Source organism: Oryza sativa, chromosome 11 (assembly GCF_034140825.1).
Source record: "Oryza sativa Japonica Group chromosome 11, ASM3414082v1".
NCBI classification, from domain to species: Eukaryota; Viridiplantae; Streptophyta; class Magnoliopsida; order Poales; family Poaceae; genus Oryza; species Oryza sativa.
The window spans coordinates 11,973,023-12,045,111 of NC_089045.1; the positions used below are offsets into that span (position 1 = coordinate 11,973,023).

At 42.9% G+C, this 72,089-nt stretch overlaps 1 protein-coding gene, 1 long non-coding RNA gene and 1 pseudogene across 6 annotated transcripts; 1 reads left to right on the plus strand and 2 right to left on the minus strand.

The window, feature by feature from the left end:
- Positions 1 to 25,227: 25,227 nt before the first annotated feature.
- On the minus strand, positions 25,228 to 29,047 carry LOC9271777 (uncharacterized). Of its 5 annotated transcripts, none has more exons than XR_010737679.1 (6): positions 28,740 to 29,047; positions 28,598 to 28,652; positions 28,287 to 28,358; positions 26,546 to 26,760; positions 26,072 to 26,149; positions 25,228 to 25,572 (listed from the first exon to the last, which is right to left on the minus strand). It is a non-coding gene; the product is annotated as an uncharacterized lncRNA (long non-coding RNA). The 5 variants fall into 5 exon arrangements; XR_010737676.1 differs by having other exon boundaries at positions 26,546 to 27,662; XR_010737678.1 differs by lacking the exon at positions 26,072 to 26,149 and adding an exon at positions 28,017 to 28,087.
- Positions 29,048 to 44,929: 15,882 nt separating this feature from the next.
- On the minus strand, positions 44,930 to 47,750 carry LOC4350342 (flavonoid O-methyltransferase-like protein Os11g0303600). Its single transcript, XM_015760127.3, has 2 exons — positions 46,900 to 47,750; positions 44,930 to 45,599 (listed from the first exon to the last, which is right to left on the minus strand). Exons 1-2 carry the CDS (start codon positions 47,707 to 47,709, stop codon positions 45,303 to 45,305), a joined length of 1,107 nt encoding a protein of 368 aa, XP_015615613.1. The 5' UTR covers positions 47,710 to 47,750; the 3' UTR covers positions 44,930 to 45,302.
- A 13,146-nt stretch (positions 47,751 to 60,896) lies between these two features.
- LOC107279270 (uncharacterized) lies at positions 60,897 to 61,365 on the plus strand (annotated as a pseudogene).
- Positions 61,366 to 72,089: the final 10,724 nt, after the last annotated feature.

Genomic DNA, 72,089 nt, shown 5'->3' on the forward strand with positions numbered 1-72,089 from the left:
GGGATATTCTGTAGATATGGACTGCCTCACCGCATCATAACATACAATGGTTCCCAGTTCATCAGTGCCGACTTCTAGGACTACTGCATCGGATTGGGAGTCAAGATCTGCTTTGCCTCAGTTTCTCACCCTCAGAGCAATGGACAGGTCGAGAGGGCAAACGGCATAGTACTACAAGGGTTCAAGACCCGTGTCTATGACAGACTCATGTCACACGACAAGAAATGGGTCGAAGAACTCCCCTCTGTCCTTTGGGCCATACGTACCACACCGACAACGTCCAACAAGGAGACACCCTTATTCCTCGTGTATGGCTCAGAAGCTATGCTCCCCACGAAGTTGCGACATCAGGGCACACGAGTACAGAAATACTCCGATGAGGACCAGGAGGAGCAGCGAAGCGACGATGTGCACCTACTTGTGGAACATCGAGAAAGAGTTGCCGTCAAAGCAGCCAGCTACCAGCAGGCCCTTCGCCGATACCACGAGAAGCGCATCAGAGCACACACACTTTCGATCGGTGATTACGTCCTCCGACGGGTTCAAAACCAAGCAGGGCGCAACAAGCTCTCACCCAAGTAGGAAGGTGTTAACAACCAAATTTGGTAATATCACCATCGGAAAAGAGGATTAGATCGAAGCGGAGTCAAAGGCGAAGACCGATTCGGGAACAGAGTAAGAATCGGCTGGAGTCTAGATCAGCTACGATTGGATCGGCTAAATTCGAGTCGGACTTGATTTGGTGAAGCAGCCGATTCCGACAAGACGACTTGGTGTACAACATCGGGTTGAGTTGATATGCTTCAAGATGATTGCCACGCATGGATAGAGTCCTGAGAAGGCAATTGTATCTATTAATTAGGATATTTTATATAATTTCCTTAGAGATATGTTTGGGCAAAAGTCTGCCGTAAAGACTTATGGTATCTTAGGGTATGTTAGAGATAAGAGTCGTGTTCGATATGGACATAGTTTGTAATTCTCGGGTATAAATAGACCCCGAACCCCATGTAATTAAAAAAAACACACACGTTCAATACAATCTCGGCGCATCGCCACCCTTTTTGCTTTTGTTTTATTTCGACGAGTTCTTGCTTTCGGGTTGAGCTGCATCGGTTTCGATCTTCAACAAGAGGTAAAACTTGTTATGACGGCTTGCGTTCTCGGGATTAGTGCTTCCATCTTTATGATACTCTAATGTTGTTTATGTAATTCGTCAAGTTATCATATATCTTACATAATCTCTAGCAATATCGCCATCTAACCTACAATCGGCTAACATCTGTCGGTAGAGGGCAGCCGATTAGGTTAGATATCAATGTTGACTTAGATTATATAGGATATCTACCACTCTATGAATCTTCCAGCGGCTTGATTGTCTAGATATTGTTCTTCTTTTCATACTTAATGTTGCATCAGTTGAGTTTGATCTATTAAGTCTGCTTAGAACATCAATCTCTAGCCCGCCTTATGGTTGCCGATTAGGGTAGCATCGAGGTTTCAGCCGATCTTATCTGATTTAACTACATTTGCTTTATGTGTGTTATTGACACGTTAAATCTGCCCTTTATGTCAAGATCTTATTGCATCTTAGTATATTAAGCTTCTGTTTGGTATATTCTGCTTGTTTTAATATCTTAACATAGAGTTGTATCGGAGTATTAGCCGATACATGCTAGATCTATCAGATCGGCTACGCTATGAACATATATAGTCTTGTTGTTAATATATATTTCGATCTAAGTGATTTATACTGTCTCGGCATAGCGACCGATCTATCCCAATCACTTGATTCAAGTATATATCGACACCAGGATTATATATTGTTAATATCTACAACCGATTGAGTAGATTTAGTTCTTTATTATCTTTTGACAACCGCCGATCGATTTAAGCATGACATCGGCTCAAAGATAAATGATACGACATCGGCATCTAGCCGATCGGCTATGATTTATGGATTTAACTACGATTTCTTTGTCTGTATTTCTTGTTGATTTCAGGATCAAATCAACTGGCACGCTAGCATATCCAAAGGCAAGTTTTGGACCTGCACTGGAGTTAAACAGATCTCCTAGGCCTCGTGTTTTTCATCAACACGCTTTTGGCACGCCTGGTGGGACCGATTAGAAGTCAGAAGTCCTCTCATGGACGGCAAACCGCCAACATCACCATCCTCAGCTAGTCCGGGTTCTGTTAAATGGAAGGTCCAGCAATTAGACCAATCTGACGTTAATGAGGGCAACGTCATGACCATTACTCCAGACAAATTGACACCTAATCAGAAGAAGGAGTTTGAAGCAATGATGCAGCAAGCACGGAACCAGTTTTTGAACTCATTTATGCAGACCCGCAAGGGGACAGTGGTGCAAAAGTATCAGGTGAGAGTAGTGGCTGATGTCCCCGGGACCGGTTCTTCCAAGGATGGGGAGTGAAACAAGCTCCAGATGGCTCGGCTCAACCAAGCAACAAAGGTGCTGCAGATGATTCTCAAGGAAATCAAGGTGACCACTCTCAGGGAGCTCAAGGAGTTCAAGGTGATGGTGCCCAGGGAGTTCAAGGTGACGGCCCTAATCAAGACGGCGATGCAACACAGTTGCAGTTCAACAACTTTAGCGAACATGGTAAAGTCAATGGTTGATGGTTCAATGGCCGAGTATCAAGCTACAGGACTAGTCTACTTACCAGGACGGGTGTTCCCGAATTATCGGCCATTAATCATCGATAATCAACCAGTTGTCCAGCCGGCCATTAATCCACCATCGGTTCAGCCGACGGCACCATTACCAGCTCCTGCACCCGCTGTACCACCTTCGGCCCCAGGCCAATTGGTTAATCCCCGATTGTTGGTGAGAGAACAACCACAACACAGTGGACAGAATGTGAATCGGCTAACCCAAGACCAGGTTGCATCTATGTTCTTACCTCCTCAACATGCCATTGATCCAACCCAGCAACAGCCGATTCAGCAAACACCGCCAAGGCAGCAGGTTGTGCAGCCGATTCAACAAACACCCCCAGTCCAACAGGTTGTGCAACCAATTCAGCAGACGCCACAGAGACGGCAGGTTTTGCAGCCGTAACATCCTGGAAATTCCCAATAATAAAAATCACTAAAATTTTGAACTTTTTAAAACTTTTGCATCATGCTGGTTGTTATGATTGCTATTGCTTGCCAAACCGTAAATGATCACAAAGAAAGTAAAGAAAAGAACTACATTTAGGCAATAGATATATTTAATCCTACAAATAATTATGCACAAGAAAGCAAGCCAAATCAAGTATAAGTCAAATATTAATTTCTACTATAAATCACAGATCAAATATTAAATATTTGAACCATGCTGATGGCTTGATGCCATGATTAGCTAAAAGAGATAGTAAAATCAAATCTAATTCATTTGAATCCAATCTCACATGAAATATAAGAACACATGAAATGATGATCACCACTATAATGATCGCGCTTATAAATAAGTAATTCACCAGAATATATAGATTGATACTTAGAACATTTTACCGAGTCCCTCATGACATGAAAATCACTCATATAAAATAATGGTCATATAAATAAATTAAGAATATGTGAGTGTTTAATTAAACAATTAGGTTAATGTTGTACTGAGTCTCAATTTATATTTATAGAATGAATAGACCCACGTAAAATGCATTGTTATACAAATAAGTTCATTCAATGTGCTATTGCAATAATAATGGCCACATTAGGATATTTTAATTAATTTTAGAACCCTCGAAGCCTCCAAAATTATCTAGGTTAATTTTATAATTAGACCTCATTTAAATAATGCAATAGAAAAATATATATAAACATAAAATATGGGTAATATTAAAAATTGAGTAAACTTTCATCTAAATTAACACATCTATTGGGTAAACATCAATTGTGTGAAATCTAGAATTTTATGGGACAAGTTTTAATAGGAAATATGCCCTAAAATTGGATAAATAGGAAAAAGTCACTGTTCATTATGGCCTAGGTGCTCGATGTGGTTCCATAGCCCTGCCCCTCCACTGCTGCACCACCCTAGCCGGCTTCGAGCCCTGCCCGCACTGGCGCCAACGCTATCCCGTCGCCGCTGCCGCGCCACCGTCGCCGTCATGTCGCCGCGCCGCCCGCCATTGCGTCGCCGCTGCCGCCTGTCACGCGTCTCCACGCGCCGTCGCCGTCGCTGTCGCCGTCGCCGACGCGTCCCGTCTCGCGCCCCGTGCCACTGCGCGCCGTCGCCGACGCGTCCCGTCGTCGCTCCGAGCCGCGCACCGCCGCTGCCGCGCCATCGCCGTCGCCATCCCGCTGCCAAGCCGCGCGTCCCGCCATCGCCTCGAGCCCCACCCCTCCGCGCGTCATGTCGTCGTCGCCGTCACGTCGTCATCATCATCGCGCCGCTGCCTGCCGCGCACCTGACCCGTCGGCCCTGTGCCCCTGCCCCACCGCGCGCCTGTCACACCGCCGTCGCGTCGCCATCGCCGTGCGCCGTGAGCCGTTGCTGTCAGCCTCGCGCCCCGAGCCGCCGCGCGCCCGTCGCTGCCGCCGCGCGCCGCTCGCCAGTCGCCATCCCTCCCGTCGTGTCGCCGCTCCGAGCCCCGCGCGTCGCGTCTTGTCGCCGTTGCATCGCGTCGCCGCGCATCGTTGTTGCGTCACCGCTCGTCTCGAGCCCCTCCCCTCGGCGCGCGCTGTCGCCGTCACTCCCGCGTCGCGCCCCGTGCCGCGCCGCCTCGCGCCCCTGCCGCGCCGCGCGCGTCACTGTCGCCCGTCCCGTCGCCATCGTGCCCCACGCCGCCGCGCCGCGTCGCCGTCGTCATTAAGCACCGCCCACCCTTCCCCTCCGCCTATATAAACCCTCCCCGGCCGTCCATTGCTTCCCACACCACCCTCACCACCTCCCCTCCCTTTCCCCTCTCTTTCCCGTCCCTGGCGTTGCCACCACTTCGGAAGCCGCCGAGCAGACGCGCCTCGCCCCGTCGCCGCGCTGCGCCTCGTCGCCGCGCCGTGCTCTGCCATCGACCCCGCCGCCGGTCCGGTGAGCCTCCCCCTTCCCCACCGCTTGTCGTCGCGTCGCGCCGCCCGCCGGTTCCAGCCGAGCCGTGAGAGAGAGAGGAAGCAGAGAGGTAGCGGGGAGAGAGAGAAAAAGAGAAAGGATAGGAGAGATTAGAGTGGGCCCCACGTAATTGGTGAATAGTAATCCCCTTCTTAATCTTTATTAGTTGTGTCTATTATATGTGGGTCCGGGTGGTTAAAAATCTAATTATAGAAGTTTTATGGTCTCGAGTCTATGACATGCGGGCCCTACCGGGTTTAATGGCCGGTTTGACCCTAGTCAAAGGAGTCGGGACTACCTGTCATTTGCCCATATGGATTCCTTCAGAAAGAAAAATAAAATAAAAGAAAAGAAAATAGGAACACCCCACCTGTCAGTCACTATAGCTTGTGGATAATATTGTATTAAAAATAAATGAATTAGGAACAGTACCATTTCGCAATTATTAGAATTAATTCAAATTTGAATCTTTAAACTAGCGTAACTTATTTGTTTTAGCTCCGATTCGAGTGAAACTTGAACCTAAATTCATCTAAATTCATAAGATTTCCAATGGTATATAATTCACTATTTACGAAAATATATTTAAATTATGAAATAGTTAATACCAAGATGATGTATAATAGTTAACTTAAAAATGTGCTCATAAATAGGATTGATATTGTACAATAGAGTAGATGTCAAATAATTGTCTTTAACACGCTTTCTCACTATAAAACCTATGTAAACTAATTAGGAGCATTGTTTCAAATTAATTAAAGCATAGGAAATACTAGTGCCATTTATTAATATATGTGAATATATAACTATACTCATGACGTTCAAATTGTATAAATAATGTTTAGCCTCATACTTTGTGACTAAATTTGAACACACGTAGATGAGTCTTCAACTTGTTTATGAGGGATAATAACATGTTTATGAGAGATAATAACAGAGCTAGTGTGACTAAAATCACCCGCACGAAGTTAGTTAACGGCATTTCCTATACAGTAGTATATGTTTAGGTTGGAAATTGACCCTTAAGTTGTATAGACGGTAACCCACTCATAAAGCCACTTAAAATCACATGTACTGAGTAGCTTGTAGTAAATAGCAACTATTCAAATAAATGATTCAATATTAAGATAGATATTGTGCATACACATATACTGTACATCACATTATAGCTATATGGTATAGTATCAATTTGCTTGTTGCATGTATTAAATTAAAGGGAATATATGATAAACATGTATATTAGATAAATACTAGTTATAAATCTTGATCTCATATAATTATAGTTCAACTGTAAATCAGTATTATTTATTGTAAAATTATGTGATGAGATAATCCGTAACCATAATATGATTAACCTAAACTATTCTAACATACAAAGCATGGGTAATTGTTAACCTTTTATAATTTATTTTGACAAGTAAAATATGTACATAATTAAAATAAAGCCTCCATCAATAAAATAATAATACAAATGATTCACAATAATTATTTGACCGATCCTAAATCCATCTAACAACAGAACCTCTAGTATATAACCGTCCTATTTAGATAGATGCATACATAGCCATAATCCTTCCATAGCCATTTGATAGACTAAACCACCGATTAGCCAAATATATATGTATCCCATAAATGCTATGTTGGTTAACTCCTAAATAGACCACGATGACAATAGAAAGATTAAGAAGCCTTAGCCCTAGCATGATTGAAATCCATTAGCAAACACGAATAGTATGAGCAACCCTAGGATCAACCCCAACAATTATCTTTTGCTTGTGCATATTTGCTTGTTGTTTGAATATTGGTTTTTCTCGCGTATTATAGACCTGGTGTATCGGTTAGTCGTGAGGCAACGTCTGCAACTTCCAGGAGGTGAAGGTTGATCAAGATTATATCGAGAATAAGGACTATCCTAAGTAGGCAAGTCATCACTATTCCTTGAACATGTTGATCCCAATTGCGAAATTGTTTTGTTTACAAATAAAATTGCATGCAATGATAAACATCCTACTTGTGATTATGCCATGCCTTGATTATTGTTTACCCTTAAAATCCTTGTAACCATGATTACGTATGAGTCCCTAGTCAATTATGACAATTGCTTAGGAATGCTATTCTAGAATCATGCATACTCATATTTATCAAATGCTATATGCTTGGGCAATTACCTTTGGGAAGGTAATTGAGATGCGGCATGTGGAGACATGAGCGCCACATTGCCATGATATTGATGACATGATTTGTGAAAGGAAAATAAAGTTAAACAACTGTTTTCGACTGGGCGGTTGGAGGATTTGGGTGGTGTCCGGAAAAGGCTAGTGCCGTCCCTGGTCAGTTAAGGACCGAGCCATGAAGTTAAGCATGAAACGACCCCCGTACAACCGCACTTCTCGTATGGGTATAGACCTAGCGGAGTAGATAGCTGAGCGGAGGCAGTATCCCTGCATAGTGGTTTTCTTTTAGGTGTGTGATGCGGCAAGCAGTCTGCTGGCGGATGCCCGGTTCGGATGGCCAGGTGGATGGCGGATGCCCGTTCCGGATGGTCAGAGGTTGGCTTGGCAATACTACATAAGGATACCCATAAGAGAACAATCATGATGGACTGGGTTCAACGACAAGAAGCAACGTAGGAGTGTGTGTGTTTTTCCCTTCTCGAGAGCGCCAGAACTCCTCTCACTGCTAGAAACATATGACGCCTAGAGTGCATGAGGGCTAAAGTTCATGGAGCGGGTACTGCCAATGCGAGGTTATCGAAAAGCTTTGCCGTGACGCGTCTCATGTGTTGGGATGAGGCTCATGTGTTGGGCAGTCGCGGAGTGCGGGTAAAGTGTACATCCACTGCAGTGTGAGTAAACCGAATCTATTCGAATAGCAGAGCTCGCGGTTATTGAGCACTGGGACACGTATTACACTTGGCTAGACTCAAAATTCTTAACTTGTGTGGGATGGGATATTGCATGATGATTTTATGCTGTTGGAGCCACTTCCTGAGAGGCGGGAAGGTGGACGTCCTCAGAAAACCATGACGACTCAATGGCGGGAAGCTATCCTTGGGATTACAATGGATGGTGGACAGAACCGTCGTTGTTTAATGTGAACACTGGTATTAAAACTTGATCAGTCTATGTTAGGTCTTAGGCTTGTGAAAAGAATTGCAAAACTAGCTTTATGCAAAAGAACCTGAAGCCATTCCTTGAAATACCCTCTATCATATGCATCGTTGCTGTGGTGGCTTGCTGAGTACGGTTGGTACTCACCCTTGCTATTTATATATCTTTTAGGAGAGTGTTGAAGAGAAGCCCTTGTCGGTACACTTGCGTATCCAACAAGATGATCGGAGTGCGGTCTTGTTCTAGGTCTCGTTCCCTAGTCGACTGCCTGTGGCATGTTAACCGGGCCCTTATATTATTTTGTCTTCCGCTGTTGTTCTCTGATAGTTGTTGGCCTACCGGCCCTAATGTAAGTATTTAACTCTTTTAGCCTGAATTCATTCGTGATATGTTGTGATCCAACTATGTATGTGTGTACTAACTACTGATCCAGGGATTGGTACGGATAAACACAGAAGATTTCCGATTTTCAAAATCGGGGGTCTACAGCAGCCGATTGAACAGACGCCATTAAGGCAACAAGTTGTTCAGCCGATTCAGCAGCAAGGCTCAGTGAATGCATCGGCTGGGTTTGCCTGTGCAGCCTGTGCAGCATACCGCAAATCAAGTTGTCCCGGAGCACTTCATTCATCACGTACGACCAGATGGCACACTGACTCCTCAAGTTATTCCTGAGCATTTGGTGCGCAATATTCAGCCGGATTTTCAAAATTACCAGGGGGGCAATTTGAATTATCAGTATCAGCCGCCATCACCGCAAGTTCAATACCGGCAGGCAGGATCGGCTCAACCCCAGTTCGTTCCTCAATACAATCAGTTTGAGCCCATGTCATAGCAGCCTAAGGGAACACCTCAGCAATGACCATGGGCTGATTTGATTGCGGACGTCATGAAGGAGCAATTTGGGCTTAGGCCGAAAGATGCTGGAAATTTATACCGACAGCCATATCCTGAATGGTTTGAGAGAGTTCCTCTCCCTAACCGGTTTAAAGTCCCAGATTTTTCGAAGTTCTCAGGGCAAGATAGTACATCAACTTATGAGCATATTAGCCAATTTTTAGCTCAGTGCGGTGAAGCATCGGCTGTGGATGCCTTGAGGGTTAGGTTGTTCCGATTGTCTTTGTCTGGATCGGCTTTTACTTGGTTTTCTTCTTTACCGTATGGATCGATTAACAGTTGGGGCGATCTGGAGAAGCAGTTTCACAGCTATTTCTATAGTGGGGTACATAAGATGAAGTTGTCCGATTTGACAGCAATCAAGCAAAGACATGATGAGCCCGTGCATGAGTATTATTCAGAGGTTCAGAGAGATGAGGAATATGTGCTACAGTTTAAGTTTGACTGATGCTCAGTTAGCTGATTTGGCTTTGTAGGGTATGATTGCTCCAATCATGGAGAAATTCTCATCTGAAGACTTTGAAAGCTTGTCGCATCTTACACAGAAGGTAACTTTGCACGAGCAGTGGTTTGCTGAAGCTAGGAGGAATTCTAGGAAGGTTAATCATGTCTGTCCTTATTTGTGTGGATCGGATGATGAGGATGATGATTCTGAAATAGCTGTAGCCGAATGGGTAAGGAGCAAAAAGGTTGTACCATGCCAATGGGTGAAGAATTCTGGAAAAGAGGAGAGGTATGAATTTGACATTACCAAGGCTGACAAGATTTTTGATTTATTACTACGAGAGAAGCAGATTCAACTTCTTGCCGGTCACACAATTCCATCGGTTGAGGAATTGGGCAAGAAAAGGTATTGCAAGTGGCACAATTCTGGGTCTCATACTACCAATGATTGCAAGGTCTTCAGGCAGCAGATACAAGCGGCTATCGAAGGAGGCAAAATCAAATTTGATGATTCTAAGAGGCCGATGAAGGTTGATGGCAATCCTTTTCCAGTCAATATGGTGCATACAACTGGCCGAATAGCCGATGGAGTTCGTACAAGAGGTTTTCAAGTAAATTCGGCTAAGATCATCAATAAGTACCAAAGAAAGTATGATAAACAGCAGGAGAAGCATTATGAGGAAGATGATGACGGCTTTGATCCTCATTGGGGTGGTGAGTTCTTGAGATTTTGTTGGAATGAGGGTATGAGGCTGCCATCTATTGAAGACTGTCCTGGATGCGGCAATATGGCAGAAAGTTCAAGCCATCGTATAATAGAGGCAATCGGCCAGGGCAGACAAGGGTTCCTGTTCATCAAAGATTGGGTCCAATAAATCAAGATTACGGTCAAGAAGACAATGAAAACAGGAAAACTCAATGGTGTCCTTCTAGTATCTTTACTAAGAATCAGAAAGAAGGTTTCAAAGATTGAGAAACCGGAACGTTTTCAGGAGGTTGAACAGGAAATCAATTATCGGCTAAAGAGAACAAAGCCGAAGCAGGAGTGGCGCGTTAAGAAACAAGCTCCTGTAGCCGATGAGGCTGCGGTCGATGCAGCAAAGAGATTGGCCAAAGGGAAGAGTGTTGTGATTGCATCGGTTAACATGGTTTTCACATTGCTTGCTGAGTTTGGAGTCAAGCAAGCCGATGTCGATGAGGTTGAGGAGGAATCGGCTAAGTTGTTTTTGTCGCCAGAACAAGCAGTCTTCGAGAAACCAGAAGGGACAGAGAATCGGCATCTTAAACCACTATACATAAATGGTTACGTCAACGGGAAGCCGATGTCCAAGATGATGGTCGATGGTGGGGCTGCAGTGAATTTGATGCCTTATGCTACATTTAGGAAATTGGGCAGAAATACTGAAGATCTCATCAAGACAAATATGGTGCTCAAGGACTTCAGTGGCAATCCATCAGATATTAAAGGAGTTCTGAATGTGGAGCTGACGCTCGGCAACAAAACCATCCCTACATCGTTCTTTGTCATCGATGGGAAGGGTTCTTACAGCTTCTTACTTGGAAGGGATTGGATTCATGCCAATTGTTGTATTCCTTCAACCATGCATCAATGCTTAATTCAGTGGCAAGCTGACAAGATTGAAATTGTGCCAGCCGACAGGTCAGTAAATGATTGTTTGTCCGGGAAATTTTGGGATGGAGATTTTCTAAAAGTGTTCGATTTTGATATACAGCCAGTTGAAGATGGAGAACCCAAGCTATTATTTTGGGGGCGTCGTGTCTACACCAAGGACACAATAGATGATCTCGATGACAAGCAACGACAGGGTTTTATGTCGGCTGATGATTTGGAAGAAATTGATATAGGTCCAGGTGATCGACCAAAGCCGACGTTTATTAGCAAGAATTTATCTGCAGAATTTAGAACCAAGTTGATAGAGTTATTGAAAGAATTCAGAGATTGCTTCGCTTGGGAGTATTATGAGATGCCTGGACTTAGCCGATCGATTGTTGAACATCGGCTGCCTATCAAACCAGGGGTTAGGCCACACCAACAGCCTCCAAGGAGACGCAAAGCCGATATGCTTGAACCTGTCAAGGCTGAGATTAAACGATTGTATGATGCCGGTTTTATTCGTCCTTGCTAATATGCTAAGTGGGTTTCTAGTATAGTCCCTATGATCAAAAAGAACGGTTAGGTCAGGGTGTGCATTGATTTCTGAAAATTGAATAAAGCTACCCCGAAAGATGAATATCCAATGCCAGTAGCCGATCAGCTGGTTGATGCTGCCTCGAGACACAAGATTTTGATTTTTATGGATGGTAATGTAGGATACAATCAAATCTTTATGGCCGAAGAAGACATCCATAAGACGGCTTTCAGGTGTCCTGGTGCAATCGGCTTGTTTGAGTGGGTTGTAATGACTTTCGGCTTAAAGAGTGCTGGAGCTATGTACCAAAGAGCTATGAATTATATATATCATGATTCGATCGGCTGGTTGGTTGAAGTCTATATTGATGATGTGGTTGTTAAGTCCAAAGAAATAGGAGACCACATAGCCAATTTAAGGAAGGTTTTTGAGAGAACCAGAAAATATGGCCTGAAGATGAACCCGACAAAGTGTCCTTCTGGTGTATCGGCTGGCTAGTTTTTGAGATTTCTTGTTCATGAGAGGGGGATTGAGGTAACTCAAAGGAGTGTTAATGCGATCAAGAAGATTCAACCTCCGGAGAACAAGACAAAATTGCAAGAAATGATCGGCAAGATAAATTTTGTTAGAAGGTTTATTTCTAATTTGTTAGGCAGGTTAGAGTCTTTTACACCATTGTTAAGATTGAAAGCCGATCAACAGTTTACTTGGGGGACAGAGCAGCAAAAAGCTTTGGATAGTATTAAGGAATATCTTAGCTCTCCTCCAGTTTTGATTCCTCCACTGAAAGGAATACCTTTTAGATTATATCTATCAGCCGGTGAGAAGTCAATCGGTTCAGTCTTGATTCAGGAGATTGAGGGGAAAGAAAGAGTTGTATTCTATTTAAGTCGTCGGCTCTTGGATGCAGAGACTAGATATTCCCCTGTGGAGAAGTTGTGCTTATGCTTGTATTTTCATGTACAAGGTTGAGACATTATCTATTGTCCAATGAGTGCACTGTCATATGCAAGGCCGATGTGGTCAAGTACATGTTATCGGCTCCAATTTTGAAAGGAAGGGTTGGAAAGTGGATATTTTCCTTAACTGAGTCTGATCTTCGGTATGAGTCACCGAAGGCGATCAAAGGGCAAGCTGTAGCTGATTTTATTGTAGAACATCATGATGATTCAATCGGATCAGTTGAGATAGTACTGTGGACTTTTTTCTTTGATGGATCAGTGTGTACTCATGGTTATGGCATCGGATTGGTTATAATTTCCCCTCGAGGGGCATGTTTTGAGTTTGCTTATACTATTAAACCTTATGCGACTAATAATCAAGCTGAGTATGAGGCAGATCTCAAAGGATTACAGTTACTCAAGTAAGTTGAAGCCGAGGCTATTGAAATTATGGGGGATTCTTTGCTAGTAATCAGTCAATTGGCAGGGGAGTATGAGTGCAAGAATGATACATTAATGATTTATAATGAGAAGTGCCAAGAACTACTGAAGGAGTTTCGGCTGGTTACTTTGAGGCATGTATCTCGGGAACAAAATACTGAAGCTAATGATTTGGCCCAAGGGGCATCAGGGTATAAGCCGATGATAAAAAACGTTGAGGTTGAGGTTGCCACGATAACAGCCGATGATTGGAGATATGATGTGCATCAGTATTTGCAAGACCCTTCTCAATCGGCTTCTCGGAAATTGAGGTATAAAGCGTTGAAGTATACTTTGTTCGATGATGAACTCTACTATCGGATGGTTGATGGGGTATTGCTTAAGTGTTTGAGTGCCGATCAGGCTAAGGTTGCAATCGGCGAGGTTCATGAAGGGATTTGTGGTACCCATCAATCGGCTCATAAGATGAAGTGGTTGCTTCGGCGTGCAGGGTATTTTTGGCCGACAATGCTGGAAGATTGCTTCCGATATTACAAAGGATGTCAATATTGTCAGAAATTTGGGGCAATTCAGCGAGCACCGGTGTCGGCTATGAATCCTATCATTAAACCATGGCCATTTAGGGGTTGGGGAATCGATATGATCGGTATAATTAACCCACCATCGAGTAAGGGACATAAGTTTATGTTGGTAGCAACCGATTATTTCACCAAGTGGGTAGAGGCGATTCCTTTGAAGAAAGCTGATTCTGGGGATGCTATACAGTTTGTTCAAGAGCATATAATCTATCGATTTGGTATCCCTCAAACCATGACGACCGATCAAGGTTCAATTTTCGTGTCCGATGAGTTTGTTCAGTTTGCCGATAGCATGGGAATCAAATTGTTGAATTCTTCACCGTATTTATGCACAAGCTAATGGACAGGCCGAGGCATATAACAAGAGCTTGATTAAATTAATTAAGAGAAAGATTTCTGATTATCCTCGGCAATGGCATACTCGGTTAGCTGAAGCATTGTGGTCTTATCAGATGGCTTGTCATGGATCGATTCAAGTCCCTCCTTATAAGCTTGTTTATGGTCATGAGGTCGTTTTGCCATAGGAAGTTAAAATCGGAACAAGGAGAACGGAGTGGCAAAATACTTTAACAGCCGATGAGTATTATAACCTTATGGCCGATGAAAGGGAAGATCTGGTTCAATCACGGTTACAAGATGCGTTTTCATCCCCTTAAGATGGCCGATATGGTTATATCGCCCTTAGTTGTTATTGATTGTAATCGGTTGTGATTTGCCGATGTACAATGGCCGATATGGTTATATCGCCCTTAGTTGTGTTTCATATTGTAATCAGTTGTAGTTTGCCAATGTGCAATGGCCGATATTAATATATCGCCCTTAGTCGTTTTTATAATTTTATCAATGTTTTGGAGATTGTAAAATTAGGGGGGTAAATACATGGAAAATTGCAAATTTTTGAGCAAGTTCTGAAGTTATATTAATCGGCACAAAGGATTATCAAGACAAGTTGAATATAGTACTAGGGTATCTTAGCCGATTACAAAAATTTCTTAAGGTATACAGAATGTCACTGAGACAAATATCGCTGGATAGCCGATATAGCCCTCTGCCTAATATGTTCTACTTCTATGGCTTGGGCATCTTGAGCGTCAGTTCCAGGGATGACTTTCAAGGACTTGGTCATATCAGCGACATTCTTGATAGCCGATTTCAGCCTTGCCTTCTGTTCTTCGACGGCTTGCGGGAGATCGACTAGCTTCTTGTGCTTCATATCCAGCTCGGCGTTGCATTCTTGAAGTTGTGCCATGAGATCAATCTTACGAGTTTCAAGCTGATCGATATTTGACTTGATCGGGCCCTCAGACAGCTGATCAAGCTTGGACTTCTCTACGTGCACAACCTGCCGATTGTGCTGGATCGTAGCTTCAATATCTTTGCGCTCCCGGCAATCGGCTAATCTCTGCCTGGCCTTCTCCAGCTTGAATTGGTGTTGCTCAAGGTAGACGGCTGGAGTAAGGGCATCGGCTAGTTCATCTGGGAGTAGAGCTTGGATATCTGTGAACCTTGCCCGGATCGAGCCACAGTTGGTCACCAAGTTGTCCAGTGATGCTTCTAGCCGATGAGAGATATCCTCAAGCGTTCTCTTCACATCATCGGACAGAGGAGCTATAGCTTTACTAGTGGTGTCTTCTTCTGTTTCATCGAGATAATCCTTGATGTCGAAGGAAAACAGATCGGCTAAGTCCTGCAAGAGATAATGTTATGGATGATTAAGGATTAAAACATGATTAGCCGATCTCAGAGTTGTGTCAATAAAAAACTTACTGGAATAGCAGGAGCAGCTGGTTGTTCTTCCTCTTCAACATTGTGACTGTCTGTAGCCGATGGAGTACGGTTGCTTGATTCTAGTTGTACAGGAGGCGAAGGAGGAGGAGGAGGCTGTAAAAAGATAAGTGTTAGACATAATCGGCTGAGATTAGTTAATGAGAGGACTGAGAATATCTTACTGGTGGAGCCGGTTTGAGAATTGGTGCTGCTAATATTTTCCTCACAGCAGTTTTCTTCTTCTGTAATTAGAAATCTATGTGTAATCGGCCGAAAGGTGAAGTTATTACAAAGGAAATCGAAGAGAGATGCTTACTCTTAAGAAATGAGTGGGGGCAGAAGGAGTTGGAGGTGTCTGCTTGGGCGAAGCCGATGGTGTTCGTTCTGTATCACTTACTTCGGCTGCAGCCTGATCAATATCATCTTCAATATCTTCATCATCCAGAGCTTGTTCGATGGATGGATCCAAGGAAGGCAGGTCATCAGTCGGCTTGGTTTTCTTGGATTTGGCCTTTTTCTTTGGAGTTAGAGCTGATATGTCCACAGCTGATAACCTAGTTCTTCTTTTCTTACCTTCATCGGCTGGTTCCCTGATTAGGCCTTGGAGGAGGGTTGAAGTCCTGGGGGCATGATAGCCGATGACAGGGGGAGATGGTCCACCTCCATTGGGAATTAGACCTAGAGCATATTCAATGTCTCTGCCACTATTGCTTTGACGTGGAGGGGAAGAGTCGGTTGTCTGCAAAACAAGAACAAAAGATTACTCAAGTAATGAATCGACTAATAATTACTCAGGTTAATAATGATAAGGTTTGCCTGGGGTATGACAACAGGGAATAGATCTGTCATATACATCGAGGCCGATTGATGAAATAGGTGCAGCTTCTATTCGCCCCACCATCTGTCGAAGTTTCTGCTCTTGAATCCTGCCAATTCGACATTTTCAATACTGCCTAGAGGGGGTCCTTGGAGGTTAAGCAGCCGATCCATCATCAGAGTTGATGAGATTTCTCCTCGGCACTGAATCTTGTCGGCAAAGAATAAGTCGATTGGGAGTTGGCCAAATCCAAGTTGTCTAGCCGAGCTCATCAGGTGGTAAAATTCATAAGAGACTTGGATGTTTCTGCCCTGATGAATGCCAACAGGAAGGATGCATGGGCTGATTGTAGCTGTAAGAACTTTTCATGATTGATGTCTTCAAATCTGAAGTCTGATGGGAGTTCAAGATCTGCTGAGTCCTCGTAAGGAAACCAAACCCGGGCATCTTTCTGAAAGCCTTCATAAAAGCTGCAAAACTAATCCTTAAGCAGCTCAGCCGACAGCTTTGCTCTAGCATCAGTTGGCATAGATGCATATTCTCCATATGACATGCATCTACGATGAGTGCGTTCTTCTCCATCATCTTCCACAATCGGCTCCAACCTTGGAAATTCAGCTTCTGTCACAGATGGCCGATTGACAACTTTCATAACTACCAGGTTTAACCAAGTCTGCAGCAACCACCATGGTCCACCTGCCCCAACCACTGAGCCGACGGCTATCTTGGCCGATGCATTGTTCAACATTTGGTATAGATAGCGGGCGGAGATCTAACCGGGGGTGAAATCGCCTGGGGATCGCCTTGTGCATCGGAGGAATCGCCGGAGAGAGAGAGGGCAAAGTTAACTTCGGCGGTGAAAACGGAAGAAAACGGTGTGAGTTTCTCGGGTGCAACGGTTAGTATTTAAAGCACTGGAATAACGGTCGGGAAATGGCAAAATGCGAAACTTGCTCGGAGTCGATACACGGCAAATCTGAAACATTACCAAATATTCCGGACTAGGGGGGCATGTGTTAACAACCAAATTTGGTAATATCACCATCGGAAAAGAGGATTAGATTGAAGCGGAGTCAAAGGCGAAGATCGATTCGGGAACAGAGTAAAAATCGGCTGGAGTCCAGATCGGCTACGATTGGGATCGGCTAAGTCCTAGTCAGACTAGGATAAATGATACAGCCGATTCCGACAATACGACTTGTGTACGACATCGGGTTGAGTTGATATGCTTCAAGATGATTGCCACGCATGGATAGAGTCCTGAGAAGGCAATTGTATCTATTAATTAGGATATTTTATATAATTTCCTTAGAGATATGTTTGGGCAAAAATCTGCCGTAAAGACTTATGTTATCTTAGAGTTTGTTAGAGATAAGAGTCGTGTCCGATATGGACATAGTTTGTAATTCTCGGGTATAAATAGACCCCGAACCCCATGTAATTACAAAAAACACACACGTTCAATACAATCTCGGCGCATCGCCACCCTTTTTGTTTTTGTTTTATTTCGACGAGTTCTTGCTTTTGGGTTGAGCTGCATCGGTTTCGATCTTCAACAAGAGGTAAAACTTGTTATGACGGCTTGCGTTCTTAGGATTAGTGCTTCCATCTTTATGACACTCTAATCTTGTTTATGTAATTCGTTGAGTTATCATATATCTTACATAATCTCTGGCATTATTGTTATTTAATCTACAATCGGCTAACATATGTCGGTAGAGAGCAGCCGATTAGGTTAGATATCAATATTGACCTAGATTATATAGGATATCCACCACTATATGAAACTTCCAGCGGCTTGATTGTCTAGATATTGTTCTTCTTTTTATACTTAATGCTGCATCAGTTGAGTTTGATCTACTAAGTCGTGTTTAGAATATCAATCTCTAGCCTGCCCTCTGGTTGCCGATTAGAGTAGCGTCGGGGTTTCAGCCGATCTTATCTGATTTAACTACATTTGCTTTATGTGTTTCATTGACATGTTAAATCTACCGTTTATGTCAAGATCTTATTGCATCTAAGTATATTAAGCTTCTGTTTGGTATATTCTGCTTGTTTTAATATCTTAACATAGAGTTGTATCAGAGTATTAGCCAATACATGCTAGATCTATCTGATCGGCTACGCTATGAACATATGTAGTCTTGTTGTTAATATATATTTCGATCTAAGTGATTTATACTGTCTCGGCATGGCGACCGATCTATCCCAATCAGTTGATTCAAGTATATATCGACAGCAGGATTATATATTGTTAATATGTACAGCCGATCGAGTAGATTTAGTTCTTTATTATCTATTTACAACCGCCGATCGATTTAAACATGACATTGGCTCAAAGATAAATGATACGTCATCGGCATCTAGCCGATCGGCTATCATTTATGGATTTAACTACGGTTTCTTTGTCTTTATTTCTTGTTGATTGCATGACCAAATCAACTGGCATGCTAGCATACCCAAAGGCAAGTTTTAGACCTGCACTGGAGTTAAGCAGATCTCCTAGGCCTCATGTTTTTCATCAACACGCTTTTGGCACGCCTGGTGGGACCGATTAGAAGTCAGAAGTCCTCTCATGGACGGCAAACCGCCAGCATCATCGTCCTCGGCTAGTCCGGGTTCTGTTAAAGAGAAGGTCCAGCAATTAGACCAATCTGACGTTAATGAGGGCAACGTCATGACCATTACTCTAGACAAATTGACACCTGATCAGAAGAAGGAGTTTGAAGCAATGATGCAGTAAGCACGGAACCAGTTCTTGAACTCCTTTATGCAGACCCGCAAGGGGACAGTGGTGCAAAAGTATCAGGTGACAGTAGTGGCTGATGTCCCCGGGACCAGTTCTTCTAAGGATGGGGGAGTGAAACAAGCTCCAAATGGCTCGGCTCAACCGAGCAACAAAGGTGCTGCAGATGATTATCAAGGAAATCAAGGTGACAACTCTCAGGGAGCTCAAGGAGTTCAAGGTGATGGTTTCCAAGGAGTTCAAGGTGACGGCCCTAATCAAGACAGCGATGCAACACAGTCTAGATCAGGGTGCGCCAACCTCACGCACGCGAGGACGTGGCACGCCCCGATGAAGATCCCGTTGGACGTCTCCTCGCCGATCCTGGCCGCGTGCTTGGAGGGGATCGCCCCCATCGCTGTGGCCAGCTCCGCGAGCGACCACGTCAGCGAGAACTCGTCCGGGTTCGCTGGGATGGTTATCGTGACGCCATACTCCTGGCGAGTTGGTGCAGACCAGTGTACGAGACCCACAACGAACCTCGGATCTCCGACATGTTGTTCTCGAGCTCCGACATCCGGTGGTCGAGCCCCTGCAGCTGTCTCTCATTGCCGGCCACCAGCTCCCTCATCTGGTTTGCTGACGCGTGGCAGCTGCTCGGCGCGCTGGTTTGCTGATGCCGCCGCCGCCCTGGTCTCCTCAATCTCATGGCCTACGCCGTGAGCACCATCCTGGAGGATGCGCTCCAGCTCCGCTTGGAGCTCCCCCGAGGTGAGGGCATCGGCAGGCGGGCCCCGAGCAGGCACAAGGCCGACGGCGGGGCTACTCGGCGTCACCTCCCGGTCCCTAGTAGCGACCACGACGTCTGTCGAGGCCGTCGCAGGGGACGCGCTGGTAGTTGCACCGGTCCCACCTTGCGTCGCCTTCGCCCGCGCCGCCCTGCGAAGAGTTTTCTCTTTCTCATAAAGCTAGGTGATCAAGAATTCGTGAATAAAAAAACTTCAAGAACGTCTACTTACTTCTCGCCGATTGTCACATGCCTTTGCCTCCGTTGAGGAGGAGTTGACGCGTCCGAGGGCTAAGTGAGATACGACGGTGTGAGGTCCAGTCATTTCGACAACGTGTTAAAAAACAAGAGAGACTTACCGCCGGGCTTGGTGCCTTCCGACTGGTCCTGAGTACGGAGGAGAATTTCCTCCCCTTCTTCGAAACGTAGTTTCCACTCGTGGTAGCAGCAGCAGCAGCGTCGGACGCCTCTTTGGTGACGCCCTCCTTCAACGACGTCGCCGTCTGGTGGTCCACAAGTGGCCCGATGACGTCCGTCAGAGGGAGAGCCTGCATAACATGAAGTCACAATGCGATCTTGGGGAGAAAGATGTAAAGGAGTCATCGAGTACACTCACGTTGATCGCAGCCTCGCGTTCAGCCGGACCCTTCTCCCAAAGGGGGACGGGGACGTCGCTCGCTGTCGCTGGGGCGCTGATCATCACCTGGCCGACGCGGCGTGCCACGGTGTCGCTGTCCAAACCTGTAGATCGAGAACAGGAACTCGATAAGTCAGGAGAAACAGGCATTCCCAGAATGAAATCTGAAATACAAGGAAAAATACCCCGAGGAGAGACCCGAGTCGTGTCCTCTGGCCCATAATCGAAGGCCGGATGGATGCGGGCTTGGAGCGGTTGGATCCGCCTACCTACGAAGTCGGCAGCGACTTTGTACCCCGACAACCCCCGTATTCGGAGGTCATCGATGATGTCGATGAAAGACTGGAGGGAGGGAGTCAGGGCGGGTTTGGTGGTCCACTCTGGGATCTTGTCTGGTTGTTCTTCAGGGACAACAAGGACAAGATCTGAGTTCTCTTGTCAGGGTTACGGATAAGGTATACCCTATATCCTTGGACATATGTTGTATACTGATACGGTAGACCCGTGCATATATGAATAATTTCTGTATACGTTAAGGAAATCTATCACGTAATAGAAACAGGATCCACAAATAGAGGGAGTCCTACTCGGACAAGACTGGGTCTTTACCATATCGTGAGGGGTCCGATATCTCTGAGTCCTATTTGGAGATCAACTGACCCGCTGTCACGCCCAGAAATTCACGAACCAGAATTTCTAAGCTGAATGTGCATTAATCCCCTGTCCAGGACCAGCCAGGGTACACAAACGACAATTGTTGATATACAGATCCACGTCTTACAAAAATATATTAGATTACAAATGTAGCGGAAAAGGTAAAAGCGCGGCGACTCCACTCCACAGCCAATCCTTGACAGCAGCAACGAAACCAACCTCAACGAGACAGCTCCAACTAGGAAGATCTTCAGCTCTGGTGTGGGGGAAAAGAGAGCAAGACTGAGTACTACCCACTATACTCAGCAAGTCATACCGGAAGAGAAGGTATGATGCAAGATATAACCAAAGGAGGCTAGAGGTTCATTTGCAATAAAGCAGGCATTTAAAAGAAGTAGTTGAAAGCTGTAAAAAAGTTGCAGTAATTAATTAATATTAACAAATCACTACTCAACGCTACACCACGTTGAGACAGGCCCAAACCACCACTTGAACTAACCAGTTCCATTAGCTAACTAGGAGTGAGACTAATCACGGTGAATCTGATTGACCGCCCATAACCACGGGCACGGCTATTCAAATAGTTTTACTCTGATCAGAGGTGTACGACTCTACCCACAAAACATAGCCCCATGACATGTTTCCGTGTGCCAACATGCCACCATGACATACTGGAAAGAGGCCGTGACAGGACCCTTCGCATAACCCCCTCTAACCGATCGCACCACACCTCAGGGTTCGCCCCCGTCCCCAGCAGGCAACGGGCAGCCCGCCTCTCGTGCCACAGTGAATCTGGAAGCTGATCAACCGAACACCCCCGACCGACCCAACTCCATCACGCCCACCCTTGGCTAGGTACGTCATCTAGAGGAAAGCTACACTACAAGCCCAGCCGTTGCCCACGCTGGCTTGTGGTAAGTACGATGAATTCTTCCAGGGTTTCCCGCAAACCGGTCCTTAATCGCCATAGGCACGACTAGCAAAACCATGCACCCACAGCCCACCATGTAGTGTATTTTAATTAACTAACACCATTGCGGTGGCACTAATCCAAAGCTATGCCAATAATCAAAGTCTATGCATTAGTGTGATTCCCCCATTGTGTACTAGTTGAACTAAGCACGGCTAAGCATTCCCTAAACCAACATCTAGTCATTTTAAAACCCAAGTTATCAATGGCGTAAGGTAAACAACATATGGCTGAGTAATAGGAACCATCCCACATGATATTGTAAAATAATGCAACATTTAATAGAAATGCGGGACATTTGTAAATTGGGTACAATATGATCAATTGTAATACATGACTTGCCTTGCTCTCGCGCTGATGAGACCACAACAACGTCTTCGAGAAACCGCGGATCGACAAAACGACCGAAATCTATGCGACAAACAAAGCACACAAGCAAAACATGCTATAAGTCTACTGAAACAGGAAACAAATCCATTTTTAATAGACTCTTTGCATTTTTATGAATTTACTAAGACTTGAATGGACTTAAACGGAGCTCGAATGAATTAGTTATGATTTTTAGAAGATTCTCTGTGTTTTTACTAATAAAGAAAAGGCCTTAATTGATTTATTGCGCTATAATGCCCAGGGCTGACGTCATCCAAGAGGGGGGCGGCAAGCAGGCTTATAGAGCGCCGGTTCACCGTGGATCGGGACCACGCGGGTGGTCCACCGCCAGTCCACGGGACCAACGGTCCGGATCGGCCGGGAGCCGATCGGACGGCGCGGCGGCGGCCAGGCACGGCTCGCCCTGGCACAAAGCCGACCGGCCGGCCATGGCAAGGCAGCAGCGGCGCGCGGCCACCGGCGGTGCGGGAGATGGCGGCGACTGGCGCGAGGACGACGGCGTGCACAGGAGGCGGCGACACGCACCGGTGAAGGAGAGGAGGAGAGGGGGGTTTCTCACCGAGGTTGGCCGGCGCGAGAGGAGACAACGGCGAACGACGCCGGCAAGCAGTGGACGGCGAGTCGAGCGGGTGGACGACATCCGGAGTGACCTAGGAAAGCAAAAAAAAAAAGGATTTAGAGGGAGAGAGGTGGTTCGCGGCAAGTGGCAACGCCGGCCGAAGGCGGGGAAAATGGAGGGGCTCACCGGCGGCGGGGGAAGACGATTTCCGGTGGGATTTCAGCAACGGGAGGCGGCGGCCGAGGTAGCTTCCGCGGCGGCGAAGCTATCAGCGGCGGTGGTGCGGCGCGGCGAGGGCGCTAGTGGCGACGTCGTGCGACCGGAGATGGGCGGCGGCGGCAGAGCTCAGGGAGAGCGGCACGGCGGCGGTAGAGAGCACGGGAGGACGCGGCGAGAGCGGAAAAAGAGAGAGGGGGCTCGGGGGAATTTTTATAGGCGAAGCGGGAGGCTGACGTGACCGGGGAGGGGCCCAATTCGCCGGCGACGTGGGGAGGTGGAGAGAGAGAGAGAGTTGGGGGATTTCAAATCCCCCGCCATTTGCGGGCTAGCGCGCTTGCAGGAGTCGTGGGGAAGGTGGGCGGCGACGTGGAGGGTGTGGAGTGGAGTGCGGAAGGCGGAGGAGGTGGGCGGCATCGGCGGTTGGGGTAGGCAGCGGCGGTTGCCGGCCGGCTAGAGGAGGAAGAAGGGGCCGACAGGTGGGCCCCACCTATCGGTGACCCTGAGAGGAGCGGAAGGCGGCACGGACTGGGCCATGGCCACGGGCCGGCCTAAGAAGGAGGGGGTCCGCGCGCGGGAGGAGAGTTGGGCCGACGGCCCAACAAAGGAAAAAGGAAAAAGGAAAAGAGGAAAAAGGAAAAAGATTTTCCTGGGATTTAAATATTGCACATGTTCATTTTTAATTGATTAAAATTATCTCCAAGGCTCTGAAAATTCCACTAAAAATCATGTTAGCATATTTTGACATGTAGAACCCAAGAAAAATTCCACATGCCATTTCTGATTATTATTTGCATTTATTAATTAAGGAATTAGCTCTAGGTTAATTCAACAATTTCTTCAGACCATTTATTTAACAAATTTTAAAGCTAGAAAGGGGAACTTCAGGGCGTGACACCTGCGGTATAAAAGGAACCCCCTGGGCAGGAACTAAGGCATCGAATCTCACCGCTAACACAACCACCACAGCCTACGAAGCCGGGGCCTACAGGAGCCAAGTCGCCGGGTGATCTAGTCGAACCAACTCGACTACGGTCTCGTCGGTAATATCGAGTTTCGATATTTCTTTTGTAATCTGTGGTTTCCAACATATAATCTCATACCAACTGGATTAGGGCTATTACCTACCAAGGGGTCTGAACCAGTATAATCCTTGTCTTTTGTTTGCGTGATGTCGTATTACGTAGATCCTTGTTCCAACGTACCCCAATACCCTCTATATCTGATTTACGGGTATCTCCCGTCGACATAAACACTTAAAACATTTTGTATACCAAATAAATACCACAACATGTCTTATAACTTGTAAAAGTCGAAATAAATTCATGCTATCTGATCTAAAAATTATTGACTAAACTTTTTTGAATTCAGGATAATGTACTATTTTCTGCAGTAACCCAAAATGTTACAGAACTTAGGCCTAAATTACATAATGATACAACGAAAATTCCTTAACCATAAATCATGTTAAGTCTGTACCTATCCACTGTAAAGAAATCATTCATTTTAGACCATGCTGATTTTTTTTGCATATATTGGTGTTTGTTTGCTATCAGTGAGGAAATTGAAGAATTAAATTTGAAAATATACTATTGATTTGTTTTTTCTCAAAAATATTCGGGATGTAAAAGTTTTGACAGAAATATACCGCCGGTCTCGCGTAACCATTGCGTGAGAATGACGTGGGCATGACAACGCACACGGTTTCGCGCGACAAAAGCGTGAGACCGCGCGTACTAAAGCACGAGACCGAACGGTCTCGCGGTACCAGCTAGCGATTCTGAATGGCTGGCCAGATTCAAAATGTTTAATTACCCTGACTAGTAATATGCCCATACTAAACGCTACGGTGTAATTCTATTTGTCTTTAATATTTTTTTAAAAAAGATTCAGGTTAGCAAAAAATATATTTATATGATCTGTGCATTTGAACTTTAATATTTTATAAAGAAATGGGTGGAAGTACAAAATAGTACACATCCACGACATTTGAAGAAACATTAGTTATATCTCTGAAGGCAAAGCGCCCTCCATTGGAGGAAGTATTTTGATCCATATGTAAATGACAAAATATAAACAAACGTGAGTTGAAACCAATTTACAATGCGATTTTATATTTCAAAGTTTTAAAATATCATACATCAATTTGATTTCTCAGTAGCAGCATGAAAGCATAATACAACTCCACTAATTTATAACCTCGATACACGCCAAACATGACCATTTCAACACCATCTTTAAGTGTTGGGATTAATTGCAAATAAGAAATACACAAGTTATATGGGCTCCAAACTGGGTACATCCCGTCAATCAATTGGTATGTTATGTACAACCAACCGTTCAAATCTTGCCAAACTCTTTTGTTGAGCAGAAGTATAACTTCTGGCAGAGCAATGAAGATACTCTAACGAATCAAAACGCTCTCGCATCACCTGAAAAGGATAGTCAAAGGAATTCTGCTCAAGGCCAAGAAGATCATCAACTAATACTGAAGCAATTCTTGTATTGAAGATCATCAACTAATCTTATGACATTAGTTATCGCCCATCAACAAAAGAAATAAACGCCAAGTACTTAATGGCAGTACCTATCTCATGACATCAATATAGCAAAACAAATTTACAGATAAATTCCCAGTGCGATTTGATGTGTGGCAATAAAATATAGGCCATGACTCAGGTTACTGACAGATCAAAGGCCCCTAGCATAATTGAACATGATACACAATATACCTGAACCATGGAATCTAATCACATATGCATGACACTGTTCACTGACATACCACCTCTCAGCTTTCTTACACGGGCCGTGATATATACCGCTTGATTTATTTTTTTCTTCTAAATACATTTATATCATTTCCCTTCTACATACATGTGTCAAATGTATAAAATCAAAGATGGTTGTTTCTTGTGAGGATGTATATTGTACCTGTTTGGAATCGGCCTATGACACTCCTAATAATTTGTTCGTCAAAGCAGAAGTATAAATCTTGCTCTGTAGATCGCTCTATAGTTAAAGAAGAAAACAGTGATTTTAGACTACCAGTCGCTTGTCAATCTGCTAAAATATAATAATGAATTAACCTATAGGTTCAATCAACCCTCGCATTTTGGCAGTCTGAAGCAATGGGCTAAAAAGTAATATTTATAAGCACACTTCTTATGTCACTAACATATAATAATGAATTAACCTATAGGTTCAATCAACCCTCGCATTTTGGTAGTCTGAAGCAATGGGCTAAAAAGTAATATTTATAAACACACTTCTTATGTCTCTGAGACAAATTAACATAGATAAAGATTCATATCACAAACCAAGCCATGGTTCCAGGCAAGAACAGGGAGAGTAAAAAAAATTATGGATTTTTACTGCCGACCGAGTGAGAAGGTACAGGAACCCCACCTGAGAGAAGAGGTCGGTGACGGTGATGATGGCAGCAGCGGTGACACCATTGGTCAGCACAAGCCGCCTCGGCACTGACCCTGAACCCACCATTCGCTCGCTCTATGACGATGGCGACGCTTGCTTGAACGACGGTTGTGTGTGGCGAAGGTACTATACAGTCTTAAATGAAGCTTCATCCATGCCTTGTTACTATCTCGTTATCAGTTTATCACCTGCTAACTACTCCCTCTTGTAAAAAATATGTGTTCAAAAAAGATATATGCCTAGAGCATCAGATATACAGTCTACGGATGCGGAGAAGTGTGGATGTTGGATTTATTAGCTCGGTTCATAAGACAACAAGGAAGAAAGGATTCACTTTATGTCTGGTGAGTTTGATTTATCTATTTGGTGATGACGTCAGTTATCTGGCCATGGATTAGATCAAGTCAAATTTAAGACAGAAGATGAAGTTGAACATGGTCTTCGGGAGTCTATGATGTGACAGCTAGGAAGAAATCCAATTTCGCTTGGCAAGACGACTGTGGTGATATGAGAGAAGGTGGAGCACTGTTGCAGGTGGAGTCAAGAGGAAGAACTTGCAGGGATAGCGGGAGTCTCTTGTTACGGTGAGCCTGGTGAAGGTTCGTCGGGGCAGCTCGGCGTGAGCGGCGAAAAAGGATCAACTCAAGTCCTGGTACACGAAGGTTCGCGCATGGAACAAATTTAGGTTGGCATGGCATATTCGCCAAGGTGGAGTTTGTTAGAGTTTGTGTCGAATATGTGTACGTAGTCGGTTACAGTTTAGGACTTGCAGTTGTAATAGGTATTAGGATTAGAGTAAGAGTCGAACTCTATCCTAGGATCTCTCATAAATAGAGGGGCGTGCCTGTTGTAATCACATGGCGACTTAGCATAGCGAGAGGAAGCGGCTGCCGGCGGCGACCGGCCGTGAGTCGTTGTAACTCTGATACGCTGTATATGCTGGATCGGGGAGGAGCGCCCGTAATCAGTGCCCCGGAGATGTAAGCCTCGGCTGAACTCCATTATCAAATATCGTGCCTCGGTGTCGTCATCATTTTGGATCTCCTATGGCGTTTTCTTCCGTGTTTAGCTACCGATGTTGATTTCGGGGCTGGTTTTATAACATGCATAATAGAGTGTAAAGTACATATTGTAACTTAGCATTTGCATAATAGGAGTGTAAAGTACATCAGTACATATTTACCTAATAGTATGATACATTACCAATGTGCAGTTAGTGCCATTAAACAAGGCCTTTTTTTTTTTGCTTTTTACATTCTAGATAAATAGCCGCTAAACAATTATGTAAGAGGTGTTTAGCTGAGATCAATGGTGATTATTAGCTGCAAGATTAATCAAATCATCAAACTTAGGAAACATATATCTGACAGCAATTTGAAACTTTCCATGTTCCTAGTCAATATATAATGTATACACAGAGTCAAGTGCAAAAGATGAGACTTACAATTAAGGTTCTTGTATTGATCAGTTGAAAACTCAAGATTATACGTATCAATAATCAAAAGTTGGATTGTACTGCACTGATATGAAAGGTTAAGTTGCATGAGCATAAGGATTAAAATATTGCAGATGCAAAAGCCATCAAATTTTAGTGAGCCTGAGTACACAGTAATGATTGTTCATTGTGAGCATGACTTCATCGTAGCAGATTACTTACAGCTTACCTAGAAAATGATTAGACAAATATAGAGAGTGGAATTTGCCACACATATACCTCTGATGAACTCAGCATAGCAGCTCTGAGTCCTTTTTGTTCAGATTAAAGGAAGGAATCCACAAAGAAGAACTGCAATGTCAAACAACCCGACGGAACAGATCCCAAAGTAAGAATGCACGATTTCTTAATAAAGGAAATATCTGATCAAAGCCCAAAACGTGACTCATGTTATATACACTCTGTCATCAATTTAAATAAAAAAAATTATCCTTCGCATTGGTACAATGGTACCCCTAGGATGTGTTAAAAAATTTCACATGCCAAGATTACGAAGGTAACATCAGAAGTGAATCGTAGAAGGGAGAAACCTGGGCAATTGCCTCCTTGCTGATTGCCGTGGTCATTAGCATTCCATAAATTTTCCTAAAAGATGCAAAGGGGGATAACATCAGACACCGAAATTAGGTCATCCGTATGAAATTCACGAGTCCGACGCATCAAAAAAATTACCAAATCGCAATCGTCAGTCGCAGATCGTTCCGCGGTGGCCGTGGATAGGAGCGCGACCTGCGGGATCCAGCGCGAGATGCTCCAAGGCGAGGAGGCAGGGCATCGCGGCATCGATCTGGCGAGGGCACAGGGTGAGGCGGCGGCGACGACCGGTTGAGGTAGCGCGGTTAGGGTTGAGGGGACCGGGGGGATGGATGGCGATGGGGCGGCTGACGAAGGGGACAATGGCGACGCGGTGGAGAGCGATGGGCGGCGGACGGCGTTGTTTTCTTCGAGAGGGATGGGATGTTTTTTCTGCGAGAGAGGATAGGAGCGGGGAGGGGAGGGGATGCGCTGTTTTCGGCGAGAGAGGGATGGGAGGGAGCCGTCGGATCTTAAGTCATAAGTAGGATTTGGAGCGTTGGATGTGTGATATGATAAATGATGAATGAGTAAAGATTAATTAATTACTAATTAATCACGAATCAGATAATTAATTATTAATTATTATTAATTAATTCCTAATTAAGTAATTAGTCCCTAACTGAGCGCCGGCGCTCTCGCTCATTCCTTGTGCGAGACCGTCCGCTTTTGTCCCATGATACCGCGTAGTCTCGCAACGTTATTGTGCGAGACCCGTCCACGTCGTCACGCCCACGTTATTCTCGCGCAACGGTTACGCGAGACCGACGGTATATTTCTGTCAAAACTTTTACATCCCGAATATTTTTAAGAAAAAAAGCAAATCAACAGTATATTTTTAAATTTAATTCGGAAATTGAATATATTACTGATCCAAGTAAGGATCTTAATTAAGGCATGTGCCCCTCTTCCTTTGAACATATTGAAACCCATGTTTTTGGAAACGTGTTGTTTTATGAAACTTGCACGTGTAATTCTAACTATCTATTACTTTTAAATTGGGAAAATAGTAGCTATATCCTATTTGCTGCATAAACACCCTCAAATCTTTGATACCCTGCTATTTGTAATCATAGGAATATTCAGAGCACTTTCCTTGTGCTCAAATGAGTATATTTATGCTTTTATAAATACCTAATGCTTACCCAGCTTAAAATAAACTTACCATGGTTATGGATCACTTATATATGCTATTTGAACCATTTTAAACATTATGGACAGAGGTGATTTTCAGTGTATTTGTGAGCTAAAATGAGAGAAAATGTGAATTTTAGAGAGAGTGTTAGTTACATATGGTGCTAGTGACATATCTATAGAGAGAGTGTTTGCTTGGGTCAATTAAGAACCGAACTCTATGCCATTAACTATTGTTTACCGTGCAACCACATGTGCTAGTTATGAGATAACCTTAGCTAACTAAGTTATTAATTGTTCATTCGGGAGGCCATTGTGGTAGAGGTAGTGGCTACGAGTATACTGTGGGATATCTTGTCACGCTCGGAATTTTTATCCAAAATTCCAAACGCTTACATGTGTGTGAACCCTCGTCCAGGAATCAGCCGAGACACACAATAACAAATTGATAATAGAGTACAATTATTACTCTAATTAATAAGCGAATAAAATGTCATTACAGAGGTAGATAGTTCCTCTCAATCAATAAAGATCTAAGCAGCGGAAAAAAATAAGATAAACGGCGCAGACGACTCCACTCCGCAGGCAGCTTGACCAGGGCTACACCTAATCCTCCACACCATCAGCATCACTGAAGAACTCTTCCTCTGATGAATGATTGCAAGGTGAGTATACGACATACTCAGCAAGCCACGCAGCAAATATGCAAGTGCACAAGGATACCAAAGAATGGCATAATATATGGCTCATTTGCAAAAGCAGCATTTAGCAAACATTTGAGAATTATAAAACAGTAGAGTAATTAATCATCCATTTTAATCAACACTAAACAGCACACCCATGCTGCTCAGGCCCAACCATCCCGAACAACCATACCCGGGCTGTACAGATCTATCTCCAAACCAGGAATATACCATTCCAAACCAGGAGCTAATCAAATTATTACCAGTTATAGCATCTTTTATTATGATGAGAAGTGTGAAACTAATCACGAAAGACATTGTTAGACCCGCCCATAACCGCGGGCACGGCTATTCGAATAGTTTTACTCTGGCCAGAGGTGTACCACTGTACCCACAAGAGACAGCCCCACAACATGTCACCATGTGCCTCAATACCACCACGGTACCACGGAAAGGAGCTGTGACAGTACCCCTCGCACAACACAATCCACCACAGCGCACCTTTCCTCGATCATAATCACCCCCTTATAAACAAGGCATGAACTCCCCAGCGACCCCCGTGGGCTTATCTCCGCCACTTCTTAGTCTGGTGCTCCGCAATAAACCATGCTATACAAAAGGTAAAGCCGTTGCCCACGCTGGCTTGTGGTTGGCACGGTTAATGTTTCACAACCGAAACTCGTGAACCGGTCCTTAATTATCATGAGCACGACTCTCAAAACCATGTGCTCACAACCCACCATTATCAAGTTTTAGTTGGCAAGTAATTAATTAACCAATCACGATTGACCATCGTGAACTATCATTAAGCCAACATTAAATAATAGTGAGTCATAAGTTATCCCAATAGTGTGCTAATGTTTCTAAGCATGGCTAAGCAATCATATCTAATATCTAGCTGAACCAATATATATAGCCCAACTAGTCAAGTTATAATAACCCAATGTATCAAGGAATAAAGTAATCAAGAACAAAAGGGCTATAACAAACAATAGGTTAATTCCATCCAATGACATTCGAAAATAAATACAATAGTTGAATAGAAACAATAGCTTTAAACGGGATCAACATGCTCAAAGGGTTGTTTAGAATCTGTGTGACTTGCCTTGCTGGCCTTGGAACTCTTCAAATTCTTCTCCTGTAAAAACGGACTCTCCGGAAACGTCGGAATCTAAACAGAAAGGAGCAAAATCACCAAAACAGCACATAAACAAGCATGAACAATACATGTGGATATTTTTAACATGTAGATCTCAATTTTAGAAAAATTTAGAGACTTGAACCAACTAAATCCGAGCTAAGATGAATTAGTTATGAATTTTCAAAGATTAAATCGGATTAAATCATTTATTTAGATTTTAATTGAATTATGACGCAATAATGAATTATTTTTGAAAAGGAAAAGGGAATTATTGCGTCAGCGGCTAGGGTTCGCGGTGAACCGGGTGCACGGCGGCGGCTCACGAAAACGAACGGCCGAGATCTTTCCATCCAAAACGAACGGCCGAGATCGACCGGTCCACGGCCGGACCACGGGAGACGACGACGATGACGTCAGCGGTGACTTAAAAACCTTTTTCAATTTAAATTATTCATGAAATGCAATTCCATTTATTAAAAATACTTCCTTAGCTCAAATAAATCCCAGAAAAATCTAGAAATTATAGAATTAAGCAAAGTATTTAATGAAATTTTATCTGGCCCCATTTTATATTGGAATTTATTATTTAAAATTAGATCTTCTTTTCTAGACTTTAAAATAAATTCTATTAATTACAATTAAACAACAATTTATATATTTAGGATTTTTAGGGTGTGACAAACCTACCCCCCTTAAACAGAATCTCGTCCTCGAGATTCGGAAGAACTGGCGAACAGATGCGGATGAGCTGACTTCAATTCATCTTCTCGTTCCCAAGTTGATTCTTCTTCCGAGTGATTACTCCATTGAACTTTACAAAAACGGATAACTCGATTTCTGGTTCTTCTCTCATCTATTTCCAAGATACGGATTGGTTTCTCAACATAGGTCAGATCCTCTTGGACTTCTATCTGTTCAAGATTAGCTTCTTCGGTAGGTACCCTTAAACACTTTTTCAATTGCGACACATGGAACACATTATGGACTCCTGCCAAAGATTGAGGTAACTCCAACTGATAAGCAACCTCTCCTCTTCTACTGACAATCTTATAAGGTCCCACAAAACGCGGTGCCAATTTTCCTTTGGTGTGAAAACGATGAACTCCTCGAAGAGGCGTGACACGAAGGTACACATAATCTCCTTCGTCAAAATTTAGATCTCTACGACGATTGTCGGCATAACTCTTATGACGAGACTGGGCCATACGCAATCTTTCTTGAATGATTTTCACCTTTTCTTCTGCTTCCCTCAGGATATCCATCCCGAAAACCTGACGTTCTCCCGTTTGATCCCACAAAAGCGGAGTGTGGCACTTCCGACCATACAGTGCTTCGTAAGGAGCCATCTGAAGACTAGCTTGATAACTGTTGTTGTACGAGAATTCGGCGTAAGGCAAATTCTTATCCCAACTTCCACCGAAGTCTAAAGCACAAGATCTCAACATGTCTTCCAAAATCTGGTTTACCCTTTCAGTTTGTCCGTCTGTCTGCGGATGATAAGCAGTACTAAAGTTCAGCTTAGAACCCATCTCTTCCTGAAGCTTCTTCTAAAACTTTGAAGTAAACTGACTACCTCGATCAGACACTATTTTCTTAGGGACGCCGTGCAAACACACAATCCTTGCCATATACAATTCCGCCAACCGACTTCCGGAATAGGTTGTCTTTACTGGGATGAAATGAGCCACTTTGGTAAGTCTGTCGACTATCACCCAAATAGAGTCATGGCCTAATGACGTTCTAGGTAGACCAGTGATGAAATCCATACCGATTTCCTCCCACTTCCATTCAGGAATCTTCAAAGGCTGCAGCAAACCTGCGGGTTTCTGATGTTCTGCCTTGACTCGCTGACAAACATCACATACTGCTACGTATTCTGCGATTTCACGCTTCATACTTGCCCACCAAAATCTTTCCTTGAGATCCTGGTACATCTTGGTACTACCCGGGTGAATGGAGTATAAAGTATCATGAGCTTCTTTCAGAATTGCATCTTTTAAATCTTTGTTGTCGGGGACGCAGATTCTCTCGCCCAACCATACAGTTCCTTGCTCATCTTCCAAGAAACCGATAGCTTTTCCTCTTCTCATATTCTTCTTGATTTCTTGAATATCAGGATCATTAATTTGGGCTTCTCTAACTTGATCAATTAGAGTGGGCTTTGCTTCTAAGGCTGCAACGAAACCTCTACTGACAATTCCCAAATTTAATCTTTCAAATTCCTTACATAACTCCAATGGCAACTGTCGTCCTTCCGTAGCATTGCAATAGCCTTTCCTGCTAAGAGCATCTGCTACAACATTAGCCTTTCCCGGGTGATAATGAATTCCCATGTCATAATCCTTAATTAATTCCAACCATCTCCGTTGTCTCATGTTCAGATCTGGCTGAGTAAAGATGTACTTTAAACTCTTGTGATCGGTGTATACCTCTGTACGAGTACCGAAAAGATAATGACGCCAAATCTTCAACGCATGAACCACTGCAGCTAACTCAAGATCAGGAGTAGGGTAGTTCTTCTCATGCGGACGTAACTGACGAGATGCATAGGCAACCACCTTCCCATCTTGCATCAGAACACAACCTAACCCAAGCTTGGATACATCACAATACACTTGAAAATCCTTCTTTGGATCAGGCAAAATCAAAATAGGAGCTGATATTAAGCGATTCTTCAACTCTTGAAAACTCTGCTCACATTCTTCTGACCACTTGTACTTTACATCCTTTTGAAGTAATCGTGTCATGGGCTTAGCAATCTTGGAAAAATTCTCTATAAACCTCCGATAATATCCTGCGAGGCCTAGGAAACTGCGAATCTCTGAAATTGTCTTTGGTTGTTTCCAGTTGGTTACGGATTCCACATTACTATGATCAACGGCAACTCCTCCGGCTGAGATGACGTGACCAAGGAACTTCACTTCAGACAACCAAAATTCACATTTGCTAAACTTGGCATACAGTTGATGTTCTCGTAGCTTTTCTAGTGCAAGGCGAAGATGTTCTTCATGCTCTTCTTTTGTTCGAGAGTAGATAAGAATGTCATCAATAAAGACCACCACGAAATTGTCTAGGTATTCCATAAACACCTTATTCATCAAGTTCATGAAGAAAGCGGGGGCATTGGTAAGTCCAAAAGCTGTCTTAGGTATATCTTCCTCTTTGATTCTCAACTGGTGATACCCTGATCGAATATCTATCTTGGAGAAAACGGTGGCATCTTTAAGCTGATCAAACAAATCATCAATTCTGGGCAGCGGGTACTTATTCTTGATAGTCACATCATTTAGTGCACGATAGTCCACACACATCCTCTGGGTATGATCTTTCTTTTCCACAAAAATAACCGGAGCTCCCCATGGAGATGAACTCGGTCTGATGTATCCTTTCTGAAGCAAATCATCTACTTGTCTCTTGACTTCTGCTAATTCATTGGCCGCCATTCTATAAGGTCTCTTATGGATCAGAGTTGTTCCTGGTACCAAATCTATTCTGAACTCTATATCCCTTTTAGGCGGCATACCAGGTAAATCGTCTGGGAACACATCGGGATACTCCCGGACTATAGGAATCTCTTCCAAAGTCATTTGGTTCAGTCTTGACCTTAAAGACTCAGAAGACAATGCATGAACAGTTACAACTCGACCATCATTGCTGGTGAGAGTTACTTTTCTGTTGGCACAGTCTATCACACCTTTATATCTGGCTAACCAGTCCATCCCTAGGATGACATCAAGGTCTTTGGATTCTAACAGGATAAGATTGGCCAGAAATGGTACTTCTTGAATTTCTATTCTGACAGAGGGGCTACGTTGCAAAGAGAGTGCTTGATTACTTGGGGTACTAACCATCAAAGGACGTCTAAGATCTTCTACTTCCATCCCATGATTTCCCGCAAAACTCATAAATAAAAATGAATGTGTAGCACCAGAATCGAAAAGCACTGTTGCAGGAACTGAGTTGACAAGGAACGTACCCAAAATCACATCTGGAGCACCTTGAGCTTCTGCAGCAGCAACATGATTGACACGGGCCTTTGATGCTGGTGCGGTAGAGTTGCTCTGGGCAGGGACAACCTTCACGCGTCGGGGCTTCGGACACTTGTCAGAGTAATGTCCTAGGTCTCCACAGTTGAAGCACACCCCGGGCTTGCTACCTTACTCCCTCTTGGCAGGCTGTTGCTGTGTTGGAGCTGCAACAGGGCGTGGAGCTTGATTGCGGATGTTGTTGCCAGCATTGTTGTTGAAGAACTGACGCTGCGGACGAACAACAGACGAAGAACCTCCCTGTGGCATGGACTGGGGTCCTAAAGTAAGACGCGGCCTCTGACTATTCCCCTGTTGTGCCTTGAAGTGAGCAATCCGGCGTTTCTTCTGCTCCATGCGGTTGTACTTGTCCTCCTGGCGAATAGCCTTATCCACTAACTTCTGGAAATCATGATAATCCCCAGTCATGAGTGGGTAAGAAAGCTCATCATTAAGTCCTTCCAAGAACCTCTCCTAGCGCTCTTCATCAGTGCGCACATCTTCCGGAGCATAACGAGCCAGACGGTTGAACTCGTGCAGATACTCGGTGACCGTGCGAGATCCCTGGGTGAGCGACCTGAATTCCTTCTTCTTGAGAGACACCACTCCCGATGGTATATGCGTCTTCCGGAAAGCAGCGGTGAATTCAAGCCAAGTGATAGGTTCAGCAGTAGTTCTGTTAAGGCGGAAGTGATCCCACCACTCAGAGGCAGGGCCATGCAGCTGATGTGATGCAAATGAGACCTTCTCCTAATCAGTGCACTGAAGCAAATCCAACTTCTTCTCTATGGCATGCAGCCAATCGCCAGCTTCAACAGGATTAGTGGTGCTAGAGAAAGTGGGCGGCCTCACACGAAGAAATTCTGCTAACTTGTTCTGGGGAGGTGCATGGTTATTTCCCTGGTTCTGCTGGTTCTGGAGTTGCTGCATCATCATGTTCATAAGCTGTGCCTGTTGAGCCAGGACTTGGGCAAGTGTGGGATTCTCTCTATTGTTGTTGTTGTTATTGTTGTTGTTGGGGCCATTCCCGTTGCTGCGAGTGAGCACCATCTGGCATGGGCAGGATCACAAGAAGAGAAACCGGGGAAAACTACTTAGGACAGAGAATTAATTTTTCTACTAACTTAACTTTTACTGATCTTAACTGAGTTTCATTATTACAAAACTGAAGACTCTCACACCACTAAACTCACCAACTTCCTAACACTCAAAAGTAAACAAACGCATGCACTTACATCCCACCACTGATGTAAATCACATGTGAGACACACACAACCAAATTTAAACGAACAAACTAACACAACAATCTAAGACAACGGCTTAACAAGGCACTCTAGGTCTTCCGGGCATCGAAGTTGATTGAAGGCTCGTTCGGCTCGTCTCCATCATCTTGAGTAGCACCCCACTCAACCTTTGAATGGGTGCGCTTCGATTCTTCTCCTTCATCATCACTTACATTGACGACCGGAGGATCCGCTAGGGCTGGGGTAACTTCTTTCTCCACCACACGGACCTTTGGCGCCAATTGGTAGCGAGGAACAAATAGAGCTCTCTTCCTTGCGGTAAGACGAATCCTGGCCATCTGCGGTGGTGCTTCTCCCTTCAACGCGGCTAGTTCCTTCTCCAAACGATCCACCTTGTCATCTAGCCTGCAAATCTTACCACGATTCCGGTCTTCACGATCTTGAGCTGCTAGCACAACCTCTGCGTGGGTTTCATCCATAGCCCACAGCATCTCAACCAAATGCCTTGTGGTAGCATCATTCTCAATCCCCTCAGTCTCAAGGTAGCTGCCACGGTCACTTCCCTGGGGTTGGCGAGGATGGTAGCGATACTCAGTGTCGGCCAACTAATCACTGTAGCGATCGCGGAGCTCTCCTATGGCAATCCTTGCCACCTCCTGACATGCATGGATGTAGTTTCCTCCTCCAGCTTCGAACATCACTGATGGGATATCTTCACTATTACTGTTCAAGGTGACTTTGACTCGGCACTTCTCTTCGTGACGATCATGAGGAATCTAGGCATACAAAGGGGCAGTCCCAAATCTTATGGCAAAGGACATCGTACGCAACTCCTGGACAAATCCCTCAACACCAAACAAGTACTCAGGCTTGTAGCGCGGCATCTAAAGACAAGTGAAAGGAGGGAGTTAAGACATTTATCCAATTAATAGCACAAGTTTTTGGATTAATTTGAATAAAGTTAGAAAATCAAAGTAAAAGGTAAGTAAATAAAGTAAACCAAGCTTGCAAGATAAGTTGAAACAGTTGGAAACAAGGTCACAAATTTTGTACTTTTGAACAACAGGTTCCAAAAGAAATAAAAGAAAGTTATAAAATCAACATGCTAAATTTATTTCATTGCAGCAAAATAAAACAATGTTGTAAAACATTTGCTGGTAAATGAGCCATTAGTACAGTATTAGATGTACAGTACTAACAACACTGGAATAAATTTTGAATGAGAACCACTAAAAGAGATTATGAAGTGCATGTGCTATTAGTTTGGTTTAATTAAAAGAGAAAGGGAGGAGAACAGTTCTACTTTTCCAATATTTTTAGAGGGCTTCTATGGGTAACCATTTGGCATAACCTAGGGTCAAGGAGGCTCTGATACCAACTTGTCACGCCCGGAATTTCTATCCAAAATTCCAAACACTTACATGTGTGTGAACCCTCGTCCAGGAATCAGCCGAGGCACACAATAACAAATTGATAATAGAGTACAATTATTACTCTAATTAATAAGCGAATAAAATGTCATTACAGAGGTAGATAGTTCCTCTCAATCAATAAAGATCTAAGCAGCGGAAAAAAATAAGATAAACGGCGCAGACGACTCCACTCCACAGGCAGCTTGACCAGGGCTACACCTAATCCTCCACACCATCAGCATCACTGAAGAACCCTTCCTCTGATGAATGATTGCAAGGTGAGTATACGACATACTCAGCAAGCCACGCAGCAAATATGCAAGTGCACAAGGATACCAAAGAATGGCATAATATAGGGCTCATTTGCAAAAGCAGCATTTAGCAAACATTTGAGAATTATAAAACAGTAGAGTAATTAATCATCAATTTTAATCAACACTAAAAAGCACACCCATTCTGCTCAGGCCCAACCATCTCGAACAACCATACCCGGCTGTACAGATCTATCTCCAAACCAGGAATATACCATTCCAAACCAGGAGCTAATCAAATTATTACCAGTTATAGCATCTTTTATTATGATGAGAAGTGTGAAACTAATTACGAAAGACATTGTTAGACTCGCCCATAACCGCGGGCACAGCTATTCGAATAGTTTTACTCTAGCCAGAGGTGTACCACTGTACCCACAAGACACAGCCCCACAACATGTCACCATGTGCCTCAATACCACCACGGTACCACGGAAAGGAGCTGTGATAGTACCCCTCGCACAACACAATCCACCACAGCGCACCTTTCCTGGATCATAATCACCCCCTTATAAACAAGGCATGGACTCCCCAGCGACCCCCGTGGGCTTATCTCCGCCACTTCTCAGTCTGGTGCTCCGCAATGAACCATGCTATACAAAAGGTAAAGCCGTTGCCCACGCTGGCTTGTGGTTGGCACGGTTAATGTTTCACAACCGAAACTCGTGAACCGGTCCTTAATTGTCATGAGCACGACTCTCAAAACCATGTGCTCACAACCCACCATTATCAAGTTTTAGTTGGCAAGTAATTAATTAACCAATCACGATTGACCATCGTGAACTATCATTAAGCCAACATTAAATAATAGTGAGTCATAAGTTATCCCAATAGTGTGCTAATGTTTCTAAGCATGGCTAAGCAATCATATCTAATATCTAGCTGAACCAATATATATAGCCCAACTAGTCAAGTTATAATAACCCAAGGTATCAAGGAATAAAGTAATCAAGAACAAAAGGGCTATAACAAACAATAGGTTAATTCCACCCAATGACATTCGAAAATAAATGCAATAGTTGAATAGAAACAATAGCTTTAAATGGGATCAACATGCTCAAAGGGTTGTTTGGGATCTGTGTGACTTGCCTTGCTGGCCTTGGAACTCTTCAAATTCTTCTCCTGTAAAAACGGACTCTCCGGAAACGTCGGAATCTAAACAGAACGGAGCAAAATCACCAAAACAGCACATAAACAAGCATGAACCAACTAAATCCGAGCTAAGATGAATTTTCAAAGATTAAATCGGATTAAATCATTTATTTAGATTTTAATTGAATTATGACGCAATAATGAATTATTTTTGAAAAGGAAAAGGGAATTATTGCGTCAGCGGCTAGTGTTCACGGTGAACCGGGTGCACGGCGGCGGCTCACGAAAACGAACAGCCGAGATCTTTCCATCCAAAACGAACGGCCGAGATCGACCGGTCCACGGCCAGACCACGGGAGACGACGACGATGACGTTAGCGGTGACGTCACCACCGGCGGCGGCTCGGGCGTGCATGCTCGCCGGCGAACGACGACACGACAGCGCGAACGGAGAGCACCTACGGGTAGCGGACGGCATGGCGAACTCACCGGTGACCAAAGCGGCGGCGGAAGATCAACGGACGGCGACAGCGATGAGGAAGAAGCGGCGGCAACCTTCGGCTTGACGACAACGGCGGTGCTCCGGCGGTCTACAGCAGCGATGGAGGGGCGGACGAGGACGGCGACGCGACGGCGACCACGACGGTGACTTTCCCGAGCGACGACGACGACAGGATCGGCGGCGGCGCACGGCTGGACGAACGGCGACGACGGCGGCGCTAGGCTACACGGGGCTAGGGCGCTACGGGCGGCGAGAGGCGAAGTCGAGGGTGGCGGCGGTAGCGGCGGGCTTGGGGGTCCTTTTATAGGGGCAAGGAGGCGGCAGCGAAGGCCCACGGCGACCGGCGACGCGAAGGAAAGTTTAGGGTTCGGAGGAGAGAGATCGATCCGAATCGAACTCGAATCCACGGATTTCCAAACGATTTAGCCGACGATTCCAAAAGAGAAAAGGTAGAGGAGATCTCGGGAAACATTTCCCCTCAATTGATTTCACCGGAGAAGGAAAGGCGCGAGCGAATTTGGAAGGAGACGGCGGCGCGGCTCGGCTAGGGTTCTGGCCGGGCGACGGCGCGAGGAGGAAGACGAGTCCGACAGGTGGGACCCACCTGTCAGCGGCCGAGGGCGCTCGCGCGGGCGGCTGCGGGCTGACTGGGCCGACTGGGCCGAGGGAGAGAGAGAGAGAAGGTTTTGGGCCGACTTTCGGCCCAAAGCCAAAAGAGGATTTTAAAAACCTTTTTCAATTTAAATAATTCATGAAATGCAATTCCATTTATTAAAAATACTTCCTTAGCTCAAATAAATCCCAGAAAAATCTAGGAATTATAGAATTAAGCAAAGTATTTAATGAAATTTTATCTGGCCCCATTTTATATTGGAATTTATTATTTAAAATTAGATCTTCTTTTCTAGACTTTTAAAATAAATTCTAATAATTCCAATTAAACAACAATTTATATATTTAGGATTTTTAGGGTGTGACATATCTATAGAAACTACCCATGATTGTGATTATGATACGTTGAGTGCACTGTTCCAATGTGTATGTTTTTCTGTGAGGGGACGATTGTACTGTTCCACATCATAGAATGAGCGTCTAAATATGTCCAATGCTATCCAATGCAACAGTGAGTGCCTCGTGGGAAGGGTTGCTTCGCCACGGCGTCAGAATCGGTAGGCTAACCATTCTGATGACACTTAAGCTCTAGACTTGGTGCGGATTCTCCACCATTGTGCTCATGCAAGGAATAAACAATAGATAATGTAAAGGCTTAATCATAATCGCTAGACCACACTCAATGTGTAGAGTGTGGTGGTATCGACAGGTGGCAGACAAACTAGAGGGATTTATGTCATGTGGGTCAAACTGTACAAATTCTGCAGAGTCTAAAACTAATAAATTAGTCGTGCAATTGATCATGAGCGGCATAGTGAATTGTCATGGGTTTAGGTTTATGTTTTATAAATGCTTTTAGAATTCGAATCTTTTGAAATGATGATGAGAATGATATACATGGTATTATGTTCTTGCTACCGGTTCGGTAGTAGGAAATGATTCTTATTTATTTATGTTGACACCATGCCATGTTCTTTATGCTATACATATTGCAAAATGTTTTCTTTAAATACATTGAAAATGTTTGTGAAGGCATCATGGTAGAGCCTCAATGTATTAAGAATTGATTGTGGTCTTGCTAGTACATTAATTTGTTTAATGTACTAACTCTTGCTTTATTTATATGTTGTTTAGATTTTGCTGCAGATAGCTAAGTATTGTGGGTTTCGTTGATTCTTTAGGATGATTCTAAATAGGGGTCTACCCCTAGTCGGTATGCCTGTGGGTTGGTTAGTTAAGCTTTCATGAACCACTAATTATTTGGCCGGTCGGCCTATATATAAAGTAGTTGTAATCTGAATTTTAATTCTTGTATATGCCTTATTTCTCGTTTACCATTGTTTTAGATGAAGGTGTGAGACTAGTCCTTATCCTGAGGACTAGCCTAACACAAGTACAAATTTTGAGCAATTGAGATGTTGCAGAGTTTTAGCAATTTGAGTCCAGGCTTCTGGGATGTGTAACACATTTGGTAACTGTCTTCGTGTGGTTTGACGGACACGTCTCATGCTGAAGTTGATTAGCATGCTAAGTCCGAACAATATCTTATTTGCTCATTATTAGCTATTGTGAATTTTATATTGAATGGTGTCAATTTGGGATCATATAGACATATATGGACACATTGAGATATGAGTGCTTATTTCTGCATGTATCGATCTCACTCACCCAAAATAATTTTTGGGTGCTCAACAATTCCCATCCAATCCACCAATCCCATGAAATCACAATTTGCACCTATTCATAAATTTCAAACTGAACCATTCCAATTTCCACATCACAAACAAGTCAAAACTTAGGGGTGCTCACCAGCCGAAGAGCCGCAGCCCACCTCGTCACGGCCCTCGTTGCCGAGAGGCAGCTCCAGACCGGCTCATGGCAGCCCTCATAGAGGCTGTTGTTGCAGCTGGGTATGTTTCCATATTTTATTTTGCTTTGACAGTTGACATGTGAATTATTTTCATAAAATCTTGTCTTATATTTGTGTTGATTATTACTAGTGAGATTGAGTGAGACGTTGTTCAAAGGACATATTTATACTCTACTATTTATCGGTGCAATAATTGCAAATACTATACTTCCATCATTTTAAATTATTTATCGTTATAGCTTTTTATCCTAAGTCAAATACTTCAACAACATTTTTTAAGATATTGGTGTAGTTTAACAAGATATTGATATATCATTATGAAAATAATTCTCATGGTGAATATAAAAACATAAATATCATGATGTTAACAATATGTTTTTTTGAATTTGATGGCCTTGACTTAGATAAAGTCAAAATGAGAAACGGTAATTTGTGACTGCAAAGGGAGTACGTCATTTAAAAAACGATATTATTATTGTTGGGGTTGGGTATGCAAAAGTTGGATCGTTACTTCCTAAATAGCGCCTATATAAGAAAGATATTCTTATTAATTTGCTGATAATGTATAATAATGCAACTAAGGAATTCATTATCCACCATGCCTATTCCAGTCAAACTTATCTTATGACATGCCTTCAGGATCTTTAGCTATTATTTAGTTTTGATCTTACTCATACTTTAAAGAACTTTATAAAATCAGAACAAATAATACACTCCAAAGGTGAACTAGAAAATGTTTTTTAGCAGACGTGTGTTTCACGAGCTAGTAGTCTTCTTAAACCACGAATAACGAAATATCCATAATTTGATTAATGTGTTATCTTGGGCGCATCATAGGTGGCCCCATGCCTCGTCTCTCGTCGGCTTTTTTTTATTATTTAGACTTTTTTATGTTTTAATTTTATTAATAGATCTTTTAAAAAAATATTTTTGAAAACTGTACCTCGTGGTCTGCGTTGTCCTGCCACGTTAGCCGTGGTGACGTGATAGAGTTATTTGGCCACGTCAAGCGGGCTGGCGTGGCCAAAAGGTATAGATTAATTTAAAAATATTTTTGGGAATGGTCTATTAATAAAATTAAAACATAAAAAGTCTAGAAAATAAAAAAAAATTCTCAGGGGATAGTGTCTGGCTGATCAGCCTTAATTCTTCCTTGATCGTTTTGGTGACGGTTACTTAATTTCATTAATTAGTGCTTACTCAGTTTAAATTTAGTTTTCGTGTTAGCATATCTCACATTAAATTAGTAGGTGCGAAAAATTACAGTACTACTCTTATTAATTGCATCCTAATCATCCTGCTCAACACAAGCATTATTATTGACTGCAGAGTTTGTGGCGTCCAAACCACTTCAGCCATTTGGTCCTGAATATTGTTCGAATTGCGAGTTTATCGGTTCCCTGCATAGGATATTATGTCGGCTAAAATATTTATGTTTTCTGCATTAAGCGAAGTTTATTCCAGCATAAAAAATGTTAAAATTCAAACTTCGAAAATTCTGAAATTCCGTTTCTATATCATCCAATTAATGAAAGTAATGTGTAAACCCATATGCAAAACCCCCTGACATGTTTGCATTATATGATGGATGTTGCTCCTGATATTACGGTTCTTAGGCTATGTTCTGTTCTCGGTTGGGAACTAATCCCTATGCACGCAATACGAAGCTAGTATATAATTAATTAAGTAGTAAATATTTTTAAAATAGATTAATATAATTTTTAAAACAACTTTTCTATAGAAAAATTTCACAAACACCGCATAGTTTAGCAGCTTTGGGAAGCATTCACCTGCAAAATGATAGACTAGCGGATGGAAGAAGTGAGAAACTAAGCAACTTTAAATAAGTTACCAGGGGAGTGGAGGTACTACTTGTTTTATGTAGATTTAGAGTTTAATAGTATATATATAGCTAACTGGTAAACTAAAAAAATTGACACATCAACTAAAAAAATTGACACATCAAATATATATAAATATATATTTGTACATACCACTAATACTTGGCACATATCTCAAAGACACATTATCTGAAAACCCATGCTACAGCAGGTGACAAATTTGTAATCCGTTTTATCTTTTCTCTCCTCTTCTCTCTTTTTCACATTTGGTTGTAGCTAACTTACTCTTATAGTTATATGTACTTTCGACCTTATAAAGTGACATATCCAGTGCAGATAGCTGGGCAGATCACCAGAGCTTAATGAAATATGCAAAACAATGACTTAGATGGATTCACAAGTCACAACTACAACGTTGCTCGAATAATTTGATATAACCCCACCATCAATCACAGATTTTTTTTTATAGAAAGTAATTCAACGAACCATCTGTGACAAGATACCCCACTCCCTTGTGAGCTGTCTAGAAGAGCATCTGTGTTGGTAAGTTGGTAACCTACTTTGACATATATAAGCTCACATAAAACTTTACTAACAAAAGGTTTCATCGATATTAATATATAAGAGCATGACATATATATATATATATATATATATATATATATATATATATATATATATATATATATATATGAGCTCATATGAAACTTTATTAATAAATTAAAGAAAGCACTCCCACAATTTATTCACTTGTATCACACGATCCATACAGGGCATACCCATATGGGAGCTTTACTATGGATAGACCTCAAAGATGCCTCGAATTCCTAGCTTCTTCACAATCTTGTAATCACTGAAGCCCGCTTTTTTGAAGAGATCACACCACTTGTTTTCATCTCGCTGTTGGCCTTTGCCGATCAGTATCATGCCCACATCCATAAGGAGCTCGGCTTCCAGCAATGGTCCGGAGGTAGAACTAATCACTACATCAATGATGATCACTTTACCTCCTGCCTCTCGTGATGGAATAGCTTTCTTGCAATGAGCTAGGATTTTCACGCAATCCTGGTCACTCCAATGGTGAAGTACAACCTACCACAAACGAAAGTGGCATAAAAGTTAACCAATCCATCAAATTACACTCGTTTTATATAGAGTTAATCTGCAAATCGATATGGCTAGGTACTAAAGTAGTCCTCGAGGTGATATCATATTTTAATGTAAATATTGGTACATATCAATGAGAGATCTCAAACTATACATTGAAAATTTTAGTATACCGCATGGGAGCCGGGGACGAGTCCATTGGAGTTAGTTGCATGTTATATGTTCAACACACGCGATTTTGAACGTGCGCACGAGCCCATAAACTCATGCACACTACTAAATAAATGTTTTTTTTTCTGTGCGGGACACTCTTTAGATTGTAGACGGACCGTAACTGGGCGCCTATGCAAAAATCGATCTCCACTTTTACATACGGCTCCTTAAGGGAATCACACACAAAAATCGATTTCCGTAGGCAGGCCTCTTAAGGGTTCACAATAAGCCTGTTTTTGCAAGCGGACCTCTTTAGGGGCTGCACGCGAAAATATATTTTTGCCAGCGGGCCTCTTAAGGATCCGCCTAAAGTCATTCTCTCCATCTCTCTCACTTCCACTCATCATGTCATCCTTAGCCTCTCCTCTCATCCCTCTCACCTCCTCACCTCTCTCACTCAAGCACTCGCAAGCACTGGTTGGGGCGGGTGGCGGCAGCATGGCGGCCAGGAGCGGCGGCGTATTCATATGGCAGCGCAGCCCCCAACTACGGAAGCGCTGGCGGCCGTCCCCGTTCTCCCCCTATGGCAGCGCCCCTTTCCCGCCCAGATCCCGCAGTGGAGGCCCACTATCCAGAGCCGGCATCGTTTCCCACATGCTCCCCTAGCGGCGGCGACCTTTCCCGTGCTCCCTCGTGCGGATCCGACGGTGGAGGGCAGTGGAGACACGGGGAGGGGTGACGGCGACGATGACGACGAGCTGCGATGACAGCGACAGAGACGATGACGACTTCGCTGTCGACGACCTAGCTAGGGCTCCGAGATTTTATTTTTCACATTTTTTTTTGCAAGCGGATAACGTAAGCACCCGCACGCGAAAATCCGATTATGCAAAAGAAAATAGCGATTTTCACATACCATTTAGGGCGGACGGGCCAACCTTCCGCACACGAAAATGTGTTTTGGGCCGTCTAAAAAACCATTTCTGTAGCAGTGCCATTTTTGTTACGGAGAGTGCTGGCTCTGGGCAGACCACACCACACGCCTCCATCTGGCTCGGTGGCCAGAGATCTCAACCCAAGAAGTACCATACAATTTCTCAAAACATATTGAAAATTTTCATTTGAATATTACCTTTAGCATCACAGCTTGTGCAGGTGGGATGAAGCTGAGCATGTCACCGGCCACATAGCTCACAACCCCATCAGTCGTTTTGTCGCCAATCACGCGAGGAAGGTCCAGCACAGTGCACTTGACGTGTGGGAAGGCCTCGACGATGGTCCTCGCCGTCGCGCCGTCGCCGCCGCCGCAGTCTGTCAGCGACTCCAGCCCCTGGAACACCTCACGACACTCCCGCAGAACGGCGGCGAATCCCGAGCCGTCGTGCGCCGCCAGACCTTCGTTGAGCAGCCCGTGTGTCTCCGGGTCCAAATCCGCCATGCTCTCGTCGAAGGGCGTCGCGCCATGCACGTCTTCGAACAGCAGCGACGGCGAATCCTTCTTGATCCAATCCGCGAGCCCCATGGCGGCCTCGACGCAGTGCCTCGACCCCATGGCGAGCACCGTGGGCACCTGGCTGGGGTGGCCGTCGACGATGGCGGCGCCGTCGTCGTCGCCGTCCACCAGGAGGCATGACAGCGGGGTGAGACGGTACGTTCCGGTATCGGTGGTGTCGTCGGCGGCGAAGACGCCGGAGTGGACCAGCAGCCGCATGAGGCGGCGGAGGAACGGTAGCTTGGACGGCGGGAGGGACAGAGCGGTAACCAGGTCGGGCAGCGACGCGGCGCCGCCGGCGCGGTGGATGGCGGTGGGGATGCCAAGCTTGATGACACATTGGAGACTCAGAGACGTGATGTAGCAGAGGCTGTGGCGCCATAGATCGGCCTGTGCTTGCAGCAGCTCCTCGTTGGTTGGTGCCAACATGGTAGGAGCTTGTGCTGCCATTGCAGCTATCTAGCTACCTCGGATTTCTTGAGCTGATCTGCCTGATAGTTACCATATGCGTGTTACTAGGCTTTAAATAGCGTGAACAAGTGGGCAATTCAAAGGGAATTGCCAGAAAGCTATCGCAATTTTTTCTATGAAAAAGTTTCAAATAATGTAACTATATATAGTTTAATTCTAATTATATAATTACATTGTAGTAGTATATAATTGTAGTGTATTGTAACCACTACAACAAAAATCCTCATAGGGACCGGACTTATAGGTGCCGATTTATTTAAAACCGTCACCTATTAACTTTTTCCCACCTCCCGCGAGATAAAAAACAGAGAACTGACACATTTAAACAACTATAGGTGTCAGTTCTAAATAAAAACCGGCACCAATAATATTGGCATCTAAGAATTGAGCCGATCCAGTAAGAGGATCAGCCGAGCCGGTGGGGCCCACCACAAGGAGATAAGGCCACCAATGGCACACCCTGCTGGATCCATCCAGATTCATCTCTGTCTCGCTCTCCTCTCTCTCGGAGCCGAGGCGGTAGGTGACAGCGCAAGAGGGGAGGCGGCGGCACAAGCGGGGAGGCGGCGGGTGAAGGGTGGCGTTGGCGGCGCCTCGAGCTTTGGGGCGACCAGATCTAGCCGCCACGACCTCCACCGGTGACGACCTTGGCCGCCATGACCTCCGCCACCCCACCTCCTGGTCTCCACCTCTCCCTCTTCTGTTACTCGGTCTCCGACCGCAGCGTCCAGTGACATGGCCAAATCCGGTGACATAAATAACGGTGGTCGTCAAATCCAGCTGCTCCAAGCTCAGGGGTGGCCAGATCTGCCTGCCGCGACCTCTAACGGGTGACGTCCTCGAGTACAGATGGGGGCTTCTCGGGTGCGATTTGTGGCGGACGGCGTGGGTGATGGTAGTGGTTCCCACTGAGTGGTGAGGAACAGGTTGATGTTGGGATTTCTTCTTGTGCATGTGTCTATGTCGATTGTGTAACAGATTGTGATTGTTGGTGAGTAACAGATTGTGTTACTTGTGAATGTTAATTGTATTTTGCTACTATTGGATTTTTTTTGTATGAACTTGATCTTTTCTCTGTATTAACACTCGGATGTTGATACTGTGATTGTGTTCGAGTTCGGCTCTCATTTTTTTTTCTCGAGCAAAGCTAAAGGTGCCGGTTCTATTTTCCGCACAAGTGCCAGTTGCTTGTATTGGTGCCAACCAATAGTATAGGTGCCAGTTGAAAAACCGGCACCTATGATGGTTTCTGTACTAGTGAACTACTACTACATTATACTATCTCCGTTTCAGTTTATAAGACTTTCTAGCATTGCCAACATTCATATAGATGTTAAGGAATCTAGGCACGCATGTATGTCTAGATTCATTAATATATATATGAATGTGGGCAATGCTAGAAAGTCTTATAATACGAAAACGGAGGAAGTACATTGTTACTTATAAAAATGTGTGTGTGTATATATATATATATATTGTGTGTGTGTATGTATATATATATACATATATGTATGTATATATATACATATACATATATACATATATATATATGTATATATACATATATACATATATATATATATACATATACATATATACATATATATATATATACATATACATATATACATATACATATATAACATATACATATATATACATATACATATATATACATATATATATATATATAACAAATTTACTATATATATATATAATGTATGTATGTATGTATAGGATAAGACTATTCTACACCCGGGTATAGAATACCTCCCCTTCTCATCCGATCCCCCCCTCTCGCTCCCCTCACCCTCCCAATCTCTCTCGCCCTCCTCTCGCTCCCCTCCCCCTCCCAATCTCTCTCGCTCCTGATCTCTCTCTTTTTTTTATTTCATTTTTTTTCTGTTTTTTTTCTCCCTGAAATATTTTTTCTCTTTTCTAGAAAAATAAAAAATAAATTGCCAAAATCAAGACTTGAACCCATGACCTCATAGTTCAAAGCACATTCTTCTAACCAATTCATCTAATGATACTATTTGTTTTAAGAATTTTATGAGAAAGTAATATTATTATCAATTCTAATATCTTTCACTATCGAAACTCATAATATGTTACTATGCTCTAATAGTAACATTATTGTAGAAGTATAGTAACATATGACGTTACTGTATAACACATAGAACGTTACTGCACTTCTGGTAGCAACGTCATAGTAAAATTGTAGTAGACCAGGAATCAAAACAAAAATATATGGGTTAAAGCCTCACATGCTAACCATATACTTTGTTACTGCACAAAAGTAGAAGTGTTACTACATAATAGGAGCATATTACCACTTCCAAGTAGCTATGTTACTGCATGATAATTATAGTTTTACCATGTCATTTTTACGAGATGAAGATCGAATAGGTGGGCTATAGGTAAAGTCTGTAGGTGGCTTTGAGTGAGGCCTGATTGATATAGGATGTTTTGAACAATTTTATACATTTGGTAAAACCATGTTACTACATGTATATTCCTTAGTTACTACAAGTTACACATTCTGTTACTGCATGTGGAGGGTTAAAAGTTCAAAATGCCAATCTTTGAAAAGCAATATCTCACAAGATATATATTATTTTTTAAAATCGTTCCCACCATGATACTATAGTGTTACTGCATGTGGAGGGTTAAACTTCAAAATGCATCTACGTACTCCCCTCTTCGAGAAACCGTTCTTCCTCCCTCTTCTTAAAAAAATCGGTCTCCTCCCTCCAATATAGTGTTACTGCATGTATATGACGTTACTGCACTTTTGACAGTAATATTGTGGTGAATTACAGTAAATCAGGAATTGAAACAAAAATATATAGGTTAAAAGTCTCAGATGCTAACCATATACTTGGTACTGCACAAAAATAAAAGTGTTACTGCACAGAAGGTACACGTTACCACGTGTTTATGCAGTAACATTACCCCAAAAATACAGTAAAACGCAGAGTAGTAACATCATGATGCGATTGTAGTAACGTACAACAAACAAGTAGTAACAAATAATAGTATAGTATTACTACTTGTGGAGAGACAAATTGCAAAAAAGTCAAGATTTGAAGAACAATATCTCCTAAGTGATGTAAGGTTTTTTAAAACCGTTTGCACCATGACGCTAGAAAAAAAGAGCTTATCAAAAGTAGATCCGTCATGACTATATTTCAACTATATTTTAACATTGTTACTGCACGTAAGACACAGTGTTACTGCATAGTGGTCGTTGTGTTACTGCACCGTGCTGGGACGAGAGCTGAGAAGACGTGGGTGGTGGGGGGAGTTAGTAGGCGGGTTTGACAGGTGGGAGGGGCCTTTGACCGAGGTGGGAGATGGGTTTTGGACCTTGGTAAGGAGGGGGAGGTGGGTGTGACCCTTGGGAGGGAAGGGGGGTATAGAATAGTTATTCTATACCCTGGGTGTAGAATAGTTATTCTATATATATATATATATATATATATATATATATATATATATATATATATATATATATATATATATATATATATATATATATATATATATATATATATATATATATATATATATATATATATATATATATATATATTAAATTTGTTTGGTGCTCCATGGTGCCCGGACACTATTGTTGAAATTGAGTATATACCCAATTCAAATGAGTATGAAACTTTATATATGTGTGTGTATGTTTTGTGCATTGAAGTACTCCTACGTTATAGTTAATTTTGAATTTTTTTTAAAGAAAACATGGTGACAATTTTTTAGATGGTCCTAAATTTAAAATTGTAGGTGCATTCAAGTATAACTGTACATAGCATCCTGTGATATGGGACTATCCCTACATCTTAATCTCGTAACATTATTTTCCAAGCCGGTGAAATATAGCTGTCAGCTTGTCACACGTGTGCCGCGTGGTAATAGAAAATTGCAGGGCATTTCGTAGTTAGATTCCATAATGATTTCTCGTCTTTGTATACGAGGGTGCACGTTTTGGCTATATATATCTAGCAGAGTACATAAATATTGAAACATATATACTGAAATCTTTGGGCTAGTTGACGCAGCAATGTTTCGCGGCCACGACGTCCTTGCGTGCTCCGCGAATCTTGGACACCTGGAATCTGTTTTGTCAGTTGAGGCATATTGCTAGCTATATCATCTGGGGAGTTATTAGTTATAGTTTCTTGTGATAAATTTTTCCATAGTTTACCTGTAAATTACTGCATGACTGTGGAAAGCTTAGTCGAATGAGTCATTTTAAGGATTATGGTCCTTAATTATAAACGTAATGGAAAGTCCCATAATTCATAATTTTGAGTATCAAATTTGTTACTTCTCCGTACCCGATGTAAAAATATTATACTGAAAACATTTGTAGCTCTTAACTATGGTAAAGTTTCTTAAAAAATTACAATCCAAATATATTTTGAAGTCAAGAAATTTTGTCGAAATTAATAACTTCGGATTGAAAGTTTAAATTTAAGTGACAGTACCCAATTAAGGTAATGCTTGAGGAGAGAAAGAAGTGGTGCGGCGGTGCTGGAAAGAGAAAGGAGAGGAGAGAAATAGCTGCTAGCGGGTTGGGAGATGACAACGGCACGACAGAGGAGATCGAGAGACCGGTTCAGTAGGTATTAACGCACACTTAGGGCTGCCTATGACCTGACTACCGGTTCATAGATAAAACAGCAGTGATAATCAGTGGCGGAGCTAGGAATTTTATGATGCCTGGGCAAGTATAAGAAATATAGTAAACCCGTTACCACTCATGTAATGTTGATATTCTTATTTTACTTATCAACTAAAGACAACAATTTTTTAATAAAACCATAATTCAATATAGATGTAAATTTTCACTAGTATAAACAGGATGATTTTGTTATAAAAAGTGATGATTTTTATACCTATACTCCAGTACTTTAGTGAATGAATTGTGCCATCCATTGTGAAGCAAGCAAGTTGGTAATTAACGAGTGGCTACGGCCTAATTGCATGTTACAGTGCGGCAAATGCTACCTGCTTGTATCAAATCATCTACTACGTACGCATAGCCTGCCAACTTTGTCAAGGAGCTAGCTAATCATTCGGTTTTCACATAGAGAAATCATCCTCGATGCCTGCCACACGCCGCATGAAAAGCCCGGGCAATTGCCCGCGCTTTCCGGGCGGTGCATCCGCCGCTGGTGATAATTATAGTATCATTGTCATTTTACCATACAATCATATTTGACATATCGTCGTTGGTTTTTTAAACCGGTATGGGGTATTATTTTTTCTCGGTTTTAAATAAATAAAAAATTATGAAAGGGTTTAGACGGATGTTTGTGTACTAGTATCTCGGTTTGACCCGACACCATCAAATGCTTCCACTGCTTGTCTATTATCTGCAAACAGATAAACTATTATTTTGATGTCAGGTTGTTTCATGCATCTTAAATTGCTGGAGCCCACCACCCTGTTTAATTTGCCCAGGTGTCCCAACTACACCCACCCTAGCCTGTTAACATTTTCCTACACTAGTACTGCACTACCACACCCAACCTCAATTTTTTCCCCTTGATAGTTTGTTGTCCCTCCACATGCCATCCATTTTTCAAACTATGTGTATTATATTGAACTTCTAACAAATTTCATGGCTAGAAAAATGGTTTCTGTAGTTTGCAAAAATGGATCTTCGCAAGCGGACGGCCAGTCCGCCTGTTGGTAAAGGCTTGCGAAAATTATTAATTTTTGCAGGCGGACAGCCGATCCGCCTGGGAAGATGTGTCTTCGTAGGCGGACCTCTTAACCCGTACGCCTGCGAAAATATATCTTCTCAGGTGGACAAAGCCACAACATGCCACCTACGAAATTGTACGACGCCACCTGGGAAAATGTTTGCGCGAAATATAACTTTTCCCGCCAAATTTTCTAATAGTATTTTTAATCAATAATGTTGCAATTAATTAATTAATTAATTAATTAATACATAAATATATCTACTAGCTAATAGACATGTAATACGGATATAATACACATATATTGCAAGCATTAGTGAAAAGTGCCGGCCATACAATAATATTTACAGTGCAGTTAGATTCGAATAATAGTATTGTTAATTATAGAAGCATGTGACTCCACTCCCATAGACACTTGTATTCATCACTAGGCTGCCTTCGGGGTCGAAGAACTTTCAGCACTTGTGATGGATGATGCGGCAGATAAGGTCCCTCTATGTAACACGCTTTATAAGAGGCCCCAGTGTCACACACTTCGTTTTTGACATTTCATGACACAAAAGTCCAAGTGTGGGTAAGGGAGGTCTACGAGCTTACATGACGAGTTCCATCAACCAAGGCCATCTTGATTTACAGTTGATGTTAGTCATACCTTGCTGAAAAAAAAGAAGAGAAAAAAAAAAGAGAGACAGAAGAAAAAAAAAGAAAAAATAAGATGGGAGAAGAGGAAGAGAACAAGAGGGCTGACGGGCTACATCTAGATCAAAGACTGCATTATGTGCGAGTCTTTTCTGACTATACACCTCGCCAGTAGCGATCATGCTGCTTGGCTGCAACCAGCCCCTCTCTTGAGCTCATGCGCCGCCTTGGTTAGCCTTCATCCACTCTTAGCTATGCACAACTTCTCGCTCCCACAACACCTACTCACACACAAGCAAGAGGAGATGCCCTTTCTCTTTCTAGATGTTTGCTGCTTCACTCTAATTGGCATTTGCAAGCTTGCCCAAAAGGATATGTATCTTACGTCTTGACAGCAATGTGCCAACGGAACACGTCGTAAGGGCATTAGGTTCTTGGACCCGAGATGTGTGCAAAACCGAACCACTCGCTTGAGTTGGTGTGGTCAAAGTGCCTTCCTCCGCCACAACACAGATGAAGACGGAGGAGAGATCGACAATCATATGTGACCATGTCACCGCTCCAGAGATTTCAACATATACATCATGCTGGTGGTATGTACACTCAGGTATACGAAATGCAGCAAAAGATTCACAATTTCTTTTACTCATACTTATCTCTAGTTGAGTCTGTCTTGATCATACATGGTTATGCGTTCTCAGTTCATTTTCGTATGCTATGGTTTGGGTGGTCGTCGACATTCACAGGCTTTTTAAATTAAGCATGATGCTTAGGATAAATAGCCTGCTTTAATCAAAGTTGACATGGTGTCAAGTTTTCTTAAATGAACCGTATAGCCAGTACTTTCATGGACTTCGGATGTATATCCTTCGTGAACTAACCCCTGCAGGGAATTTTTCAAATTGACGGGTGAGTTCTCAAGCACGAGTCACACTGGAGGTAAGCCAGGGCCAGCAGAAAAATCAGTTGCTAACATGCAAAGGAGAAACATATCACCTATCAAGGTGCACAGTGCGTATATTACTAATTGCTCCTTTAGCATGTTCATGCAAATTTACCTCAGCCATGTATGAGTTTTGCTTAAATGAAAATTTGGTGAACAACAAAAAAAAATTTGAAAAAAAGGGAAATTATGTTTTCAAAGGATAAAAGAAATGTCTCTCATGTAAAAAAAATTCTCTCGAAAAAAACAAAAAAATGATGACAAAATAAAATTATGGCAGATGTGTGGGATCCACACTTCTTAAGTTTTGAATCCAATCTCTTTTAGCATGGATGTGAACAATTATTCTTGAGGCTATGATAAAATCTTTTCAATTCTTTGTAGTCCCTTGGGTATTTGTTGTCCACTATCCTTTTGCAGGAAATAAAAAGACAACTAAGGAGCAATGTACTATAACTCCAATATTCATACCACACTCCTTGGTCTATGAGAAGACATATGCTCAGGGAACCAAGCAGAACAAATGCAAAGTTGTGTTGCATTCTTACATCCGAATCAAAGCTTGGTAAGACCTATCTAGTGAGAATTCGAAACACCTTGTGCATCCTCACCTCACATATGTCCACCCTGCTAAGTTACCATCACCTCTATTGCTGCCATAAAAAATAAAAATAAAACTTTAAAAATATAAAAAAAATAAAAATAAAAACAAAATAAAAGTGAAATAAAATAAAAGTAAATTTAGGCACTTCATGCGCCTAGAGTTACTTAAATAACATTTGGTGCACCGGTATTTTACCCCTGTAGAAGCCCATTGTGCTTTTCTTCTTTTTCTTGAATAAAGACAAGGTACAAAACAAGTGTGGGGGAGTCTTTTCGAAACTCCCGATGCGAAACAACATCGACTCAACAAGACAATGTAATGAATACCAGCCCACGGCCGCACACAAAATTCAGCAGTCAGAACCAAGTCCTGGCTAGGTGGGCCGAAACAAGTGTTCGCCCTAACCTTGCCTGGCCCGGCTCTGTCACCCTTCTGCCGTGTGGTCAGGTTTGCGCGTCTCCTCCCTTATCCTCCCCTGTTTGTGAATTAAACTTGGCAAAAAAAACTTGAATACAATTTAGTTTGACTCCAAATAAAAATTGAAAACATTAACTCTCAACAAATAGAATTTTCATATGATTAATCATGTATATTTTTATTCTTTGCTAACACTTGTCACTTGTGAACAACCATCTATCATAGGGAACCTTGCTCATCTAAGTGATTGATATTTGTGATATGGTTATGACGAAAGAAATTCTTGTCCAACTGCCATAATACTTGGGATTTTCTTTTCTGAAAATTTAAAATTCTTTTAGACCAATACTCCTCGGTGACTATATAATTACCTACCAAGGCCATATATGATTCTCATTGCAAAATCTTGATATATATTTAGGCTGCTTGACATTACATTGAGCTTTGTCAAAATATTGTGACCCGTGTGAGACGTTCTTCATACTTTCATGATGAAGATCACGTACACTCCACATGCACACACTTATGCTAAAATTCTACACTATAAGCTAGCATCCCTCATCCATCATTTATTTTATCCAATATCCACAAAATTCTTTCAAAAAAAGGGAGAGAGAGAGGCATGGCTATGAGAAAAGAAGGAAAAATAAAGTCTTGCTTATACAAGTTTGGAGCATTGATGAAAAGAAAAAGAGAGAAAATAGAAAAAAAATCTGACTCATACAAAGTACGGGGGATGATGGAAAAAAAAGAGAAAAAGAAATAGCCTTGCACTCTCTCAAATTTCCAAAGAAAGAAAATTGGAATTGGAGGAGGAGGTATACCAAAGGAGTTGTTATCTTTTATTTTTTCTTTTTCCACCCACAAAACAACCATATACATACCCATACACATTTCACACACATGCACATTCTTGATCAGATATTATGACTTGCGATCTCCTTGGGTCCGGTCTTTTGGCTTTGCAAAATATGTGATGTAGGTATGCCCGGATTGATCCCTACCGAGCTCCACATATACAACCTTGTAGAATAGGGACAATTCGGCAAAATATGCCTTGGTGAGAATCCACAAATCAAACCACATGAGTGACTTGAGAGAAAGTCATTCGAGGAGTATAGCTACTTTGCAAAAATATATGAAAACCCAAGAGATTGACAGGAGGAACAAGAAGGGCATGAGTCACGACCGTTCCATTCATCAATTACCCAAGATGGTAAGTTAGACACTGCAAAGTTCACATGTACAGGTATGGCTTAGAATAATTTGTGTACTTGTATTATATCTTGGAAAATTTTATTCCACATTAATTCTTAGCCTTTACTCGGGACGAGTAAAGAGCTAAGTGTGGGGGTTTGTTGACGGCTGTTAAGTACCAAATTAATGCCGTCAATACCAGCATAAGACCATAAATATAGAACATCCAACATAATAGTAGGGTTTATTTCTAACCATTTCCACGAGTATTGGTATATATTTGGATGCAGGTGACGAACCACCAAGGTTGAGACAAAAGATACATAGAGGAGGAGGTGAATTAAACTTCCATATTCATGCCTGTGGAGTTTTGGACCCAAAAACCTAATGAAACACATTCAAATGTGCCAAATTGCAAGTACATTTGGGTTGAGGGGTTCTCCACCAGAGCCCACGAGAAAACTCAGAGCAAAACGGGCCAGCAAGGGTTTACCTGAAAAACCGTCATCAGCTGGACACTTGGCAAGAGGAGAGTGAAGGTGCCATTTAGATGCTTGGCATCTTCACATTCTAAGGCATCTCTCCACCTATAAATACCCCTCTCTCCCTCATTCACAACACACACCAAGATGTAGAGCTGAATTACAAGAGGATCTAAGTATACTTTAGATTCTTTATATCTTCTATAGTTTATTTTGAATGGGGAGAGAGTGAAGTAGAAGAAGTCAAAGGAATCCCAGAGTTGTCGGTAATCCTCTCCTTATTCTTGTACTTTGGTAATTACTCTGCTTCAATAAAAATATCATTATGAGTAATTAAGATTTGCTTAGTGAGAATTATTCTTGGTTAGTTCCTAATTAGCATGCGGGATCAATGTTCACTATAGTCCATTAATATATAGTGATTGCTTTAGTGCTTGGCCAACGCTAGAGTAGTAATTAATTGCGTAGACGCGGTGTCTGGGTAATTAATTTCCAGTGGTTTCTACGTATCCCACAGTACGTTAGAGGTGGGCGTAGAGTTGGTGACAGCCCTCAAGAGCACTTAAGTCCTCCCTGTCCAGGTACGCAGTATAGCGACATCTGGGAACAACGGGTTGCCAGTGCCTGAAGTATCGCGTTAGGATTAAAATTAAGCTTTCCTCAGACACTGTTTCTCACTAAAAAATCCTCTCTACCCATTGCCCAAATTTATCTTGTGACCTTGGATGAACCAGAGGAGGAGATAGTTACACACGTTCCCTTGGATTCGATACCCTTGTAATACTCCATTGGGGAAGTGCTACATCGGTATCTCTGTGCGCGGATTCTATCTATGATCGTAAGAAATACCAACACAACTAATGTGGACTAGGGTCCCGATCTTCCGAAAGGTTCTAATAACCAACGATTTGGGCAGAGTCGCGACACAAATCGATCCGGCTTCTTGAACGAACACGCTCTTGAGCCCCACAATCGCAGCACCACGTCTCCTCTGGTTATCACCCGTGTCGAAACACGGATGACCTCGCTGAGAAGGCTAATCCCTGTTTGCCAATAGAAGAACAAAAACAACAACAAGGTAGAATACAACCAAAATTGCAGATGAATGATTAAGCTCACAAGTTGGCATCTTACAAACTGATTTAGCGGTGAAACTGTTCTCGACAGAATAATCTAAGAAAAACCCAAACCCTAAAGATGATGGTGGGTACTGATATATAGAGTTTAGGGTCGTGCAACCCCCTCTTGATGCAACCCTAATAGGTTCCAACACGATACACGGCCCAAAAGCCCAAATATGGTGACGCAGCAACGGGACAGATTCTGGACGTCAAATTGTTCGGTCAATTCCTGTTGACTTGGAAAGAATTTGGACGTGGAACCAAAACCATTGGGAATGTTATCTTCTTAGTTTGCCATCCATATAAAGAACGCCCCAATCCGAGCACGTATGCGACTTGGGCGCCCGTTTTAATGCTGACTGGTCCTGGACTCCGAATTGCACTCGAAGTTGACTTGGAGAAGGTCTTGGTTTGGTCCCCAATCAACTTCTTTGATATTCCATGCATTCGTTATGCTCGGCCTCTTTTCCTTCGTCCAAGCAAGTACCTATGCAAACGAAAACACACAAAACTCATTTGTGTAGCAGCGTTTGTTCAAATATATAACAAATAAATCTAATGTAGAACATATGCACCTTTGGTTGATTAATATATAAGGTGGTCATGGTTATATCCAAGCTAGTTGTGTCCTCATCATCCTCCCCTTCTTGATTGGAAACCATCCTCGGTTTCACCTTGTCATGCAACATATTGAACCTATCTTTATCTATCACAATATCCGGTGAGGAATATTTCTTGATGGCCATATGGTTGGATCCAAAAATCTTTATAGTTGAAAAACCACCACACTCCTCTTCTTGCAAACAAACATGTAACTCATTTAAAAAACTAGAGGAAATTGATAGAGAATTACGTATACACATGCAGTCCTCTAGACAATACATTTCATCATGAAAAGGAGGTATAGTCAAGTTCGAACAAATATATACTCGATGCGCATTGTATTCTCCTTTACTATCACAATTGCCAATAACATGAAAAATCACATCAGAAGGGCATGGCAATTCAAATCTAGCAAATAATTTCTTCTCTAAGCAGTTGAGTGGACAAAGATCATCAAATTGAATATAACCCCAAGTATTTAAAGAAGATAGCAATTTAAGCTCTTCATTCTCGCTAGAAATGCGAATGACATGTTTAAACTCAACACATAGTGGCTCTACTATAGAACTAACACATTCATCCACTAGTTGTGGCATGGATATAAGTGAAGCATCGCACAACTCTTCTTTATCACAAGAAACATCAAGCAAATTGTTTTGTGACAAAGGTATTTCAAAAATTGTTTCCACTATGGGTTGCTCTAATGTAGCACAAGTAATGGACATAGTTGGCACATCATAACTATGTATACCTTGAGTAGTTGTAGCACCGTAACCATTAACTTTTTTCTCATCTTCAGAAATTATATAGGCGCTTGGTCAATTGAACATTCTTCAAACATGCATGGAGCTATAGATAGGTCTTTTTCCTCTTCGTCTTTCTTCTCTTTCTCATTACCTTGGTTGTTCTCAGATGCCTGCAAAATATTAGTATCCAAAGCAGTAGGCATTTTGTAATATCTCATACTTAGTTGAAGGTATCGCAATACTAGTATTATTCCTGATATCTCTGAAAATCTCATCGATTCTAATCTTCTTCCTTTCACGACTATCTTTGAAAATTTCATCGATTAATTCCATTCTTCATCCTTTCAAGATTATCTTCGAAAATTTCAGCAAAACTCATTGGTACCAATTTCATTTTTCGACCATTATGTCTAAATATGTATGTATTAGCAATATCATTATGCAAACCATTATTATCATATACCCATGGTTGACCAAACAACAAAGAACATGCTTGCATAGGGACAAGATCAAAATTTGCAGTATCATGGTAAGTTTCAATCGAAAAGTTTACTTTCACAATTCTATTTGATGAGGACATCAACACCAACGATACATCCACGCCTCCACAAGTACAACTTCATGGTCCTATTACCCGCGCTTGTGCACATCAACTCAACTATCAGGTACGTTCATTCTTAAATTTATATGATTCTTATTTATACCCCGGAGACACGTGCACTCTTGTTTTACTCAGGAATAATGGAAAGGATCAAACGGGGAGAGGATTCGCGTGGGATGGATTCGGACTGCAACACAGCACCAACTTCTGACGGCCGCCACGACTTCATGCGAACTCCGATTTGAGCGTGCAAGTACTTCATGGAAAGCTTGTCAAGTCTACTTTCAAATGGATCCAGCCTCATGTCCATATCAGTTCTGGAGCGGCCACAATCTTCATTTTACTACCAAGTCCTTTTCTGTCCACGGTGCTGCGTCACCTCTTTGGGCCCAATGGGCCGTGTATCAAGTTGGGTCCATTAGGGACACGTCCTAGGGTGAGAGAATGACCCCAGCACCCCTGTGGTCGTCCTCTTCCTCTTCTTATAGCTTTCTCCACTGCCAAGAATAATGGGGTTTTGTTTAGATCAAAGTATAGCGTCGCTACTTTGCCGAGTTGATCCCGTGATCGATTAGATCGTCGGATTGCTTGTTACTAAACCCCACTTGTTACTTCTGTTGATTCAATCCAACATCTTTGATTCGCAAATTTAGTTGCTTGTTCATCTTGTTCTTGCTGGTTCTCGATTGCTTGCAGGAACAAATACCCTCGTGGTTGGGCTGATCATGCATCCGTCGAGATTCACGACCGCCTCTGGAGTTAGTGTAACGATTGCTAAGGCGCAACATCCCTGGATAGTTGTAGTCGGATCGCCAACGTCACTCCATCCAATCGACTTATCCCTCTGATCGAAAGATCGGGACACCCTCGAGCACATCACTATTTACCTTGAACTTACCACAAGAGTTGAACCATTTGATGTACTATGGATGAGGATGCGGTTGTGTAGGCAACTCAAGTTTCTCAACCAAATCTGAACTCACAAAGTTATTGCAACTCTCACTATTGATTATAGTACGACATGTTCTATCCTTAACCACAAAATTTGTTACAAATAATTCGTGTTACTGCCATTGCTCCGCTTTCTCCATTTGAGAACTTAGCACTTGTTGCACCAAAGTACTGTCATCACGTGCATCTGTGGAAGGTGAGGTAGCAGCTATGGTTTGTCTCTGATCCAACTTTATCTCATATCTATAAGAGATGTAATCTACCATTGTCAGTAGAAAAGAGAGAACAACAGTACAATATGTTCCTATTAACTACAGGACATAGATTGTAGTGGAAGCATCTTACCAATCTCTTACAAAATCCTGGGGAGTCCTCTCATCATCGTCACCTACCATTGAAACACCAAAATAGCAACAAACGGTGAAGGTTATCCCTAATAATCTACAACGCAGGTGTAGTGGTGCCTCAACAACTCTCAGCAATATGGAGCACCTTACCAAGCCCTTATAAGGTTCTTACCAGCAAAGCAAAGGATACCTAGAAGGCGTAGTCAGCGATTGTAGGGATCAAGAACCTGTGCTGTTCAGAAGTAATATGTGGAGCTAGGAAGGCCAAATATATGTGAGTGGTACACAATCCAATGACAGATAATAATGTTGAATAAAAATCCCAAGTCACTTGCCCTTAGTTGTTGGTCTACTCGTATCCTAGATAGTAGTGGTAACAATGATGGTGCAAGGAATATAGTGAACAGCAAGGTGTTTAGGATAGAAAAATACGAATATTTCCCTATATGTTTAGAAAGAAAATAAGTGCGGGCGTGCTAGTGTACCTAGATACACAATATAAAATAAACACAAAAGAGACACATAAACACATGATCTTTATTAATATTAATTGAATTAACAAGATACAATTTCCATGTATAATATAAAATACGTGCGCCATTGCCTGTCGTTGGATAGATCTTGACATCAGCGATGTGGTCTTCTGATTCCTAGGGTCTCGGAAGACTCCCAGTTAATTACCTCCGCAGATCTAAACCTGCAGGAGAACCTCCGATTAAGCTGCATGTGGTCGTCTCGTCGTCTTCGCTCCGTGTTCTCCAAGCATGATGAATGTTGGTGAAGATGGTGAATATATATGTGTGGGCGCCGGCAACGCATCCACGGCCTCGTCGGTCCGTGCGCCGGTGTTGGTGACGTAGCCTTCATATAGGCTCCGCCCGCCCTCGCCGCTCCGCCTCATCAGTCTTGAGCAACGTGGTGGTGTAGATGTGTTGATCTTCAACATGCATGGATCTCGCGTAGCTTGAACGGTTGAGACATCACAGCAGTAGCGTCGGAATGGTATTGAAAGGAAGGAGTAGGTGAAGTCAGTTGGTGTACATAGCAGCCGAATATACTTGGCTGGGCTCCTCCTGGCTAGATGGGGATCAAATGAACGAAGAGTTGACGAAGACAGTTGGTGTAGACGGCAGTCGGATTAAACATGGTTGGGCACCTCCTAACCCGTCATGCCCCTTATACAACAGGGACTTGTAATGAAGATGTTGATGAAGAAGTCGGTGTAGACAGCAGCCGGATGAAGGTGGCTCTGGCACCTGCTTCGGATGATGGATCTACTATTGATCCAGTTGATATGATGACGAGCCCGTAAAAGGGGCTCCATGAGGGTGCCGGTAGCAACAACGATCTTGGAAGAAGTAAATGTCTCATCGGCGGAATGGCTGAGGGCATTTGTTGGAGTAGATTCAGCACGAACGGTTCCCTGGCATCACAGACGACACCATTCTTTCTTCATGTTGACGTAGACGAGTGATGCTCCGATATGCGGACGAGCGACAGCATTAATCTCCACGAAGAGGGAGAGCATCACGGAAGGGCGGCATCTCATTTTGGCGTGATGAAGTGGAAGCATCATGGATGGACAGCACGACGACTCTGACTTGACGAGGTGAAGGGCATCGCGGCCGGATGGCATCTCGTAGCCTTTGCGCGGCGGAGAGAAAGACATCGTGGATAAACTGCATGACGGCTTGACGATATGATGACGATGTGCTCCGGCCGGCAGTGTGATAGTGTTTGACCGGCAAGAATGAGCACTACGCGGCAGTGCCTCGGTTGCTTGATAATTATAACGAGCTCTCAAGTGTTATAGGCGAGAGCAGCTCGGCGATGTCGATCCGCGGGTGCTCCTACAATCCATGGCACGCTCCGGCAAGACGGCGTGCGGGCACCAAACCATGGCGCTCCGGCGTGACGAAGTGAAGGCATCATGGGCCGGTGAACTTGACGACAGCGTGTGGGCACCTAGCAGTGGCACTCCGGTATTGCATAGGTTGAGTAGATGTTGATGGTGTCGCAATGCATAGGTTGCGACCAGCAAAGTAAGGACACCCGACGTCTTGGCGACGTCGTAGCAGTGTAGCACTAGGTAGATGCGATCTTCGGCGACTCTGGTGATCTTCGGCACGCTCTGGCTGGGTAGCATCACGATGGCCTTCTCCGGCGGGCGGCTGATGATGATTAGTCGACGAAGATGAGCGCTGCTTGGTAGCGCCTCGGCGACTCGGTGAAGAATAGTCATCACGGACAGAGGGCATGACAAGTCAGTGTCTCACAGCGGCTCGGTAAAGAATAGACATCGCGGACAGATGGCATCACAAGTCCGGCGCGATGAACCAGAGGCGTAGTAGCCGAACGGCACGACGACAGTGTGCGGGCTCCGGGTAGCGGAGCTCCGACCGGCGATCTCCTCGAGCGGCTTGACGACGAGCGTGAGGAAAATGGCCAAGTCCGCGAGAGCAAGCGAGCATCGATGATGTCGCGAAGAGACTGCGACTGGCAAAGCGACGACGTCCAGTGTCTCGACAGCATCACGTCGCCGGGTAGAGACGTCGCGAGGTAGAGGTCTCGTGACCGGCGAGGCAGGGACGTCGCGGCGCGTCTTCAACGAGAGGGAGCGACACAATCTCCAGCGGATGGTGTCTCCGATGCTCCCCTCCATCTCTGTTGAACCCCCCCCCCCCCCCCCCCCCCCCCGCGTCATAGCTGAGGAGCTGTGCCTTTTATAGGCACAATGGGTCGGTGGTGGCCGCGAGTAGCGCGCGGCGTCGTTTCCAACAACCAGCCCCGATATCTCTGGAGATAAAGCTTATCTGGTTGTTTCCATCGATAGAGATAAGAACATGATCTCTTGGTTGTTAGTTTTGCTGTTGATCGATATCGATGGAGGCCTGCATACGTGTATACGCGTCCACCTCGCCCGCTTGCCGGAGTATACGGTCACATATACAGCTGGCCCATGTAATCAGAGCCCATCGGCCCATGTGTGTGTATTGCTACACGTAGCGACCGAGTTGCAGATGGTTTGCCGCCGGCCAGCTACCCGTATATATATACGTAGACCAATCCATGCAATACGGCCGCATGCAGTTTCACGTAAACGTCCATGCACATATCTATCTATATCTATATATATATACCTATATATATATATATATATAATTAAAAATTTCATAAGGATTCCGGTAAAAGTTTCGTCCGTTTCTTTCTTCTTCTTCTTTTTTTTTATTTTTTTCCGTTTTATTTTCTTTTCGCTGTCCGTTCCTTTTTTTTCCGTTTCCGTTTCCTCCTTTTTTTTTCCGTTTCCCTTCTTTTTCGTTTTTTTCCGTTTTATTTTCTTTTCACCGTTTTTTTTTCTTTTGTCGCTTTTTTTTTTGCAGTTTTTCTTGCACCGCGGTAGTTTTTCTCGTGTGCCGAACCCTGCACCGCGGTCACGTTGATTTGCTTTCCCATGTGTGTTTTCTTCTCCAATTGATTGCAAAACCCGATTCCCCTATACTCTCTCATTATTTTTCTCTCAACAATTTTAGGGATTTCGATAAAAAAATGGAAAAAGGAGATCGAGGGGATCAAAATCCCTCTAAATTTTGGAGATTAAGAAAGATTCAACCAGATTTGATGGAGAGGATCGGCTCCATCATCATACAGACACGAGACTATGCGAGCTCGAACGGATTAAATTTTGGAGATCAAGAAGATTCCCGACTACTCTCTCATCATTTTCCCGTAACAATTTTGGGGATTTTGATTAAAAAGGAAGAGGGAGATCGAGTGGATCAAATCCCTCAACAATTTTGGAGATCAAGAAAGCTCGACTGGATTAAATTTTGGAGATCAAGAAGATTCCCGACTACTCTCTCATCATTTTCCCTTAACAATTTTGGGGATTTTGATTAAAAAGGAAGAGGGAGATCGAGTGGATCAAAATCCCTCAACAATTTTGGAGATCAGGAAAGATTCGACCGGATTTGTCATTTTCCCTTGACAATTTTGGAGATTTTGATTAAAAAGGAAGATGGAGATCGAGTAGATCAAAATCCCTCAACAATTTGGAGATTAAGAAAGATTCGACCAGATTTGATGGAGAGGATCGGCTCCATCATCGTACGGACACTGGACTATGCAAGCTCGACCGGATTAAATTTTGGAGATCGAGAAAGATTGGACCGGATTTAATGGGAGGATCGGCTCCGTTACGGTACAGGCACGGGATTGTTCGAGCTAGGCCTACAGGTTCACTTGTGGGCTGAGCCGAAGAGAGGTAGGCCGAGCAGAGGGAGGTAGCGGACAGGGCTAGGACTGAAGCTGGAAAGGAAGGAATGAGCGTTGGATCCAAAACCAAGGAAGCATTCGGTCCAAAACCAAAGGAGTAAAATATATAGGATAAAGAAAACGTTTTTACTCCGTTGTAACGCACGGGCATTTTTTCTAGTCTATATCTATATCTATATACCTACCTAATTAAAAAATAAGTAATGTTTCCGGTTAATCTTTTCCTCCGTCATTAAGCGTGGTCCCACATGAAATTTTATCGCTAATCCACAATCTAAAAGCGTGACCGCGAGATCTCTTACGCCTGCAAATAAAAGAGAAAAGAAATAAAAAGAGAAAGCCTTATTTGTGGAGCAGCCCATCCAAAGCAGCCCGGATTCGTTGATTAGTGACAATCGCAGCCCATCCAAAGCAACAGCAGGCCAGCCCAGAAAAAAGAAGCCGCAACCCACCAGCGAGCCCACAGAGCAGAGGAGCATCAACCCAACATAGTACTGCGCGACACTGTAGCACAGAGCAGGAATAAAGTTTGGACTCATGCCTTGCCTACCAGGAATCGGATAAAAAATCAATTTTATTACTTAAAAGCATGTAATAACCAACAAATGAATTATTTACCGACAAAAAAAATCTTTTTAAAAAAACATGTAATCACCGATAGAATGAATCGTGTTTATATCCGGCTGTTTTTCCCTAATCAATTTCTCATTTGTCCTAGGACACGTAAGCACATCACTTTTTTATGATTTCTTCTATTATTTAGAGTGCAAGTTATTCTACGATACACCACCTTTTTTTTCTTTCCATTCATTTACCATTTTCTTCTGATTTTTTTAGTGAGCAATTATGCAATTGGATTGCAGTGAGGTTGATCTGAGAGCTAGCGAAAAATATTTCTTGTACTATGGCTACTCTTTACAATATGAAAAATATGTGTTTATCAATATCGAGTACCAAAAAATAACCATGTATTGCAATTGACTCATAATAATACATGAAAAAAAGTAAACATTCTTTTGTGGTTTCAAACTTTAGTATCCATGTAAGTGGATTTGTGGCTTTATGCTCCCACACACTAATTACTATTTTTTTTGCTTCACCCACTGTAACGCACGGACATTTTGCTAGTATATATAGACGTGTGAAATAATCAGCCACGATCTTGTCCTCTTGCTGGTTTGCTCTCATGCATGCATACGTGTATATATATGTATAGCCAAGCATGTACATATGGCTGAACACACACATGTATATATAGGCCATATAGATGGACATATGCCAAGTACGAGCATGGCTCATGCATGAATCAATATTTAATTAGCTGTCTTAGCACATTGGCATTGCTAGCTAAACCGGTTCCTGAAAATGGCCATTAAAACATGCAATATATATGTAGTTATATTTTATAAATATGTACAAAATACCGTCAAACACAAGGAAGGACTGGCAGGCAAGCTTCGGCAAGTCTCAGCGAAAATGGCAAAATCGGTTTGGCTGATAAGCTCAACAGAGCGCGTCATTAGCTCAATGCACTAGTGGAAATTAACTTTTCTTTTTTTTCTTTTATTTTTTTGATATTTTCTTCTTTTCTAGGAGCACGAAAATAGGCACACCACGAAGTTACAACTCAATCGTAGTTGATATGTGGCCTATGGAATTTTCTGAAACCACTATAAACAATGTGCAGAAACTTGTGAGCTTCAATAGACAATTTTGCAAGCCAAATTTCGGGATTTACATGTAAATTTTTTTTCTCTTATCCGAAACATTAAAATTTTCCTGATTCCGAGTCCGTATGCAAAAGTTATGGCTGTTTGAAGTTTGGGCTTCCTACTAGGATTTCCAGAGGGGATATAACCTAGTCTGTTTAGCGGTGGTATTGGGATACGGTGGCTGCAGAGTATGTAGAGTGTTCTGGTGATGTGTTGTGATTTGGATGGGTGTTTATAATGGTGGAAACAACTCTTAAAGGATGAACCCTAACACACGGATGAAAGGTGGCGGCTAGGGTTACAAAGGAAAACACACGACTAGACTAAAACACACACTAAACCTGCAACAAGAACTTAAACTACGACTCAAACTCAACACAACGGACTCTGAAAAGGATCATGCAACACAGTCTAGGTTAAGGTGACTAACGACTATTTTTTTTTGGCTTTTCTATAGACTCTAGGATAATTGTGAGAACAAAAACTAATCTTGGGTAAATAAACTGAGCGAACCTGACGGTGAACCTAGAGCTCTGATACCACTTGATGTGGACTAGATTTCCCGATCTTCCGAAAGGTTCTGCTAACCAATGATTTAGGCGGAGTCGCTACACAAATCAATCCGGCTTCTTGAACGAACACGCTCTTGAGCCCCGCCATCGCAGCACCACATCTCCTCTAGTTATCACCCATGTCGAAACGTGGATGAACTCGCCGAGATGGCTAATCCCTGTTTGCCAATCGAAGAACACAAACAAGAACAAGGTAGAATACAACCAAAATTGCAGATGAATGATTAAGCTCACAAGTTGGGGTCTTACAAACCGATCTAGCGGTGAAACTGTTCTCGACAGAATAATCTAAGAAAAACCCAAACCCTAAAGATGATGGCGGGTACTGATATATAGAGTTTAGGGTCGTGCAACCCCCTCTTGATGCAACCCTAATGGGTTCCAACACGATACACGGCCCAAAGGCCCAAATACGGTGATGCAGCAACGGGACAGATTCTGGACGTTAAATTGTTCGGTCAAATTCCTGTTGACATGGAAAGAATTTGGACGTGGAACCAAAACCATTGGGAATGTTATCTTCTTAGTTTGCCATCCATATAAAGAATGCTCCAATCCGAGCACGTATACGACTTGGGCGCCCATTTTAATGCTGACTGGTCCTGGACTCCGAATTGCACTCGAAGTTGACTTGGAGAAGGTCTTGGTTTGGTCCCCAATCAACTTCTTTGATATTCCATGCATTCGTTATGCTCGGCCTCTTTTCCTTCATCGAAGCAAGTATCTCTGCAAACGAAAACAGACAATACTTATTGTGTAGCAACGTTTGTTCAAATATATAACAAGTAAATCTAATGTAGGACATATGCACCTTTGGTTGATTAATACATAAGGTAATCATGGTTATATCAGAGCTAATTGTGTCCTCATCAACTAGGTCATCGGCCTTTTTCTAATCAACCATGCATTCCTTGGCACGTTGTTTCCCACCTCGGATACTAGCCACTTCTCTTTTTGCTTATTCTCTGAATTGGGGTTGTGGTCTCGTAGCACTCTAGGCAATTTGGACTTATCGCAACCATTATCATCTTCCTTAGGTGTGTCTATGTCCTCTTTGGTGGGGGATGGGTCTTCATGCACATTGGGTTCTATTTCTTCCCATTCCGTACCCAGTGTGCCTTCTGGATCATGTTGGACACATAACACAAGTTGCACTTCAAGTTTTGGTCCATGTGCCTATCCATCAATCCATAATATTGCTGATATAGATGCTTCCCCTAAGCTCTTCACTTTTTCACTGCGGGTTGTTCAGCTTGAACTTGTACATCACGAGGTACCTCGTCATGTTCGTTGCTATCTCTTTTTACCCTTATTAGGGACCGGTTTCTTTTACGGAGGTCTTGGTGGTTTTGGCAGAGTATCGGTGCAGTTCCAAAGATTATATCCTTTTTTTGCCATAATGTTATATTGACCACCGCATACCAAGTACGGCTATACCATCAGGTGTATGGAAGTCTAAATCGTAAGTCTCGAAACCCTCGTTCACAATTTGTGGCTGCACTTTCGCATTATTATCTGGAATTGACTCGTTGTGATAAGTGCAGCCCGAGATTGCCAGTCCTCTCGTAGCCTTAGGGTTTTTCCAGCTCTACCAATTGGGACATGCAAACTACATGGCCTATCCTCCATTATATCATCAAAGGGATATCCTAGATCCGATATGTTCGAGGAATGTCGGCACGGTGGATGGCGGTGGGGATGCCGATCGTGTGGTGCCATAGATCGGCCTGTTCATGCAGCAGCTCGTCGTGTGTTGGTGCCACTTAACATGGAAGGAGCTTGTGCTGCCATTTCTGCTATCTAGCTACCTCAGGTTTCTTGAGCGGATCTGCTTGATTGTTAGCATGCCTGGCACTGGTGTTTAAATAGCGTGAACATGTGGGTAAGTTTATCGCATGTTTTTTTTAAGTATCAAATAATGTAACTATTGTGAAATTCTTATATAATTATATTGTAAAAGTATAATTGTAATATAATTAGATGATAACGACTCCTACACTATGTTCATTTTTTAATACTTACATATAAATTATACAGAAGTTACAATATAGTTATTGTTAAAATATAATTACACCATATGTATATTGAAAGTTATTTTTTTAAAAAAAATTGTATCTGCTTTTTACATAGTCCCAAATTTTAAATTGTAAACAGATTGAAGTGTTTAAGGGCATATATCATCCTCCCCGAAAAAAAAGGGACATATATCATCCAGAGAGGCCTATCCCTATATCTTAATCATCTCGTGGTTATTGTGCAAGCCAGTGACTGTCACCTTGTCACACGTGTGCCACGTGGTAATAGAAAATTGCAGGCCATTTTGTAGTTAGATTTCATAATGATTTCTCTTGTCTAGCTTTGTTCCAGGGTGCACGTCTTGGATATATATCTAGCAGAGTACATAAATATTGAAACATATATATTCAAATATTTGGGCTAATTGACGCAGCAATATTTCGCGGACACGATGTACCTGTCCTCGCGTGTGCTCCGCGAATCTTGGACACCTGGAATCTGTTTTGTGGGTACGTTGTGGCACATATATATGTATATTATTGCTATATCATAGTTATAGTTTCTTATGATAAATTTTTCCATATTTTACCTGCAAATTAAACTACATGACTGTGGAAAGCTTAGTTCAATGAGTCATCCGATGTTTCTTATTTGTAAGAGAAATTTTACGGCATTGAGAAAGTATCTCGAGGTACCTAAATTTCACACTAAAAGTTTTTTACTGCGAGGTACTTAATATATGGAGGTACTAAATTTTTCACTAGAAAATATGTTACCACCTAATACCTTTTTGAGGATGGTAAAATTACCCTATTTGCAAACGTAATATGTTCCATAATTCTCAGTGTCAAATATGTTACTTCTCCATACCTGGGGTAAAAAAAAAACATTTGTAGCTCCTAAGAATGGTAAAATTTCTTAAATTATACAACATAGATATATTTTAAAGTTACATTATTTTGTCAAAATCATAAGTTCGGATAAAAAATTTAATGTAAGTGGCAATACCTAATAAAGGTGTAGTAGGTATATATAGTGCTTGAAGAGAGGGAGAGATGTGGTGCAGCTGTGCTGGAAAGCAGTAGCAGCTCCAAGGGGTGGTTTGGTCCTGGAACACCCTGGATTCTGGCCCGAATGAAAAGGCCATCACCGAAACTATACAAGCCCACAAGCCGAAACTAGGCCAACAAAACAAGTCCTCTCACGGTGCTGCCACCTGGATTTTTCATATTTTGGTCCTTTTAAAAAACTTATTTCATAAATAGACCCTTAAAAAAACTTACTCTATAAATAGTCGTTTTTAGGGCGCCAGAGTGGCTGGCGCCGTCGTCCAATGGGACGGTGCCAGCCGTGGCACACGCGAACCGACGTGGCAGGAGGAAGGTGCCAACATGGCTGGCGCCGCCCCTTGGA

Excerpts from the sequence above, each read along its gene's own strand:
- LOC4350342 (XM_015760127.3), bottom strand. The coding sequence starts at position 47,709 with ATGGCAGCACAAGCTCCTACCATGTTGGCACCAACCAACGAGGAGCTG. Across the intron at positions 45,600-46,899 it reads CACAAGCTGTGATGCTAAAG|GTTGTACTTCACCATTGGAG; the intron begins GTAATATTCAAA and ends CGTTTGTGGTAG.